Genomic DNA, 71,804 nt, shown 5'->3' on the forward strand with positions numbered 1-71,804 from the left:
GCAGTGGGCTGAATGGTCCTTGCCTCAGTTTCCTCTGCTGGTTCTGTCTTCACCTGCTGCAGTTCTGCCTTCAGCATCAGAGAAAGAGGCCAGGATGGTCACCACAGGGACTTGGCTGAAACCACCCCAGGAACTTGGAGAACTGGGCTCTGTGGGTAAAATGACCTTCCCTTTCTGGTAGGACTCAAATACACACCAAAACTGAGTGTGACTTATCACACAGCCAAAGATGAGATCAAGATAATGGCTACAACCTGGGCACTCAAAAAAAAAAAAAAAAAATCATGACACTATCAACAGAATGAAAAGGCAACCTACAGAATGGGAGAACATATTTGTAAATTATACATATGGCAAGGCATTAATATACAGAATATGTAAAGTCTTCCGAAAACTCAACAACAAAAAGCCAGACAACTCACTTAAAGAATAGATTAGGGTTAAACAGATATTCCTCTGTTCAAGGAAGACATACAAATGGCCAAAAGCACAAGAATAGATGCTCAACAGCACTTTTAGGGAAATGCGAGTCAAAACCACAACGAGGCACCGCCTCACACCCATTAGGACGGCTATTATAAAAACAAACAGAAAATAACATGTTGGTGAGGATGTGGAGAAATTGGAACTGTTCTGCATGGCTGGAATGAATGCAAAATGGAGCAGCCATGGAAATGGTGCAGTATGGAAGTTCCTCAAAAAAGTAAAGCCGTATTATTGTCTGATTCAGCAATTCTATGTCATAGAATATGCACAAAAAGATTGAAAGAAAGGACTCACCAATGTTCATAGCAGCATTATCCATGATAGCCAAAAGATGGAAGCAATCTAAGTGTTCATGGATAGAAGGATGGATAAACAAAGGAATATCATTCAGCTCCAAAAAGGAAGGAAATTCTGACACATGCTACAACCTGAATAGACCTTGAGGACATTATGCTAAGTGAAATAAGCCAGACACGAAAGGACAAATACTGTATGACTCCACTTTTGTGAAGTTTCTAGAATAAGCAAATTCATAGAGACAGAAAGCAGATAGATGGGTGCCAGGAGCTGGGAGTGGAGGATGAGGAGTTAGTGTTTAATGGGGACAGTTTCAGTTTGGGAAGATGAAAAAGTTCTGGAGATGGATGGTGGTGATGGCTGCATAGTAATAGGAATGCACTTTGTGCCTATGAACTGTATGCTTAATTAGTTAAAGTGGTAAACTTTATGTTATATATATTTAACATGATTTTTTAAGAATTTCAGGACGTGACATGACAGTGAGTAGCACAGGACCCACAGCCAGGTAGAATGGGCATCAACCCTGGCTCCCTCTCCCCGAGGAAGTTACTCAACTTCTCTGAGCTTGTCTCCTCTTGTGAAAAATAGCAAAAATAATAGTACTTACTTCAAAGGACTGCTGTGAGAATTAAATAATGATCTTAATAATGGCACCCGATACCTCCTGGAATCCTGACATAACTATCCTAAGCCTTATTTATCCTTGTTTGGTTACTGTGCCCTTTTCTGTATTAGGGAAATGCCCCACCTTCTGAGTGGGGAATACAAGAGAACACCAGACAGCACTTTTCCCAGCCTCCTGTGATCTGGGGTGATCGGGGAGATTGGAATGATCTGGGCTCCACTAAGCAGATGCAATCCCCACTCTGCTATCAGATCCAGCATTTCTGGTGGGGAGGGGCGTGGTCCTCCCCAAAGCCAGCTGAGTGGGGTTTCTCCCTGTGCCCTATTATGCAGGTTTCCTAAGCACTGAGAATGCCCCCATCCCTCCCAGTCCATCACTTTTCTGCTGGGTGACAATAGTTGGTGCCTTGGATGCTGCCTGTTATCTCCCAAAGCATCCATTTTGCCTTCCTTCTTACTAACAGAAGCCGGGTGGCTTGGTTGGCAATGTGCCCAGATCAAAATATTCATCTTCCTGGATTCCTGCAGCCAAGGGTGAAAGCCACTGGGCGGGGCTCCTGGGAAAGCTTAGCCAACAGGATTGTGGTGGCGTAATTCTCGGGCCTTCTTCCCCTTTCCCTTTCTCCCTCTTCCTTAAGTCTTCACAGCAACCAGACTATCTTGAACACGAACTTGGGGGGATGCAGGAGGGGAGGGGAGGTGGTGGCACCATCCGGAACTGTGAAGTGACCAGCCTGAGGACAGAAAACCAAAGGCCCTCAGGGCCCTTGACATGAAGATTGGAGTCCTGCAGCTTCTTTTTTATGTAAAAAGGCTACTCAGTGTTTATTTTGTTATATTTTATATTTGTTTTATTATATTTTCACAACTGCTATTTAACTTATTAAACTATCATTTTAAAACCTAGTTCTTTATCTTGTACATCATATTAGTATCTTTATAAACACGGAAGATTTGAATTCTTTTACTACATCTTCCAACATTTAAACTGCATTTATAGGTGTAATACATTTGGTTTCCTTTTGAAGTACTTAATTATCCAAATTAGCAAAGAAAAAAACCACCTTGAGCATTAAACAGTTCTGATAGACTTTTAAATATGTTGAACCTAAAGTTCTCCTAAATGTTTAAACACAATATATAAACTTTATAGTATTTCCATTTCAAACCACAAGTCTAAATCACTTTTTAACTACAGAATTTTAAAAGCAGTTACTGGGTGGAAACAAGGAATTACTAAAAAGGGGCACAAGGTACTTGGGGTGAGGGACACGTTCTAAAATTAGATTGTGGGGATGTTTGCACTGCTCTGAATTTGCTAAAAAATTACTGAATTGTATGATTAAAACAAGTGAATTTCATGGTATGTAAACTATGTCTCAATAAAGCTTACACACCATGAAATTCACCTGTTAAAAGCTATTAAAAAAAGAATGCAGGGACTTCCCTGGCAGTTTCTGAACCAGTTAAGACTCTGAGCTCCCAATGCAGGGGGCCTGAGTTTCATGCCTGGTTCGGGAACAAGATCCCACATGCCCTAACTAAAAATCCCGCACACCACAACTAAGACCTGGTGCAAATAAATTAAAAAAAAAAAAAAAGGAAATGCAAGGAATTACCTGGCAGTCAAGTGGTTAGAGCTCTGAGCATTAACTGCGGAGGGCGTGGGTTCGATTCCTGGTCAGGAAACTAAGATCCCTGCATGCTGGGCAGTGCAGCAAGGGGAAAAAAAAAAAAAATGCATACCTAAGCCAAAGAGAGAGAGAAACCTAGTGCACATTTTAACAGCCGACTCGGGTCAATAATGGCCAGGCTGGCCTGGCTGCAGACAAAGTCCTTTTGGCCTGCCGCAGAGGCCCCCATCTTGGTCCTGCACAGAACAGTCTGCCTTCCTTTCAACATAAATGAATCCTCAGCTACATAAACATCTTTTCTGTCCCCATCTGATCATCTCTGTATGTGATAGGCATTCTGAACTCCTGTATAGACTTCCCAGGCCCATATAACTCTCAGGGGTAGGAAAGTGGCCCTGCTGGAATTTCGATCATTCCATTCGGCTTTCCTGACTTCTAACCATGGCTCAGTAGGCCCATCTACTCAGAGCCCCTCTGGATTTCTATTGTTGAAACCGGCTCCTGCCTGAGGTTTCTCCTGCTTGCTACTGAACACATTCTAAACAGCAGGGTGGGTACCTGGGGCTGAGAGCTCAGAACCCTGTGGCATGATGGGGTCAAATGCCAGCCGTATTAAAGCAAATGAATCTCAAGTTTGTAAATGCGAGGTCCCTGGGGGCCTTGGCTAGGGCAGTTTCTGGTTAAGGGTGGGAGCAGGAGTCTGATGACACGTTTGGAGGGGGAAGTGATTGGACAGGTCACAGAAGCATAGACTACTTTCACAAGTGAATTAGGAGGGAAGGAGAGGGTGGCAAGGATGTGCTCTTCAGGGACTGGTGGATGAGGAGGATCCAGGCAGCCAGAAGAGCTGTAAGAAGCTCTTTTCCTCTAAGGGGGAAAGGAAGAGCAGCCATGGGGCTTAGACAGCCTGGCTGGGGCTGGATAGATGTGGACAGGACCAAGGATGGAACCAGCAAGGAGTGAGGGTGCGGGCAGGTATCCTCCACAGATGTGCGGACAGCATGGTGGGGCTGAAGTGAATATCTTCAGCACCTAACGATGATGTTCAGTGAGAAGCTGCTTGTCAAGTGACTGGATGATTACTGATGCCGGGCCAGGATGCAGAGTCACCAGCTCTGGGCAGTGTGTGCAAATTAATTAACAACCCCACTGAGGAGTCACACTCCAGGGCCGCTTTTGTTTTTGTTTTGGCAATGTGGCATATGAGATCTTAGTTTGCCCACCAGGGATTGAACCCTTGCCTCTGTGGAAGAACTGAGGACCACCAGGGGAGTCCCCAGGGCCGGGTTTTGGTTGGCCCTTTCTTCATGGATTTATGCATTCATTCAATACATGTCTTCTGAGTTTTGAAGCTGCAGACCAGACCCAGTACCTCTGGGAGAGCTAAGGAAGATTCCCATGGGGACCACAGGGTGAGATTTGGTGGCACAGGCCACAGGCAAAGGAGTACTGGAAAGGCAGCGTGGGGGTGGTAATGAGAAACTCAACGTGGCAGGAAAAATCCCAGCCAGGAGACTGAAAAGCAAGTTAAGACCAGACTGTGAAGGAGCTGCCTGGTCACTATGGGTGACCAAGAGGTTGTACAGCTTGGGAGTTACAAAACCACATGACTTGGTGAATGACCATTCCAGAAATACCAAGAAAAAACCTGGGCCAAGTAACCAGTTCAGAGGCTGCTGCAAAAGGCCAAGCCAGAGTTGTTGCGGTGGGGAGGGAGAGCAGGCCTGGGGACGGGGAGGCCTGGGGAAGAAGGGTAGGTGGCAGAGCTCTGTCTGAGGGTTTATTCTTGAGGAGAGACCCAGTGGGCAGGGAGGAGCCACTGGAGTTAGCTCTGGAGTTAGCTCATGGAGCTCTGGAGTTAGCATGGGCCTGGAGCTTGGTTGAGAAGTTACCTGAGAATCTGAGCCATGAGAGTGAATAAGGCTGACCATAGCCAATGTGTAGGGAACAAAACAAGATCAAATGTATGACTACGACAGGACAAAAGTGTGGAACAGTTCAAGAGGAAAAGCTCAGCGTTGGAGAAATGGGAGAGAAAAGTCCAGCCCATCAAGGAAGCAGGAGGTGGTTCCTGATGGAGAGTCATATCAGGGAAGACGTGGCCTGGAGAAAGCTCATGGGTGTGTGGGTTGTGATGTCATTGCGGGTCTCAGCAGAAGCCAAGTGGCAGAAGCAGAAGCGAGGCCCTGGGCAAGAAGCACATATGAGACAAGTTACCATCTTCGATCATCTACCATAAAAAAAAGTAGCCTATTTTTATAATTTTGAATAACCTGACTTTTCCCCCGTTACAGTCTCTCTAGAGACATTTTTGAAGTAAGCACTTGTTTATAATACGCTCCATGGACAAAGTCACAGACTTCTGCTTGCCAGCTGGTGGTTGGTATAGTACACCTCCAGCTAACCAGATCAGGGCTCTGTTGAATTCAGCTGGATTTGCTTTTGGTCAGAATCATCCAAATAAGGCACTGGACAGTCTCACATTCCTGAGGTTCTATGCCTGCTGAAGTTTTACTTGGTAAGGAAGTCCTATTCAAGAGATAATGCTAATACAGGATCCCCTGCAACACTGGCTCCCCCTTGAACAAACAGAACACGTGCACGTTTATTTTCTTGAGTGTACACATGGTATACCTGTGTGAAGTGAGAGGATGATAGTAAAGAGAAGACTAGACTTTGAATAGTAATGTGAGGGAAGCCATAAGTGATGCTCTTATTATCCATTCATTTATTTCTTAGGAGGGGTTCCTAACTGCTTTAAGATTGAGAGTGAAGGAGATAGAAGTTGAGGGAGTTTACCCCTGAGGGCCTTGGGTCATTTTTTCTGTATCAGATAAGGACAAGCAGCTTCCTCAGGGTCACAAAGCAAAAGGTGATGTGGAATGAGCAAAAAAAAAAAAAAAAAAAAAAACCCCGCAGTTTCCAGTTCTGGCTTTGTTAATACTCCTAAACTGGTTATTCTGAACAAGCTATTTAACATGGAAGATGCTCACTTTCCACTTTTCTGTAAATGGGGATTATGGGCTGGTTGTGAGAACAAAACCACACTCTATAAATTCTGAGCACATGTAAGCTCACAATGCCATTATTAATGATGGCACGATGCCAGACACTGGATTTCATCAGTCATAAATTCTCACTTGCTTCTCAGATTCCTATCCTGGTTTTGCAGATGAAGAAACTGAGTTTCAGAAATATATTAAATAACACTCTGAATGTTGCAACTAAGTGTTGGAGGATATATAGATTTTCTTCTCAAGGTTTTCTGAACAAAAGACCAGGGTCATATAAGTGCATTTAGTACTAGTAATAAAAAAAGCATTATTAATATCTTTGACTAAGGGAATTCATTTTTAAGTTGTGGCTTTGTCTTTCACCCAGAACTCAATTCTGCCTCTGAAAGAGGGGGTGCGGGGTAGAGAATTTAAAAGATTTAAAAGGAAGGCAAAAGTGCGCAGTGTGTCTTTATAGGTAAGAATCTGCCAGCCTCTTGCTTTAATGTCTTCCTCCTGGAGAAAATTCAAGTAGAGTATGCAAGATATTTTCGGAAAGTAGGACATTTTGGAAGCATTTCATAACCTCTCAGACTAGAAGGGAGAGGGGTAAGCAGAGAGGGAGGCGACTGAGCCTCAACCTCATCTGCAGTGAGAAAATGGTGATGTTCAAGGCCACCTAGCCTTCCAGAGAGGCGCGCTCCGGGGACCCCAAGCGACCTTGGCGGGCGGCGCGACCTTGAGGCCTGTGTTCGCCTCAGTTTCCCCCTCTGAGCAATGGGGAGACGTCCTGGTCGCCAGGCAGGGCAGGTGCACGGCCCTCCAGCTCCCACCGGCCCACCAGGGCGATCGCCACGCCCGATCCTCGTCCCCATAGCCATCGCTAGCGCGCGACCCCACGCCGCAGCGCAGAGACCGAGCCCGCGGGCGGGAACCTGCCCGCATCGCCCAGCACGCACGCGCGTCTCCAGTCCTGCCTCTCGGGCGCCATCTCTACTCATAGGCCAGCCATTCCGTCACTTCGACTGACCCCTGGTCGCGATTGGCCAGAGATGAGGCGCGCGACCGGCTGTAGGCGGGGCTTGGACTGGCTATAAAAGAGGAGGGCGGCGGGGCTCGTGCTGCCTTGCAGACGCCGCCACCCCGGAGCCTTCCTTGCTGTCTAGCCATGGTCAACCCCACCGTCTTCTTCGACATCGCTGTCGACGGCGAGCCCTTGGGCCGCGTCTCTTTTGAGGTTGGGGCAGGCGGCGACGCGCCGGGTGGGCCCGAGCGGTCGGCGGGGGGAGAGGCCGAGTAACCGGGTGCAGGCACCCTGCTTGAGGAACGCGGGCGGCGCGGCGCCATTTCCTGACGAGGGGCCATTTTGGGAGGCCGGGGGCGGCGGGTAGACAAAGGCGGGGCGGGCGGGGGAGGGGCTGCCGCGCCCTTCCGGCCGCGCACGTGCTCGGGCTGCTATCTGTTGGTCGCCACGCGGGACCGCAGGCCCCATAGGGTCGACAACGCCCTAAACGGAAGGCAGACGCCGGCTTCAGGGCGCTGCGACAGTCCCGAGGCCACCCTCGAGTGCTCGGAAGCGGCTCCCTTCGCGCTACCGCGACGGTCGCACCTGAACACTGCTTTTCCCGCCCCGGGCGCGTCAGGGTCGGTGGGGATAGCAGCCTCGCCCTGGTCCCGGAGGACGCCTGCTGGTTCAGGGTTGGGTTATAGGGCTGCGGGGCTGGCAGACTCCAGGGTTTCCCCAGATATCTTAAAATTTTGAGATGTAGAAGGAGGTCCCTCGTGCCCCTCCCCGCCCCCACCCCCACCCCGAGCGGAAATGTGCAGGCGGCCTTGCCTCCGCTGGCGCTGAGGCCCGCCTTCCGCTGCGGTGACGGTGGGTGGGAGGCGCCCGGGCTCCTCCCGGTTGTCGTCCTGCAGAATGGACTAGTCCAGACTGGCTCCGCGGCAGGCCCCCTCTGATGGTGTGTTAACTAGTTAAGGGATGTTAGGAGTACTTATTAGTCAGTTTGTGGTTACAGCAAGGTAGCTAAGTAAGTCGGCGTGCTCTTGAAACGGTAAATGCGATTCCGTTCCGGTTAACCGGTAGGTCGTGAAGTGTCCAGTCGCTAAATCGTGTCCAACTCAGACCGCATGGACTGCAGCACGCCAGACTCTTCTGTCCTGTTGTCTCACTTAGGGTGTAGCCCTAGGTGGTTTTATCCTCCTCAACGACCTCTCAAAAGCTGCCAGTGGTTAGTTTTAGGATCCTGTCCCAAGGATGGATAGGCCCCCATGCAGATCATGAGGGCAGTGGGTTTCCTGCCATGATAACTCTGTCCGTGTTGGAGGCACATAGAAGACGCCTTAACCCTTGTTAAGAGAGAAAACGTTAGGTCCTATTGAGTCTATATTTGCATTGTAGTCAGAGCTAAGAATTGGTAAGGGCCCATGTGGAAGCTTGCCCTGAGGTAAAACTCTTCGGAGAAATAATACATCCTATTGATCCACGCCCCACTTTTATCTGTAGTCAGCTGATAATTGATCGGGGGTCACGTGGAAACTTGGCCTGAGCCTAACGCTTTCTAGCGTGTGTCTCGGGTTAGCCAGAGGGCTTAATGGAAATGAGATAGGATCTCTTGGCATATCCGTTGGTGAGAATTGAGGTGGAACTGCCAGTACGGACTTTTAACTTTAGTAACGGTTTACAAGGGAAGCGGGTGAGTACAGGGTTTGAGAAACGTTAGATTTAGGAGAGACCATATGTTTTACACACAATACTTAGAAGCTAAGTAACTGTATCTAAGAAACATACAGGATTTCAATAGATGATTTAGTCACAGGTCTCTGGAATAGTTCATGAAATATTTTAAAGGGTTTGTTTAAGTGTGATGTTAAAGCGTTTTGGGCCAAAATGTTTTATATATGCAGGAAAGGTTTGAAGCAGTTGTACTAGAAACCAATCTTTATTTTTTACCCCACTACTAGGTAAGGGACCTGGAAACCAAGAAGTGACTGCTCATCCAATCCGTAAAGCTATGTTAACAGATTGGAGGTAGTAGCATTTTCATTACCAGTGACTAAAATTACATCTGTTTACTCCCTGATCAAGCAGGAGTACTTGGTATTCCTGAAAATCTTGTCGATAGGTTCAAACTGAAGTTGGGGGAGGTGATGTACATTTGAGAAGCCATATATCTGTTCAGAAGTAGGTGTGATAACACATAAAAGTTTTAAGTCACTTTTTAGAAGCCTCACACTATTTGAGTCATTGCTGGTTCTGGATTTTTGGCACGTCTTTGGGTCTCATGTTGCTAACCCAACACCACAGGACTTAAGGCTGTCATGAACAGTTCTTATTTGGGATTCAGAGCAATTACTGAAAGAAGCATTCTGTTCCTGTGAGAAAACGAATTTATGATTCAGAAACCCCTAAAGACAAGGGTACTAAGCAACAAAATATGCAAACAGATGTTAATTAACTGTCATTTTTCTCTTACAGCTGTTTGCAGACAAAGTTCCAAAGACAGCAGGTTAGTTTGTTTAACAAAGGTATTCTGGTTATTAACTGGTGTGTGTGTGTGTGTCTATATATATATATATGTATATACTTTATTTTAACAGAAAACTTTCGTGCTCTGAGCACTGGGGAGAAAGGATTTGGTTATAAAGGTTCCTGCTTTCACAGAATAATTCCGGGATTTATGTGCCAGGTATGAAATTGACTTGGGTTGTCTTAATTTAGGATTGAACTAGAATACTCCAACATGTGTATATATGGTTTGTCTGCACTGGGACCAGTCTGCTGTTAAAATATTCTGGCCCATTTGTTTATTTTACAATTTTGCACTGATAGGATGCCGTCTAAGTTGCTATAGTTCTATAGTGTTATTTAAAAAAAAAAAAAAATATGTGCACATATGAAGTGCTGTTCTACCATTTTGGTTCCATGTGACCTTCTAGTTTTATTTATTTAATATTCATTTATTTGGCTGCGCTGGGTCTTGGTTGCAATGTGTGGGATCTAGTTTCCTGACAAGGAATTGAACCTGGATCCACTGCATTGGGAGCACAGTCTTAGCCACCGGACCACCTGAGAAGTCCCTTGACCACCTTGTTTTGAACTTGAGTCTTAAAGTTTGAACTTGCAGACATGGCATGTTTTCTGGCTGTGTTGCCAAAAGTGACATGTTTTTCTTTATGTTCACAGGGTGGTGACTTCACACGCCATAATGGTACTGGTGGCAAGTCCATCTATGGTGAGAAATTTGATGATGAGAATTTCATCCTGAAGCATACAGGTCCTGGCATCTTGTCCATGGCAAATGCTGGCCCCAACACAAACGGTTCCCAGTTTTTCATCTGCACTGCCAAGACTGAGTGGTAAGACAGGATGTGGCAAAGGCGCTTTCCCTTCTGTTGCCTGCTCTAAGATGGTGGAAGGGCTGGATCATAGTTTAAATTTCTGTAGTGTGCTTATAGAAAGTGCATGGAGATACTCTAGCAAAACAGGGCATTTAGCTGATTGGTTTAGTTAAGAGTGGTGCTTTCATCTAATTTGCTTGTGGTTTGTTGGCTCTTTTTAAGGGGTCCATTCTAAAATTAGGATTCTTAACAGTGGAGACTCTCTTAATGTTTTTTAGACTGGCTTAAAGCAATCTATTGGTGTTGCCAATGTTTTTTAGGTAGAAGAATAAAATGTTTCCAGTATTTAACATCTCTGGTCACAGGTAGTAATGTTTATTATTCTGTTTCTAGGTTGGATGGCAAGCATGTCGTCTTCGGCAAGGTGAAAGAGGGCATGAATATTGTGGAAGCCATGGAGCGCTTTGGGTCCAGAAATGGCAAGACCAGCAAGAAGATCACCATTGCTGACTGTGGACAAATCTAATAAATTTGACTTATGTTTTACTTAACCACCAGACCATTCCTTCTGTAGCCCAGGAGAGCACCCCTTCACCCCCATATGCTCGAAATATCCCATAATCTTTGTGCTCTCGCTACAGTTCTTTGGGTTCCATATTTTCCTTATCTCCCTCCAAGTTTAGCTGGATTGCAAAGTTAAATTTATGATTATGAAATAAAAACTAAACAATTATCTGTCTTTGTTTGCATTAGCGTATTGATGTAGGTTTCATTTTAAGCAGCAACAGGTTACTTCTAAGACAAAAGTTGTGTTTACTTAAAATTCCAGAGCACTTTGCTTTTTTTCTTCCCTAACCCAAAATTGGTGATGACCAGGTAAGCCTGGCTTGCTGCAGTCCGTGGGGTTGCAGAGTCAGACACGACTGAGCAGCTAAACTGAACTGACCCAAGAATGAAGTGTTGATAATGGAGTATCCCAAGAGCAAGCTGAGTGAAATACTGAAAATGTAGGCTGAGGCAGGGAAAGAACAAGCTGAAACTTGAAGATTGTGACCAGGTTGGACCAAAAAATTCTCATTTGGCACATTAATGAGTATCCATAAAAATTGTGACAGTTTGAAAACCATAGCTAATATTAAAACAGACATGTTCAGTGGTGGCAGCACTCAAGAATATCAAACCTTAGGCTCTGAGGGGCAGGGTCTTTTGGTCATGTTCCTGGGGTGTCTGTAGCTGTTTGAGATGGAATATAACAGCTTAACTGAAGTTCTTGACAAAGGACAGTCTGGTGGAGAAAGGCAGGCCTGGTGTGGTCTACCTGCAGAGGGCATCTGGCTCTGCTAGACCAGCTAAGGGACCAGATCTGGAACTTTTCCCTGGCTAGTTATAGAGTCCATCATGGTCATTTGAGGCCTTGCACTCTGTAAAATGCAGACCTAACAGCCATAATCTGGAGAGATGAGGACTTTCATGTTCACAAGCATGGTTTCCTTTAAAACCTAGGACTTCTCTTGGGAACCCTACCCAGTTGTGTACTGTATTCCCTCAACAGAGATCCCTGACTTTGATTTTTCTGTTTGTCAATCTCATCACCTATGTCTCTAAAAACAAGTTCAGTTTTTGAAAAGCAACCTAAAACAGTTGCTTCAGGGTCTCCCCAGGAATGCAAGTGGAGCAGAATCTGGATCACAGGGTGGCCTAAGATTCCTGGAAAGAATAAGAGAAGTCAGCCAGGCATGTACCCTAGGAGATACGGCACACCCAGTGCCTTTAACACATCTCGAAGCAAAATCCATAAAATCTATGGCATCTATTCCATGGGAATCTATTCCAGGTTCCCTCATTGGTTCCAGAGGGGTGTTTTTAGTTACTAAGTTGGGTCTGACTGACCCTATGGGCTACATGAACATGTCAGGCTTCCTTGTACATGGGGTTTCCCAGGCAAGAATACTGGAGCAGGTTGCCATTTCCTCCTACCCAGGGTTCTTCCTGACCCAGGGATCAAGCACACGTCTCCTGCATTGGCAGGTGTATTCTTTACCAATCAAGCCACCAGGAAAGCCCCAAATCAGCTTTATTAAGGTACAGTTTATATACAGTTGGTGTTTTAATGCTCTTCTACCCCAACTGCACCATGATCTAACTTAGGTTTTACATATTTGAAAGTCACTCAGACATGTCAGACCCTGCAGCTCCATGTATTGTAGCTGGCCATGTTCCTCCATCCATGGGATTTTCCAGGCAAGAATACTGGAGTGAGTTGCCATTTCCTTCTCCAGGAGATCTTCCTGACCCAGGGATTGAAACCAGGTCTCCCGCATTGTAGGCAGATGCTTTACTGGGTAGCCAGTCACTTCTCCAGGGATTTTCCCTACCCAGTGTTTGAACCCAGGTTTCTTGCATTGCAGGCAGATTCTTCACCATCTGAACCACCAGGGCAGTCCTAGTTTGCTGTGTGTTCAGTCGCTCAGTAGTGTCCAATGCTTTGCAGCCCCGTGGACTGTAGCCCACCAGGCTCCTCTGTCCATAGAGTTTTCCAAGCAAGAATACTGGAGTGGGTTGCCATTTCCCACTCCAGGGGATCTTCCCAACCCAGTGATTGAATCTGCATCAGTGGATTCTTTACCCCTAGTGCCACCTGGGAAGCCTATTTGATTGTTAGATGTCTTTTTAAAATCTAGAACAGCCCTACTTTCTAACAATTTTTATTAGTATTAAAAACTATTGGTATTACAATGTGTAATATACACTACATAACATACCAGGTGGCGCTAGTGGTAAAGAACCTGCCTGCCAAAGCAGGAGATGTAAGTAGATGTGGGAAGATCCCCTGGAGGAGGGCATAGCAACCCACTCCATTATTCTTGCCTGGAGAATCCCCTGGACACTGGAGCCTGGTGGGCTACAGCCCATGAGGTCACAAAGAGTTGGACATGACTGAAGTGACTTGGCAGGCAGGCAGGCATATATACACCATATATGGTATATACATAATATACCATAAAATTCACCCATTTTAAGAGTACAGTAGTGAATTTACTGAGTCATGCAACCATCCCTGTAATCCACCACACTAGAAAGAACCCCATGCCCATTTGCAGTTCCTCTGACTGTCACTCCCAGTGCCTGGCAAACTACAAGTCTTTCTCTAGATTTGCCTTTTCTCTCTGTTTCATATAAGTTGAATTCTACACTGTGGTCTTTGACCTCTGTTTTTCTTAAATGATGTCAACTCCTTTAAGTCCAGCACATTGACTTTGTGGAATATCCCTTATCTTGGAGCTGCTGCCAATGTCTCCACTTTGTGTTACTTGCTTGTTCTTCTAGCTCTTGTATTATCTGTAAACTGGAAATTCGAGAAGCTTCAATGGACACAAGTTCAACTGTTAAGCAGAAGGGCATCATCAGTTTAGTTCAGTTGCTCAGTTCTGTCTAACTCTTTTCGACCCCATGGACTGAAGCACGCCAGGCTTCCCTGTCCATCACCAACCCTTGGAGCCTACTCAAACTCATGTCCATGATGCCATCCAACCATCTCATCCTCTGCATCCCTTTCTCCTCCTGCCTTCAATCTTTCCCAGCAACAGGGTCTTTTCCAATGAGTCAGTTCTTCACATCAGGTGGTCAAACTAATGGAGTTTCAACTTCAGCATCAGTCCTTCCAATGAATATCCAGGACTGTTTTCCTTTAGGATGGACTGGTTGGATCTCCTTGCAGTCCACGGGACTCTCAAGAGTCTTCCCCAACACCACAGTTCAAAAGCATCAATTCTTCAGCACTCAGCCTTCTTTATAGTCCAACTCTCACATCCATACATGACTACTGTAAAAACCATAGCTTTGACTAGACAGACCTTTGTTGGTAAAGTAATGTCTCTGCTTTTTAATATGCTGTCTAGGATTGTCATAGGTTTTCTTCCAAGGAGTAAGTATCTTAATTTCATGGCTGCAGTCACCATCTGCAGTGATTTTGGAGCCCAGAAAAATAAAGTCAGCTACTGTTTCCACTGTTTCCCCATCTACTTACCATGAAGTCATGGGACCAGATACCATGATCTTAGTTTTCTGAATGTTGAGGTTTAAGCCAACTTTTTCACTCTCTTTCTTCAAGAGGTTCTTTAGTTCTTCTTCGCTTTCTGCCATAAGTGTGGTGTCATTTGCATATCTGAGGTTACTGATATTTCTCCCGGCAATCTTGATTCCAGCTTGTGCTTCATCCAGTCCAGCATTTCTCATGATGTACTCTGCATATAAGTTAAATAAGCAGGTGACAATATACAGCCTTGACGTACTCCTTTCCCAATTTGGAACCAGTGTGTTGTTCCATGTAGGTTCTAACTGTGGCCTCCTGACCTGCATACAGGTTTCTCAGGAGGCAGGTCAGGTGGTCTGGTATTCCCATCTCTTGAAGAATTTCCCAGTTTGCTGTGATCCACACAGTCAAAGACTTTGGCGTAGTCAATAAAGCAGATGTTTTTCTGGAACTCTCTTGCTTTTTCGATGATCCAACGGGTGTTGGCAACTTGACCTCTGCTTCCTCTGCCTTTTCTAAACTCTGCTTGAACATCTGGAAGTTCATGGTTCACGTACTATTGAAGCCTGGCTTGGAGAATTTGGAGCATTCCTTTGCTAGCGTGTGAGATGAGTGCAATTGTGCAGTAGTAGTTAGAGCATTCTTTGGCACTGCCTTTCTTTGGGACTGGAATGAAAACTGACATTTTCCAGTCCTGTGGCCACTGCTGAGTTTTCCAAATTTGCTGGCATATTGAGTGCAGCACTTTCACAGCATCATATTTTAGGATTTGAAATAGCTCAACTGCAATTCCATCACCTCCACTAGATTTGTTCATAGTGATGTTTCCTAAGGCCCACTTGACTTCTCATTCCAGGATGTCTGGCTCTAGGTGAGTGACCACACCAACGTGGTTATCTGGATCATGTAGATCTTTTTTGTATAGCTCTTCTGTGTATTCTTGCCACCTCTTTTTTTTTTTTTTTGTAGTGGTCTTGCCATACATTGACATGAATCAGCCACGGGTATACATGTGTTCCCCATCCTGAAACCCCCTACCGCACCACCTCTTTTTAATACTTTCTGCTTCTGTTAGGTCCATACCATTTCTGTCCTTTATTGTACTCATCTTTGCATGAAATATTACCTCGGTATCTTTTTTTTTTTTTTTTTTAAAGAGGTCTCTAGTCTTTCCCATTCTATTGTTTTCCTCTATTTCTTTGCATTGATCACTGAGGAAGGCTTTCTTATCTCTCCTTGCTATTCTTTGGAACTCTGCATTCAGATGGGTAGATCTTTCCTTTTCTCCTTTGCCTTTCGCTTCTCCTTTTCATGGCTAATTTGTAAGGCCTCCTCAGACAACCATTTTGCCTTTTTGCACTTCTTTTTCTTGGGGATGGTCTTGATCACTGCTTCCTGCACAATGTCACAAATCTTCGTCCATAGTTCTTTAGGCACTCTATCATATCTAATACCCTGAATCTATTTCTCACTTCCACTGTATAATCATAAGGGATTTGATTTAGGTCATACCTGAATAGTCTAGTGGTTTTCCCTACTTTCTTCAATTTAAGTCTGAATTTGGCAATAAGATGTTCATGATCTGAGCCACAGTCAGCTCCTGGTCTTGTTTTTGCTGACTGTGTAGAGCTTCTCCATCTTTGGCTGCAAAGAATATAATCAGATTTCGTAGGTGATGCTATATGCACTTAATTCTGCCTCTTGTCAGTTGGCATATGAGCTTAGACTCAACAGACCATCAGCTGCTCCACTGGAAAGGTACTTCGTACACTTCCTGCTGAGTAGGTACCCTGTGAGATGGTACTTTGCCTGTGTGAACTCTGTTCCCATACCTTTCACCTGATGTTTTTTTTCAGTATCAATTAATGATCTTCACCTGAATCAATTAACAAAAGTTTTTGGCTGCATCACGTAGCTTGAGGGAGCCTATTTCTCTAGTCAGGGAATCAGGGGCTGAACTCATGCCCTCAGCAGTGTGTGAAGTCCTAACCACTGGACCAAGAGGGAATTTCCCTGAATCAATTATTCTGTGGTTGCAAAATATTGAGAAATCTTCTAATCTCTCCCTCCCTCCTATCACAATGGACTCAAGGATTTTCATTCAATGTATTATGATTGCACTCATTATTTTTGATGTTCAAATCATTCCAAATTTGGCTAGTACAAGCCCCCCTAAGTTGACCTCTGTGTCTCTCTGACATAATTCCAGTAGCCTTTAGGCCCTTCCAATGTTCATGCTTCCATTAGATTACAGAGAAGTTCTCGAACTGGGAAGTGTCAGGGATATTCAAATTTTCAACAACCCAAAACCAAACACTTTGTGTTAACATGTAAAATGGAGTTTAGACTTAGATGCATTTTTCACACACAAACATCTGATGTTTGGAAGTCAGTGGGGCAGTCTCAGGCATTATAATACATCCGGCACTACCCCCATCTATTGTCAGAGGCCAGCAAATTTTCAAACTGCCTTCTGGATAAGTCACTGACATAATGAGGATGTAATTGTTAAAAGAACAAGGTAGTGCCATCTCCAGAATAGCCTCAACTAGACTTTTAAGTGGGGAAAAAAAAAGAGCAGTAGAATACAATATAACATATACTGTTGTGATTAGGCTAAGTCATGTCCGACTCTTTTGTGACTTCAAGGACTGTAGCCCACCAGACTTCTCTGTCAATGGGACTTCCAAGGCAAGGATACTGGAGTGGGTAGCCATTTCGTCCTCCAGGGAATCTTCCTGACTGGGGACCAAACCCGTCTCCTGCATTGGCAAGCGTATTCTTAATCACTGAGCCATCAGGGAAGCCCTATAACATGCTAGTTTTTGTAAAAAAGCAGAATAAAGTATCTCTGTGCTTTTACATACCCTTTGGAGAATACAGAGAAATGTCTTCCAGTGGGTGTCTTTGGGTAGAGGGTTAAAGGCCTATGGGCAGAGAGGACTCTCATCACACATTCCTTTTACCTGTACTAAATATTTAAAATTTCAAAAACATTAATTTTAAAACTATAGTACAGTTTGTCCTCCATATCCACAGGTTTTATGTCTACAGATTCAACCAATCATGGATCAAAAATATTCAGGAGGGAGCTTCCCTGGTAATCCACTGGCTAAGAATTCACCTGCCAATGCAGGGGACATGGGTTCAATCCCTTGTCTAGGACAATTCATGTTGAGGGGCAACTAAGCTTGTGCATAACTACTGAATCTACATGCCCTAGAGCCTGTGCTCCACAAGAGAAGCCACACAATGAGAAGTGTGCACACAACTAGAGAGTAGCCCCAACCCTCCAGAACAAGAGAAAGTGTGCCCTCAGCAGTGAAGACCCAGCATAACCAAAAAAAAAAAAAAAAAAAAAATTGGAGGGACTTCCCTGATGTCCAGCAGTTAACACTTTGCTCTTCCAACACAGTGGGCCCAGGTTCCATCCCTGGTCAGAAAACTAGATCCCACATGCTGCAAATAAGACCTGGTGTGACCAAATTAAAAAATAATATTGGAGAAAAATATTCCAGAAATTTCCAGAGAGTAAAACTTGAACTTGCCATGCACTGACAACTATTTACAGAACATTTACACTGTATTTACAACTATATATAGTATTCACAGTGTTTTAGGTAGTATAAGTAACCCAGAGACGAGTTAAAGTATCTGGGAGGATGGCCCAATCTTGTGTGCAAGTGTTATACCATTTTATATAACAAATTTGAGCATCTTGTGGATCGAATATCCGAGAGGTCTTGGAACCAATCCTGCATGGATTCTGAAGTATGACCAAATTTGGCTCACTTCAAATTGTTTATTATTGGGACTCCCCTGGCAGTTCAGTGGTTAAGACTCCATGCTCCCAAAGCAGGGGGCTCAGGGTCCATCCCCAGGTCAGGGAACTAAGATCCTGCATGTCACTCAGTGTCAGGGAAAAAAAAAATACACACATATAAAAAAACATAAAACATACACACACATACAAACCCTTCCTAGTTACCTGTGACGGTACAACAGATGAAATATGATGGCTGGGACACACAAGCCAGTAGGAGGAAGTGGTGTATAGATGCAGCAAGATGGACCAAATGTGAGGCTGTGGCCCAATTGCTCTACTTTTCTTCCATTAGAAAACAAAAATACAATCCTGGGGAACACAGTACATAGCAAATAATTACATTACCAAAATTTGAAGCAATTCTCTAGAGAACTCTAGTAAAACTAGTAATTCTGTTAAGATTATTTTGCCTTCTTTTCTATTGCTATTTTGGCTTCTAAAAACTATAAAACTTCATACATGGATAATTATAGATCGTCTCAATATAGAAGCTTCTTCAAAATATGTGCCAAGATTCAGTAAAATCCACACTTAGAGACAATCCTATAGAACTTTCTTCAAAGATTAAATTTTAAGGAAAAAAGAAGAGAAACCAATAAAGAGAAACTTAAGAGCAATCAGTAAAATGGACGACATAGTGTATGGATCCTGATTCAAACAAACCAATTGTAAAATAGGAAACAATCAGGAATATTTGAATACTGACTGGATATTTGCTATTAAGTCTTAGCTGTCTTAAAATAATGGTATTGTAGTTATAGTCTAAAAAGTACCCCTTCTTTAGCAACATATACTTAAGTATGTAGATAGGAAAATTAATCACCCCTGGAACAGGATTCAAACTAATCAACTAACTTGAGGGCTCAGAAGGGATATAGGTAAAACAAAACTGACCACAGGATAACTGCTGAAGTTGGAGGATGAGTACACGGGGGTTCATCATACTATTCTCTTTATTTTTGAAAATTTCCATTATAAAATGTTTTTAAAAATGAGAATTTTGTACTGATACTGTTATATTAGAAAACATTTAAGAAGTTCCATTGTCAATGAAGACTTCCAGGTAGAAAAAATATAATTTCCTGATGGACCATTAACTGGTACATTAACTTAAATCTTACAATAGTTAGATTAGAAACTGACAAAAATAATTTTTAAAATATTGTACAAATTACTGAATGTTACTGTACCAATAAAAGATCACTAAAAGCTGGAATTTTAAGCCAAAAGCAGACAGCTTTCATAACCTTCAATTCTAGGTTTAAGGGTGTGGGTTCTGGAGTCAGCCAAATCTAGGTTTGTATCCTAGTTCTGCCTTTTTCTACCTACTAGATAAATGTTTTCTAGCAAACCATATAACTTCTGTGAGCCTCAGCCTCCATACCTTTAAGATGGGGGTAATAAAATTTCATCAGTAAAGCACTTAGTGCAGAACCTGCCACATAGTAAGTGCTCATTAAGTAATTCAAATAATTTCACTCTTGTATTTCATCAGTTCTTAGACATGTTTTTATATTCTAAGATCTCTGAAATTTGGATGCAACTTATAATTGATGACATATCATGGTTTAATTAGCAGTTTTTCTTTAGTGGTATGTAAAATAATTGTTACATACTACAAATAGGTAGCATCTAAGATCCAATATAATATGGTATCAACCATGATAGAAGTTGATTCCCAATTTATTTTTCTGAATATATAACCAATTTAAAATTTTAAAAATTTCAAAGGACGAGAAAAATATTTCCAACACAGCACAAACAGAACAGTTTTGAGACAAGCTATTTTTTTTAAAAAATGGTTTTTATCAATTCCATTTTTGTATAAAACACATGGGAGAAACCTAGCCAATCAACACAACTGTTGCCACATGAAAAGGTACTTTTATCAAACTTCGAGTCTAAGAACATACAAATGTTTCTTTTATCATGTCTACAGTAATTGTCTATGGTTTTCCATTTAACTGTTTTAAAAATTCCACATAACCCCATTATTTCTTCTGTCCCGTTACAGTACAATGACAGGGAGGAAGAGGGTTGGTTAAAACAACTCTCTAAGCAGTTTTCTGCTGTCCCTTCTTTCCAATCAGAGACTTGTGGATGTGAGGGATCACTCCTGGAATGAAATGAAATGAAATTGTATTAGCCGAAAAACTTGATCAGTTCAGGTCCTCAATCCCAAAGAGCAATTCACAAAGAATGAAGGTTTTTTTAAACTGAAGGATAACTGCCTCACAACGTCGTGCTGGTTTCTGCTGTACACAGTGTGAATCAGCTCTACGTATACACATATCCCCTCCCTCTGGAGTCTCCCTCCCACTCCGCTAGGTCATCACAGTGCCCGGAACTGAGTTCCCTGTGCTACACAGCAGTTTCCCGCTACTTATCTATTTTACACGTGGTAGTGTGTATACGTCAATGTTACTTTCTCAGTTCTTCCCATGCTCTCCTTCCCCCCACTGTGTTCACAAATCCATTCTCTATGTCTGAATCTTTATTCCTGCCCTGCAAATAGGCTTATCAGTAACATTTTTCTAGATTCCATACATATGTGTTAATATACGGTATTTGTTTTTCTCTTAGAATGAAGTTTACCTAAATATCTATACCAAGGGATCTCCATCTTGGGGTCTGGGAACCCCCTCTAAAGCTGTACATAAAATGGTGTGATTTTATGGGTTTTTTTTTTGAGAAGAGTAACCATAGCTTTCAAGAGAAAGCTTGAAAATATAAATAAATATATAAATATATAAATAAAGAGAAAGCTTTATATTTCTCCAAATATAATTCAAAAAGGATGAAGAACCACCAACTTATATCTCACCTTCACTGATTCTGACTCATTCAGTTACCCTCAGTCTGACTTTCAAGAGCATCACCTTATGCAATTTCTCAAGATGATTTTTTTCAAACAGTTTAAAGGATACAGGAAATATTTCAAATGCTTGGATTCAAATCTCATCTACGAAATTTAGCTGAAGAACTGCCTTTTAAAAACAGCATTGTATGTGGAGAAGAAATATTTATTCAGATCATAATGAGAAGAAGCCTAGAATAGTAAGAGACTTAACACTTTCAGAATTTAACTTTCTATGTTCTCAGTACTGGATCACTGATCTGAATTATGTATTAGTCATAAAGGCGAGTAACAGTCTATGTTGAAGAGTAGATAATACATACCACCCCCAGCTATGGTAGCTTTGATAAGAGAATCCAACTCTTCATCACCACGGATTGCAAGCTGCAAGTGGCGTGGAGTGATCCGCTTAACTTTGAGATCCTTGGATGCATTACCTGCCAGCTCCAGCACCTACAAAGCATCCATGAGATAGCATATCAAACAAGGGTGAAGTGTTTAAGGATTCTGTTTAGACTTGCAATTATAGCTAAAAGATCACTATAGCATCTACAAATAAAACACAAAAGATACATAAATAAACCAAGAATAATTTGTTTCCAAATTTCTACAGTAAGGTTACAGAACTCTTAGTATTTTATTTGGTCCTTTTATATTAATTCTCTGCAAAATAACTAGAAACTTGAGCAAAAATCAACTTCTATAGCAAGAAATAAGTGCTGTTATCCCTTACCAAGATTCTAATTGTGAACATCTAGAAAACGATTATATTTTAATATACCTGTGTAGTCTAATTTTTTATAGCCCTTAACAGCTGGAATTTATTGCTTATGACTTGTAGAAAAGTTTAAAAGTATAAAGATAATTCCTTATTCAGAATTTCTAACACCGCTGGGCTTTATAATATGTAGGCAGTATGCCAGAAGCCCTTTATTCTATAATGGGAATTTTCAGCAAAAGTAATTTCAAAGTCCCAGCTGGCAATAAAAATGCATTTCTCTTTTCACCTCCTAGACTGTACTGGTACTATAAAACTTTTGATGGAAACAATACAAAACTAACTCCACAGAGGCTCCTGATTTAAGTAAGAGTGGTGGAAAGCCTTGGTATACATCTGGTGCAATCAGTATGCTTTAAAAACCACCAGTACTCTCTACTCCTCTGCAACTCTGAGTGGACTGAGGTGAGGTCAGGCACCACCATCTTTTGAAAGCTTTTCCAAGTGATCCTAGGTGTGAAGTGAACATTGAAAAGTTAATTACCTCCAAACTTAGATTTCAGTATTTCCTTTACTTCTATTAAAGACTAAAACCCCAAACTTAAGATATTGAAAGATACGTGTTGCTTACGTATGTATGTATGCATGCTTGTGTGCGTGTGTGTGTGAGATTGTGTATATTTGTTTTATTATTTAATCTTAACCTAAAAAGTCGTAATCAAAGTTCCTAAGAATAAAGAAAATGGGAGTTCAGATGGGACTTGAACATTCTGGAGCAGAAGCCTGTATCTTCACATGAGTGAACAAAATGCATACCTTTCTGAAAAGCCTGCAGCTAAATAAATGTTAATGAAAACTGATATAAAAGTGATAGAGGAGAAAGACTCCTAACTAGTACCAACAAAAATGTTACCAACACAAAAATCCTCCTTGTGACACAATAAAGTTGAAACTATCAATGTTAAAGTAATGTTAAATCTCCAATGGGAAAACAAATGATTTGGTAAAGTTAATGAAATGACAGCAGTGATAATTAACACACAGGTTAAACCTAAACCGTTCAACCTAGCTCCCAAGCACGTCTTTCCCAAGTAAGAATCTTCCCCTTGCTTCTACTAGACTGGCTAACTCTATCACCTGACTTGCTTGCTACTCAAATTACTCTCCTGATTTGGAAGGCAGTTGAAGGAGGCTCATGATGTCCCTTTTGTTTTCTTTAGGAGGATTACTATGGAGGAAGTGATGGTCCATGAATTAACAACTTTTGCCCAAATAACTTATCTAATTTCCTGAAAAGTCAAACTGAGGTAAGATACAGCATTTTATGTGTATAACCACACAGAGCACCAGGACTGATTAGGTCTTTTACCAAATTTCATGTCATCATATCATTATAATAGAGTTGTGATGGACTTCCTTGGCAGTCCAGTGCTGAAGAATCCACCTGCCAATGCAAGGGACATGTGTTTGATATCTGGTCTGGAAAGATTCCATATGCTGTGAAACAACCAAGTTCACGTGCCGTAACTACTGAAGATTGTGCACCCTAGAGCCCATGCTCCACAACAAAAGAAGCCAATGCAATGAGAAGCCTATATACTGCAATGAAGATCCAGTGCAGCCAAATTAATAATATAGTATAACATTAAAAAAATGTATGATGACACTGGTTAAAACTTTACCCCACTTCAAATTTTTATTAACTAAGCGTTATCCTGTAACTTCACAATACTACTTTTTTTTTTGGCCATGATGCGCAGCATTTGGGAATCTTTCCTGACCTGGGATCAGACCTCCCTGCAGGGGGCTGCAGTCTTAACCACTGGACAGACCATCAGTGAAGTCCACAAATATCACTTACTGCTTATATACATAGTCCAGAATTTGTTTACTTAACAGTATGGTATTTAAATTATTTTATACTTGTTTGTCAAGTCACTTAAAAATATGGATTACTGACCCTCAGTTCAGGCTTCCCTGGTAGCTCAGATGGTACAGTTCAGTCACTCAGTCATGTCCAAATCTTTGCGACTCCATGGACTGCTGCATGCCAGGATTCCCTGTCCATCACCAACTCCTGGAGCTTGCTCAAACTCATGTCCATTGAGTCTGTGATACCATCAAACCATCTCATTCTCTGTTGTCCCCTTCTCCCGCCTTCAATCTTTCCCAGCAACAGGGTCTTTTTCAATGAGTCAGTTCTTCACATCAGGTGGCCAAACTACTGGAGTTGCAGCATCAGTCCTTCCAATGAATATTCAGGATCGATTTCCTTTAGGATTGACTGGCTTGCTCCTTGCAGTCCAAGAGACTCTCAAGAGTCTTCTCCAACACCACACTTCAAAAGCATCAGTTCGTTGGTGCTCAGCTTTAAGGTCCAACTCTCACATACATACACAACTACAGGAAAAACCACAGTTTTGACTAGGTGAACCTTTGTTGGCAAAGTAATGTCTCTGCTTTTTAATATGCTGTCTAGGTTAGTCATAGCTTTTCTTCCAAGGAATAAGCGTCTTTTAATTTCATGGCTGCAGTAGTCACCATCTGCAGTGATTTTGGAGCCCCCCAAAATAAAGTCTCTCACTGTTTCCATTGTTTCTCCAACTATTTACCATGAAGTGATGGGATCGGATATCATGATTTTAGTTTGAATGTTGAGTTTTAAGCCAGCTTTTCACTCTCCTCTTTCACTTTCATTAACAGGCTTTTTAGTTCTTCTCTTTCTGCCATAAGGGTGGTGTTATCTGCATATCTGAAGTTATTGATATTTCTCCCGGCAATCTTGACTCTAGCTTGTGCTTCTTTCAGTCAGGCATTTCACAGGATGTACTCTGCATATAAATTAAATAAGCAGAGTGACAATATACAGCCTTGACGTACTCCTTTCCCACTTTGGAACCAGTCCGTTGTTCCATGTATGTTCTAACTGTGGCTTCTTGACCTGAATACAGATTTCTCAGGAGGCAGGTCAGATGGTCTGGTACTCCCATCTCTTGAAGAATTTCCCACAGTTTGCTGTGATCCACACAAAGACTTAGCATAGTCAATGAAACAGAGGAAGCTGTTTTTCTGGAACGCTCTTGCTTTTTCTATGATCCAGCAGATGTTGGCAATTTGATCTCTGGTTCCTCTGCCTTTTCTAAATCCAGCTTGAACATCTGGAAGTTCACAGTTCACGTATTTGTTGAAGCCTGGCTTGGAGAATTTTGAGCATTCCTTTGCTAGCGTGTGAGATGAGTGCAATTGTGCGGTAGTTTGAGCATTCTTCGGCACTGCCTTTCTTTGGGACTAGAATGAAAACTGACTTTTTCCAGTCCTGTGGCCACTGCTCAGTTTTCCAAATTTGCTGGCATATTGAGTGCAGCACTTTCACAGCATCCTCTTTTAGGATTTGAAATAGCTCAGCTGGAATTCCATCACCTCCACTAGCTTTGTTCATAGTAATGCTTCCTAAGGCCCACTTGACTTCAGGATGTCTGGCTCTAGGTGAATGATCACACCATTGTGGTTATATGGGTCATTAAGATCTTTTTTGTATAGTTCTTCTGTGCATTCTTGACACCTCTTTTTAATATCTTTTGCTTCTGTTAGGTCCATACCGTTTCTGTCCTTTATTGTCCTAACTTTAAAAGTGAGCACATCAAAGTTGTGTGACACTAGTACTGGCTGATAAGATCCATCTAAAAACCACTATTAAAAGAAACTAATCAAGAGTGAGTCTTTTTGTTTCAAACCCATATTCCATGGGTTTCAGCCATTTATGTCTAGGACAACTCTGGGATTCCAACACATAATTATTTTCACCACTAACCTCAGCGGTGAGGTACTCCAGAATCGCAGCACTATACACTGCAGCAGTGGCACCGACCCTTCCGTGGCTCGTGGTACGAGTCTTCAAATGTCTATGGATGCGGCCCACAGGAAACTGAAAGAGACAGCATCCAAATGGGAAACACTAAAGTTTTAACATCACATTACTGAACATAATGAACAGCTGAATGACAAAGTAAATCAAGATAAAAAATTTGGTTACACTTATTAGAAGCCAAAATTATTTACCAATTAACACTTCTTTGGGCTTGTAAGTTAGTATGTCCTAGTACTTAGCCCCAAATGGTCATGCCTAATTTTACACCCCCTGAAGACAGAATTTAAAAACAAACAAAACCACTCAGGGTTTTGCAAATTAATTCCTGCATAATACGGAGTCATTATACAATAGAGAAACTATGCAGTATAGTCACCAACTGCACATTCCACAGGGCCTAATAACCGTATTCCTATTTATTTAATTCCTTCACATAACAGGCTCATGTGACTATGAACCTCTACCACCTTCTTTAGGCCCCAACTTCATTCTTCCTTCCTCAATTTCAAGAGGTAACGTGACAGTTAAGAAAACCAACACTGTGACTTCCTACTTTCTGAGAATAGGTCCTTTCTCATTTCTACAGTACCCTAATCCCACTTGTCTATGCCTCTGACTACACCCACCCCCACTCCCCCGACTCTAAGGACCTTCCTCATCCTGTTACTGCTCCATCATTCAACAACTCAATCACCTCCTTTTCGCTGGCTCCTTTCCTTCTGCACAGTTCAAAGGTCTCTACACATCTAGTCTACAGCAACTGCCTCTAGTTACAGTCTAGACATCCCTTTCCAAAGGCAAAATTTAGAAGTAAACTTAAACCTCTTTCTTGTCACCCATTTTCTCCCAATCCAAACTTGGCTTCTGTTAAACACCATTCTTAAAGATCAGCAATAACATTTTAATTACCAAATCTGTTAGCCACTTCCAGATTGCATCCTTCAGAAGAAAATGCATGACTGTTCTATTTACATTCCTTCCCTAATTCTAAGGTCCCCAAGACCAGAATCCATGCCTTACTCCCTTTTAGATCCTCAGTGATTAACATGTTGTTTGACACAGAGGACCTCGAAAACCATTCTTCTTAGGCCACAGCGATTACACAGTTCTAACACTAACTCTGACTACTCCTCAGTTTTTATTGACTCAGATATGTCAAATATGGTGAGGAGTCCACCAATGTCTTTTTGTTCTTTTCTCAAGCACTACTGAGGAAACTCATCCTTAGCACAAACTACCAATTTTACTTAAGTGATTTTAAATTTGTAATTCTTGTGATCACTTCTCTTGGAAAGCTAGACTCAAATCTACAACTTTTGGATATTTTCACATGGATGTTTTAGTGGAACTTCCAAATGATTCCACTTAAATTTTTATTTCATAACTTGCTTACTACAAACTCCCCTTAGAGAAACTTCTGACCTTCCTCTCAAACCTATACCTCTCCTCTCATTTTTTAGGAGCATACATATGCCTTCTATTCTTTTCCATCCCACTCAAGTTTAACTTGGAGAAGGAAACGGCAACCCACTCCAGTACTCTTGCCTGGAAAATTCCATGGATGGAGTAGCCTGGTAGGCTACAGCCCATGGGGTCGCAAGGAGTCGGACACAACTGAGCGACTTCACTTTCTTTCTATAGTTCCTTTTGGAGAAGGAAATGGCAACCCACTCTAGTGTTCTTGCCTGGAGAATCCCATGGACAGAGGGGCCTGGTGGGCTACAGTCTATGGGGTTGCAAAGAGTCAGACATGACTAAGCAACTAACACACAAGTTCAAGTATGCGTTCCCTTATTCCTAAACCACTGCAATAACCTGTAATCTGTCTTCCATCTCCCACTTCAAGGTAACGATACTTCAAATAAATTCCACTTGGTTTTTTTTTTTGGCTATGCAGCTTGCAGGATCTTAGTTCCTCGACCAGGGATCAAATCTGGGTTCTTTGCAGTGAGAGTACCAATTCCTAACCACTGGACTGCCAGGGAATTCCCTCGAATAAATTCTAACTGATATTTGCAAGATGTTCTAAAATAGAGAAAGTACCCATAAAGGGTAAGTTCTCGTCCCCCCCACTTCCTTCAGTACCATTCGAATCATGTCATCTTCGTCCTTAAAAATTTTCCATCACCACCTTATAGTCTGGCCTTCAAACTTTCCTGTTTAAAAAATATCTCTTACATGTAGGCAATTAATTCTTACTCATCCAGAAAAATTTGAGTTTATGGATTAAAGTTGCAGCAATTCATATATAGAAAATTTGAAACTATCTAGTGTTCTTGAGTATATATAACTCAGTCTACATTTGAAGGTATTAGGGAAAGACTCAGAGGACTAGTGGACAGTCCATTCTTCTATTTCATCCTGAAAGCTGATATACCACTACAAACACCTTCTTCAAAATAAAAGCCACAGCATACTCACTTCAATATGATAGTTTATAAAAGAACTAGGAACATAATTATAATCTAGAAATAACAGATTTTAAGACAGCAAAATCACCAAATTTGCGTAAGATGTTTTCCTAACTTGTTGTTGCTTAGAAGAGACTACAAATTAAAAGGCAGTTGCTTTGTGGTTTATATTCTGACCAATTAATTTCATTATCAAAGGTCAATAGTACATTTTTGTAATTAAAGAAACATCTGAGTCACGAGTTACAACTGTTAAGAAATTAATTTAATAATGAACTGGTTACCTGTAGCCCAGCTCTCTGTGAGCGAGACACTGCCTTGGCCTTGGCCTTTCCACTGTCCTTTCCAGCTTTGCCTCCAGCCTAAGTGAAAAAAGTTCCAGATGAAGAATCAAAAATGCTATTTCAAAAATATCTAGGAAACAAAATTTCTTCTGGTTTTATTTTAGGTAGTTAAAAAAAATTTTGCTTTCAATTTTAAATATACATGTCATATTGCCATTTATTAAATTATATAAAGCTGAGATCAAAACTTATTTAAAATGAGATTTCTAAAAGTTTGAACATATTTTTCAAATTTCAGACTGAAGAATATTCATCATCAATATAACGCTTATGTTAGAAATAGTTCATAATAAAATAATTTTTTTAAATGTGAGCATCTATCATTTCCATAGAAATATTCAGAACTTACCTTTTTTGAGAGGAAAAAAATACCATCTTAAGAAAAAAAAAAAAAAAAAAAAAAAAAAAAAAAACCTCAAAAAATTAAACACGCAATTAACTTATGATCTAGCACTTCTAGGCACATACTCAATAATTGAGAACAGGGACTCAAACATATTTTTTATACTTTTTTTTTTTTACTATTTGCTATTTTATTCACAGCAGTATTATAAATAGCAGCTGAAAAGCAGAAACAACCTAAATTTCCATCATGGAAAATTGTGGTATATACTGTAAAAATGAAGGAAATTCTGATACATGCTACCGCACGGATAAATCTAAGACATGATGCTAAGTGAAATAAGCCAGTTGCCAAAGGACCAATATGTCTGATTCCACTTAACATGAGCTACCTAGTCAAAGTTACAGGAACAGAAAGCATAAGGTGGCTGCCAGAGGCTGGGAAGATAGAATAGATGCCTTGGCAGGCATTTAAAAAACGGCAAAACGGTCACTGTTACGTGCGTTAAAAAAAAAAAAGAAAAAGACATTCAAACTTATTCTTAAGGAGTTAAAAAAAACACTTTCAAATGATAGAAATGTTTCTGAAATAACCTGAATGTTCATAAATAGGACACAGTACATAAATGCAATGGAATATTATGCAGCCATTTCAACAAATGAATTATATAGAGATGTGCTGATATGGAAGAAATCACAATACATATTTGTGTAAAAGGCAAGGTATGCACAAGCGCAGTGAGCTTTTGTTTATGTAAAAATGAGGTACTGCAGAGTGTGGGTATAACATACATTTCTAGAAGGTCACACAACACACCAGAAAAGTTATTTGCCGCTAGGGAGGGAACACTAAGGATATGACTTGAGAAGGAAACCAACATTCCCTTTTGAACTGCTCTACTTTACTATTTAAATCTATTTCTCGTCTGTTAAAAAAATAAAATAAAAAATCAGTTTACAAAACTGGCCAGTTGTTTGAGGGTATTTGTGAAGTAGAAATGGCATATCCCTTTGTAATGCTTTATTTTTTAGACTAAAAATCAACTATGTATGCCCCATACCTCATGTCTCAGCTGAGCCAATGTTTTCTCTCTCAAATCTATATTCAAGGAAAAAAAATAAAAGGCCTCGGCAGGTGTTAGGAGCAGGAACAAAAAATTAATAACTAATTAGTATCTTTCTTAAATAATCTAGCAAGACAGACTGATTTAAGTTTAACAAAGAAAACTGGGACTCTTTAGATTTCTACAAGAATGCCTCACATATTTTTAATAATTTCTGACCATACTGCTATACAAGAAAAAGATACTGCATCATCTTTGGATTTTTGAGGTCAGTTCAAGTAACCATGTGTTTTCACTTATTCTTCAAATCAATCTTTTCAGCTCTATTTGCCCTGATGTAAAACATAAGAAACATCTAAAATAGTGCATGAGGCTAAAACTATAATCATTATTTCTCTATGACTGAATTATGAAATACATAGTTATCAGTAAAAAGTTATTAACTGCAAAACTCCTCAGGTTTCCCAATTTACTTAAGCAATTTTATCCCTACTGTTTCAAATCCATTACGTTTGCTGTTTAACCTATTTGTTTTTTAAGGAAGTAGGCAGGAAATCAGTTTTTAAAAATCTCAGTAAATTAAATGACTATTTCCGTGGCTTGGAGAGTCCAGATACATTTTTTTATGCTTAAGAAAAACAAAACTTTATGGAATTAAACTTGTGAATATAAAATTGCATAGTAAATGAATATTTTCTTTTCACAACCTCCTCAAAGTCTGTATACACACCCTCCCAACTTCGCACAATCATTTTAATACGTTTGCTGAGAAACAAAATATAAGCACGATAAAAGTTTTTATTCTAAAAACTGAGTTAGTATTAACCTGGGCTAAGCATCTCCGGGTAGAAAATATGCCAATGGAGTATATTTCATTCAGAAAAAGTTGCAAACTGGATGTCAAGCAAGCTGCAAATTTGTTTAACAGACACATGTTCACGTCCCACCACGTTTAAAAATTTCAAAACGAGAATGACAACTCCACGCCTCCTGTATTTTTAGCCATGCGAACGTGTATGTATTTTTAGCTGCTGGTAAAGATTCAACCAATATATGGTAGGTTGCTAGAGATTAAAAGAGTGACACCTTTTGAAATCAGGAAGCATCACGAGAACTGTCGGCTCGAGCAAATCAGTTTACAGGGCAGATGTAATCTATGCCAGAGTCTGCCTGTGAAAGCGCTTCCGTTATCTGCACAACTACAAGTTACAGAGCCCGGGTGCTACCATCCACAAGGTCGACTCCAGATCTAAGACGCGAGAACGTCACAATAACCACAGTTTCTGTTTGTGGTTCAGCCCCGGGCAGGGCTGTCTCCGGAGGGCGCTCGGGAGGACACCACTCGTCGCCTCGGCTTTGCTGCTTCACTCCTGCGCGGGGCACGGCCCCCCTCGAACGCCTTTCCCTCTCAACTTCACAAGGAGCCCAGTTCCCTCCATTCGCGTTTCTAAAAAGCCGGACTTTTGTCACCGACGCACAATTTAGGACTCAAAGTCAGTCGCAGTAGCAGCGGAGGTGCCGTGGAGCCGCGAGGGTTGTCCTGCTCAGGGACACCCGGCCTCAGCCCGCGCACCTCGATTCGCGCCGGCGCCGCGGCGAGCGAGGCCGGGACCGCTGGCAGCCTGGCCGCCTGACGCCCGCCCCACCGATGTCGTCGCCGCCTGACGCCCGCCGCCTCAACAGGTACCGGCGCCACTCGACCATCGCCGCCCTCCCGGCCGCCCCGCAGCCCTCACCATGGTCTCGGCCGCTCGTGCCCTCGGTCCCGCCGAGCCGCCGCCGCCGCTAGTGCAGCACCGACCGCCGTTGCCGCCGCGGCCGCCAGAGCCCGGACAATAACCGGGGCCCGCCTCGCGCTGCCTCGGCCAATGCCCGCTCGCCTTGCTCGTTTGAACCCCCGCTGCTGCCCAATCGCGCGCTTCCTTCTAACAAAGCCCCGCCCCTCAGCCCCTCCTCCCTAACGGCTGTTTTGTTTTTGCACACGGCACGCGGAGGCGGAGCCTCCTACTCCAACACAGAAGCGCCTGTGCGCGACTGGGGGCGGAGCCAAACGCCGTTCTCCGCCTGTCTACAAGGCCCAACCTGACGAACGGAGGAGCTGACCAATGAGAGCTGCAGGCTGGCGGAAATCAGCCGATGAGAACATCGCCCGCGAGCAAGGGAGGCGGACCTTTGGAAAGACAGCGCGATTGGCCAATGGGTGGACAGATTGGTGGCTGCGCTGGCTTTCCCGCTCTTTCTCAGCGTCGACTCTAGGGTTTCTGAGACCTGTTTGGGAAGGAAACGGTCGTGTTCGTTGCTTCTCATCGTGGTTTTTTCACAGATTCCGAGGATTTCTCAGTGCTAGCGGGGACTCGCTCCGTGGTGGGCACTGTTTCCAGGCCTGGCAGCCCTTCTCCGCAGCGCCTTCCCGCTGTCCTTAGGTTAAGCGCTCATTGCAAAGGGAGAGAAATTCGGAAATGAGGTTGGAGTCCCCACGCCCGCTGCTAAGCTGAGGGACCGGCGCGAAGCAGGGCTTTCTCACTTGTCAGCCTACGGCTGCTCCCCACCCTCCGCAACCCCGGCAGCCCCTAGGCGGTGTGCTGGCCCGATCGTTCCCTGGGCTGCATCGCCCCTGCTCGCCGGGTCCCAGGCCCAGGCTCCGGGCCAATTCTTACCCGCTGCAGTTAGGAACCTTTGCTTCTTTTCACAGTTGTCTGCGTTGACCGCGCCGGGCAGTGTTCCGGGTGTGTGGAGCCGATGGTCCCCGCTGAGATTTAGTTCTGGCGGGATTTACCCAGGCGGGAATTTCAGAAGTATACCAGATGGGCAGATCCTATCCCAAAGTGAGAATTCTCTTCTGACATGGAGAAGTAACATGGTGGGTGGGGGGACCCATGAGTCTCTAAGGAAATGTAACTTGAGTTCCAGGAGAGGAAAACGGTGAGCTTCTACATAAGACTTTGGAAAAATGTGAGTGAAGGTGTAGATGAACCTGAGGAAGGAGGTGCCTGAAGGCACTTTGTGACTCCATGAACTGCAGCATGCCAGGCTTTCCTGTCCTTCACTATCTTCCTGAGCTTGGTTAAACTCATGTCCGTTTAGTCAATGATGCCATTCAACCATCTCACCCTCTGTCGTCCACTTATCTTCATAAGGTATAATTTAGCAGTGTTCTGCGAAGAAGAAAGAGCAAGTGTAAAGGTTCTTGAGGTGAGAAAGAATTGTCACAATGAAGGGACTTTAAAAGCAAACTGGTGTGGCTGTTGCAATTCTGTCCAGATGCCTCTACTTCCTGAATATCAAATCAGGTATTTCCCCTCCTCTGTGTATTAACACTGATTTAGTTTAGCATTTGTCGTTTTTCACCTTAATAGTGCAAAAATCTCTTAACAAATGTCCTATCCTTTTCTTCCTTCACTTCACTCTTTCTAAAATACAATTCTTGATATATTTTTCTGTAACCTCATTGACTTTAGAACAAAATCCAGATCCTTAGCATGGTGTAAAAACCCTACATTTTCTGGCTTCTGCTCATCTCAGGTTTTGTTTCTTCTCCTTACCACCCCTGAAACTCAATCTTGCCCTTGCTCATGCCTTTGCTTGGAACATTCCTCCATCTTAGCTTCTTTTTGGCTAACTTTTACCATCCTTTAAGGGTCAACCCAAATATCACTTTCTTCAGTATGCCTTCCTTGACAACCCTGATTTGGATGCCTTGTATCACCTAGTGTATTCTGCTATCATCAGTCCTTGTCATGCTCAATTGTGTTGATCTCCCTTGGTTGTCACTCTGCTTGGTACAGTACTTAGTACCCTGAAAATGTCACTTGGCAAATGAAAAGAAACAGTACTAACTCAGTTTTAGATAGGCAGTGTGGTCTGTGGAAAGATTTGAGTTTGAATCCAAACTCCTTACTTACTAGTTGTGTGATCTGGGTGAGGGATTTAATATTATCTATTTTGTCATTTGTAAAACTGAGAATAGCAAAACCTATTTTACAGGTTGTGAATGAATACTAATTCAACGATATATAAAAATGGACCTTCAGTTCAGTTAAGTTCAGTCGCTCAGTCGTATCCGACTCTTTGTGACCCCATGAATCATAGCATGCCAGGCCTCCCTGTCCATCACCAACTCCTGGAGTTTACTCAAACTCATGTCCATTGAGTCGGTGATGCCATCCAGCCATCTCATCCTCTGTCATCCCCTTCTCCTCCTGCCCCCAATCCCTCCCAGCATCAGGGTCTTTTCCAATGAGTCAACTCTTCGCATGAGGTGGCCAAAGTATTGGAATTTCAGCTTCAGCATCAGTCCTTCCAATGAACACCCAGGACTGATCTCCTTTAGGATGGACTGGTTGTATCTCCTTGCAGTCCAAGGGACTCTCAAGAGTCTTCACCACCACAGTTCAAAAGCATCAATTCTTTGGCGCTCAGCTTTCTTTATCCAATTCTCACATCCATATATGACCACTGGAAAAATCATAGCCTTGACTAGACAGACCTTTGTTGACAAAGTAATGTCTCTACTTTTTAATATTCTATCTAGGTTGGTCATAACTTTCCTTCCAAGGTGTAAGCATCTTTTAATTTCATGGCTGCAATCATCATCTGCAGTGATTTTGGAGCCCCCCAAAATAAAGTCTGACACTGTTTTCACTGTTTCCCCATCTATTTGCCATGAAGTGATGGGACCAGATGCCATGATCTTAGTTTTCTTAACGTTGAACTTTAAGCCAACTTTTTCACTCTCCTCTTTCACTTTCATTAACAGGCTTTTTAGTTCCTCTTCACTTTCTGTCATAAGGGTGGTGTCATCTGCATATTTGAGGTCATTGATATTTCTTCCAGCAATCTTGACTCCAGCTTGTGCTTCTTCTAGCCCAGCGTTTCTCATGATGTACTCTGCATATAAGTTAAATAAGCAGGGTGACAATATACAGCCTTGACGTATTCCTTTTCCTATTTGGAACCAGTCTTTTGTTCCATGTCCAGTTCTAACTGTTGCTTCCTGACCTGCATACAGGTTTCTTAAGAGGCAGGTCAGATGGTCTGGTATTCCCATCTCTTGAAGAATTTCCCACAGTTTGCTGTGATCCACACAGTCAAAGACTTTGGCATAGTCAATAAAGCAGAAATAGATGGTTTTTTTGAACTCTCTTGCTTTTTCTATGATCCAGCAGATGTTGGCAATTTGATCTCTGGTTCCTCTGTCTTTTCTAAAACCAGCTGGAACATCTGGAAGTTCATGGTGCACGTATTGCCGAAGCCTGGCTTGGAGAATTTTGAGCATTACTTTACCAGTGTGTGAGATGAGTACAATTGTGCAGTAGTTTGAGCATTCTTTGGCATTGACTTTCTTTGGGATTGGAATGAAAACTGACCTTTTCCAGTCCTGTGGCCACTGCTGAGTTTTCCAAATTTGCTGGCATATTGAGTGCAGCAAATAGCCAGTGAATATTAATTTCTTTCCTTAACAGGAAGTTCATTTTCTCACTTGCCATTCTGCATTTCATTGATTCAGATTTTTATGAAAATGGAACCAGGTTGAAAGAAAGTGGTTCTCATCACGGACAATAGTAATCTCTTTAGTGATTTATACATCCTGTTTAGACATTAAAGAAATATATTGAAGCCTACAGACTTAAGGAAAATGGATGCAAGTTTTCTGACATCTGTAAACAGAAAAACTGCCTTTTTAAACTCTTTATGAAGCAAGTGTGTTAGTGAATAAAATCTAGTTTACAGTGAACTGGGGTTGCAAAGAAGGCAGTATTGACTCATAAGGAGCACATCTAACCAGAGAATCTTAAGTATTAATATCTATAAATTATAAACTACCAAACATTAACAAATTATTCACTTTTGCTAGATTTAACCCAGTAAGACACAGTGTGCTATTGTTGTTTAGTTGCTAAGTTGTGTCCAGCTCTGCGACCCATGGACTGTAGCCCACCAGGCTCCTCTGTCCATGGGATTTCCCAGGCAAGAATACTGGAGTGGGTTGCCATTTCCTCTTCCAGGGGAGCTTCCTGACCTAGGGATCAAACCCCCATCTCCTGCTTGGCACTGATCCACCTGGAAAGCCCCAGTATTGGTTCTCAAAATGTGATCCCTAAACAGCAGCATCGGTACCACCTAGAACTTGTGAGAAATGTAGATTCTGACCTCCAGCCTACACCTACTGAATCAGAAACTGCAGTGGGGCCCATCAAGCCCTTCAGGGGAATCTGGTGCGCACTAAAATGTGAGAACCACTGGTATAGTATAAGCTATGGTCTGTAGTTCAGTGTTGACTGATTATTGCCCAGTAGTCTCCTCCAAGGAATTGCACTTGGTCAAAAGGAGCTGCATCACCCAAGTTTAACCCCTTTTCAGCAGGCAGCCTCCTTCCAAGGACTGGTGGAAGTGAGATAGCTGCCCAGCTGCTTTGCCTTAATTTGGGACAACTCTGAAGGGTCATTTCAGGTCCAGAATTTTCTGTGTGATTAACACCAGTGTTTGAACTGCATAGCAGTTCAACTTCTCCCTCTACTTAATCCTATTTCCTTCATTTTCTCATAATAATGTTGCCAAGTATATCACTGTGGAATCACAGTAAACTTCATGAAGGTAAATTAGAGTCTGGGGGTTATTGTTTAGTCACTGAGTTGTGTTGGACTCTTGCGACCTCATGGACTGTAGCCTGCCAGGCTCCTCTCCATGGGATTTCCCAAGCAAGGATACTGGAGTGGGCTGCCATTTTCTTCTCCAAGGGATTATCCTGACCCAGGAATTAAATCCACATCTCCTGCATTGTAGGCAAATTCTGTACTAGTGAGCCACCCCAGTGAAGCCTCAGAGTCTGCTGGGAAGCCTGAGCTAAGACCATGGCTTCTCTCTGAAAAAATTTAGTTAGTTTTTGATAGGGCAATATATTCACATGTACAATATTTTAAAGATACAAAGGATATACAGTGAAAAGACTCTTCCCATCCCTTACCCAATTATCCATTTTACCTCTGGATAGGCAATCAGTGTCGTCAGTATAGTAAAAATATTTTAGCCTTTAGAAAGGAAGGTCTTAATCATTACATAGAGTCCAGGAGTTTTTAATTTCTATGTTTAATTTTAAATTCCCCTTTAACACTGCAGTATTCCCCCCAAATAATATAAAGCTGTTAAGAGACAGAAATTTTCTTTTAGTCACTCTAGTTATAGGACAAATTCTTTTTATTTTTAAAAATATTCCTGGAGGTTAATGCCAGATCCCAGTGGCCGGGCAGCTATTTACATGAGCCAGAAGCTGTCAGATTCTAATGAGGTCAGTCAGGATGCAGTATCCACCAACTACACTGAGCTTTGTGATTCTGAGGCTGGGACTCAGCAAACATTTCTGCTTTGCCTTCTCCTTCCATGCTAAGGCTTTGCCCGTTAGGAGCACTAGAGGGAAACTGTAAGAGTGGAGGAAGAAGGGACTTATTCCTATCTTCCTCTGAGCATCGTCACCCACGCAGTGCTGCTTTACTCTGGCAGCAGCAGTTCCTTTTGTAGGAGCAGCTAAATCAGATTTCTGAACACTTGAGAAACCAGTCTCATTCCTCCCTCCCCCTTCACTAGCAACCAGCTCCTTTCCCAGAGGTTTGAGTTCTTTCTAGTTCCACAGGGCCCTTTAGGTTTCTAAGGCGTTCCCTTTGTTTCTTCAGGGTAGCTATTTGTTAACTCCCATGACACCTTAGAGTTCTCTTTTTACCATTTAGCAGTTAACAACTTTATATCCAGTTAACAGTTCTGTTAGTACTCTCTGTTCAAATAATTGGTATGTTTTCTGCACAGTGAATGGACCCTGATCGATAAGCCTATGATATATATATATATTTCTAACTTTTTATTATGGAAAGTTTTTTTTTTCTTTTTCCATTTATTTTTATTAGTTGGAAGCTAATTACTTTACATCATTGCAGTGGTTTTTGTCATACATTGAAATGAATTAGCCATGGATTTACATGTATTCCCCATCCCGGTCCCCCCTCCCACCTCCCTCTCCACCTGATCCCTCTGGGTATTCCTAGTGCACCAGGCCTGAGCACTTGTCTCATGCACCCAACCTGGGCTGGTGATCTGTTTCACCCTAGATAATATACATGTTTCGATGCTGTTCTCTTGAAACATCCCACCCTCGCCTTCTCCCAGAGTCCACAAGTCTGTTCTATACATCTGAGTCTCTTTTTCTGTTTTGCATATAGGATTATCGTTACCATCTTTCTAAATTCCATTAAGAAAATAGTAAAATGAACCTGATGTACATGTCATACAATTGTAATGATCATTAATTCATGGCCACATTTGTTTTATTTTACATTCATATTTACATCTGCCCCTCCCCTAAGTGGGTTACATTGAAACAAATCCAAAGTAAAGGAAAGGAACAACAAATATTTTTTACAGGAAAATAGTTTCCTTATAAAAACGGGTCATCTTGAATTTGTACAATGTGCATTCATTGCTTACCTAAACAGTAAGACAAAAAAGAAGAGCAGGACTTCCCTGGTGGTTTAGTAGTAAAGAATCCGCCTGCCAATGTAGGATACATGGGTTTGATCCCTGGTCTAGGAAGATCCCAAACTACTGCGGAGCAACCAAGCCTGTATGCCACAACTACTAAGGCTGTGCTCTAGAGCCTCGGAGCTGCAAGCTGAAGCCCGTGGGCCTAGGGCCTGTGCTCTGCAATGAGAGAAGCCACTGTAACGAGGAGCCTGTGCACTGTGATTAGAGTCGCTCCCGCTCACCACAACTAGAGAAAAGCCCACAGTAACGACCCAGCACAGCCAAAAATAAACAAACAAATATTTATTTTATTTTTAACTAATAAATATTTTTTTAAAAAAGACCAAACAAAAAACAAGCAGAACCAATAAAACAATAAAGATTAGGGGGGGGGAAATGGAGAAGGAATTGGCAATCCATTCCAGTATTCTTGCCTGGAGAATCCCATGGATGGAGGGCTACACCCATGGGGTCTCAAAGAGTCAGACATGACTGAGCGACTAATGTACACACACACACATAGAAATAGAGAATAAGAAGATGAATAGGAAAAAATTAATGAAATCAAAAGTTGGCTCTTTGTAAAGTTGAACAAAATTGACACATCTTTAGAGAAGAAAAAAGATTTTAAAAAAAAGAAAAAAGATTCAAAGTACTAAGAAGTTAAAGAGGGTAAATCACTACTAAGCTTACAGAAATAAAAAGGACTATCGGAATCCTTTTGAACAACTGTGTGCCAGCAAATTAAATAACCTAAATGAAATGGGTATTCTTAGGAAGATATAAACTACTGAAACTTACTCAAGAAAAAAATAGAAAATCTGATAGACCTATGACAAGTAAAGAAATTGAATTAGTGATTTAAAATCTTCCAACAGGAGCCCAGCCCTATGCTCTGTGATGACCTAGAGTGGTGGAATGGAGAGTGGGGAGGGAGAGGCAGAACAGGGAAGGGAGATAGATATATGTATATATATATATATATATATATATATATATATATATATATATATATATGTACTTTTGGTTGATTCAAGTTGCTATGTGGCAGAAACCAACACAACATTGTAAAGCATGTATCCTCCAATTAAAAAAAGAAAAACTTCCCACAGAGAAAAGCCCAGTCTTTACTGTTGTATTCTATCAAATGTTTAAAGAAGAATTAATACCAGGCTTCGGTCATGGTCCAGTGGTTAAGAGTCTGCCTGGCAATGCAGGGGACATAGTTTTGATCCCTTGTCCAGGAAGATCCTACATGCCTCGAAGCAACTAAGTTCTTGCAACAACAAAGACCCAGTGCAGACAAAAATAATTTTAAATAAAATTTTTTTTAAAAAGAATACCAATCCATCACAAACTCTTTCAAAAAATAGGAGGGAACATTTCCACATTCATTGTATGATGCCAGTGTTACTCTAATACCAAAAAGAGAAAATGATACTGCAACAAAACAACAAAAACCTACAGGCCAATATCCTAATAATTCAATCCATATAATGTGTCATATTAATTGACTAATGGACAAAACCACATGATCATTTCAATGCAGGCAGGAAAAGCATTCAATAAGATGCAATAGTCTCATCAAAAAACTCAACAGCTAGGATTAGAAGGGAACTTCTTTAACCTGATACAAGTCATCTGAAAAACCCACAACTAATATCATACTTAATAGGAAAAGATAATATTCCTGAGATCTGGAACAAGGTGGGGATGTCTACTCTTGCCTCTTTTATTTAACATTTTACTGGAACTTCTAGTAAGGGTAATTAGGCAAGAAAAAGGAATCCATTAAAAAGCTATTGAAACTAAGAAGTTCAGCGAGACTGCAGTATACAAGATCGACACACAAAACTCAATTTTATTCCATACACTGGCAATGAGTAAACTGAAAAGCACTTCCATTTATAACAGCATCTAACAGAATAAAGTACTTGGGAATGAATTTCACAAAAGAAACACGAGACATACTCTGAAAACTACAAAACACTGGTGAAAAAAGTTAAAGATCTAACCAGAATCTCAGCATGCTTCTTTGTACACACTGATGAAACCATCCTAAAATTCATATGGGAAAATAAGTGAGAAAGAGTAGTCAAATTAACCTTGAAGAAGAGTGAAGTTGGAGAACTCACACTTCTTGATTTCAAAACCCATTTTTGCTTATTTTTATAGCAGTAGAAATATTACCTTGTAATGAAAGTTGGACAAATGCTAAATCTTGGACAAATGGGACACTGTGGAAAAAGACAAAAATGGGAGGGTCCAGAGCAAACACTACCTGTGGGAAGAATGGAGATGGGTAGAGAAGACAGGAACAAGACTTCTCAATTTCCTTTTTATATTGTTTTGATTTTGAAATATGTAAACATTATTTATTTTAAAAGTTAGAGAAAAAAAGAAGTAAAATAATTTATAGGGACTTCCTTGGTGGTCCAGTGGTTAAGACTCCACCTGCCAACGCAGAATCGATCCCTGGTCCAGGAAGGTCCCACATATCATGGAGCAGCTACACCCATGTGCCACAACTACGCAGTCTGTGCTCCACAAGAGAAACCACTGAAATAAGCCCATGCATGCAGTGAGGAGCAGCCCCTGCTGGCCACGATTAGGAAAAGCCTGCACACAGCAACAAAGAGCCAGCACAGCCAACAATTAAATAAATTGATTAAAATTTTTCAAATAATATATAGAATGCCATCTATTTATTAAAAATAACCACCTGCCTATAATTTCTTTTTCGAAAGACTCCCAGAAATTCTTTTTTAAAAAATTTACTTATTTATTTGGCTGTTCCAGGTCTTCATTACAGTATGTGGAACCTAGTTTCCTGACGAGGAATTAAACTCAGACCCCCTGCACTGGGAGCTCAGAGTTTCAGCCACTGGACCAGCAAGGAAGTCCCTATAATTTCTTTTTAAACAATATTCTGAGGCTCCTCAAATTTGACTTGTAGTCAGTGAGAAGTCAAAAATATAAGGAAATCCTTTTGTTATTCCAAGTAAATTTCTCAGCTTGCTGTAAAAGCAAAGGTTAGGATTATACTATCAGTCAGTTCAGTCACTCAGTCATGTCTTTTTGACGCCATGGACTGCATGCAGCATGCCAGGTTTCCCTGATCATCACCAACTCCTGGAGTTTGCTCGAACTCATATCCATTGAGTCGGTGATGCCATCCAACCACCTCATCCTCTGTCCTCCCCTTCTCCTCCTGCCCTCAATCTTTCCCAGCAACAGAGTCTTTTCCAGTGAATCAGTTCTTTGAATCAGGTGGCCAATGTATTGGAGTTTCAGCTTCAGCATCAGTCCTTCCAATGAATATTCAGGACTGATTTACTTTAGGATGGACTGTTTTGATCTCCTTGCAGTCCAAGGGACTCTCAAGAGTCTTCTCCAACATCACACTTCAAAAGCATCAATTCTTCCGCACTCAGAGTCATTTATAGTCCAACTCTCATATCCATACATGACTACTGGAAAAACCATAGCTTTGACTAGACAGACCTTTGTTGGCAAAGTAATGTCTCTGCTTTTTAATATGCTGTCTAGGTTGGTCATAGCTTTTCTTCCAAGGAGCAAGCGTCTTTTAATTTCATGGCTGCTGTCACCAACTGCAGTGATTTTGGAGCCCCCCAAAATTAAGTCTGTCACTGTTTACTCTGTTTCCCCATCTATTTGCCATGAAGTGATGGGACCAGATGCCATGATCTTAGTTTTCTGAATGTTGGGTTTTAAGACAACTTTCTCACTATCCTCTTTGGTTTTCATCAAGAGGCTCATTAGTTCTTCCTTGCTTTCTGCCATAAGGGTGGTGTCATCTGCATATCTGAGGTTATTGATATTTCTTCTGGCAATCATGATTCCAGCTTGTGCATCATCCAGCCCAGCATTTCACATGACATACTCTGCATTGGAGTTAAATAAGCAGGGTGACAACATACAGCCTTGAAAGCGAAAGTGAAGTCGCTCAGTCGTGTCTGACTCTGTGACCCCATGGACTGTAGCCCACCAGGCTCCTCTGTCCATGGGATTCTCCAGGCAAGAATACTAGAGTGGGTTGTCATTTCCTTCTCCAGGGGATCTTCCCAACCCAGGGATCAAACCCAGGTCTCCCGCATTGCTGGCAGACGCTTTAACCTCTGAGCCACCAGTGAAGCCTGCCTTACTCCTTTTCCTATTTGGAATCAGTCTGTTGTTCCATGTCCAGTTCTCACTGTTGTTTGCATACAGATTTCTCAGGAAGCAGTTAAGATGGTCTGGTATTCCCATCTCTTGAAGAATTTTCCACAGTTTGTTGTGATCCACACAGTCAAAGGCTTTGGCATAGTCAATAAAGCAGAAATAGATGTTTTTCTGGAACTCTCTTGCTTTTTCTATGATCCATCTGATGTTGGCAATTTGATCTCTGGTTTCTCTGCCTTTTCTCAATCCAGCTTGAACATCTGGAAGTTCATGGTTCACAAACTGTTCACAAACTTGGAGAATTTTGAGCATTCCTTTGCTAGCGTATGAGATGAGTGCAATTGTGCAGTAGTTTGAACATTCTTTGGCATTGCCTTTCCTTGGGATTGGAATGAAAACTGACCTTTTCCAGTCCTGTGGCCACTGCTGAGTTTTCCAAGTTTTTTGGCATATTGGGTGCAGCACATTCACAGCATCATCTGTTAGGATTTGAAACAGCTCAGCTGGAATTCCATCACCTCCACTAGCTTTGTTTCATGTTTCATCATGTTTGTTTTATGATGCTTCATAAGGCCCACTTGACTTCACATTCCAGGATGTCTGGCTCTAGGTGAGTGACCACACCATCATATTTGTCTGGGTCATGAAGATCTTTTTTGTATAGTTCTTCTGTGTATTCTTGCCACCTTTGTTTTAATATCTTCTGCTTCTGTTGGGTCCATACCATTTCTGTCCTTTATTGTGGTATAAAGTATATAAAAGTTCAAAACAGACATTTGGTCAAAAATGAATAAGAAATATAAATTCAATTTTTTATTTATTTCTGTAAAGTCTATGCCTGTCTTTTGAATAGATTCCTAGAAGTGGAATTGCTGGATCAAAGGGTAACTTCTTAGGTAATTTGGCTGCTGCTGCTGCTGCTAAGTGCTTCAGTTGTGTCCGACTCTGTGCGACCCCATAGATGGCAGCCCACCAGGCTCCCCCGTCCCTGGGATTCTCAAGGCAAGAACACTGGAGTGGGTTGCCATTTCCTTCTCCAGTGCATGAAAGTGAAAAGTGAAAGTGAAGTCACTCAGTCATGTCCGATTCTTTGCGACCCCATGGACTGCAGCCTACCAGGCTTCTCCGTCCATGGGATTTTCCAGGCAAGAGTACTGGAGTGGGTTGCCATTGCCTTCTCCGAGGTAATTTGCCTAGGTACTGCCAAATGTTTTCACAAGGGATTGCATGTTTTCCATAGCAACATATGAACATGCCTGTTTATCCACGGAACTGCCAATAGAGTTTGTTGTCAGACTGTTTCTCATCTGGTAGGCAAGAAATGGTATCTCAATATAGCTTAAAATTTCATTTCTCTTATGAATGAGATTGCATATATAACTACGAACCATTTGTATTACTTTTTTTCTATGAATTGTCTGTGATTTGCTTTTGTTGTTGTTCAGTCTCTAAGTCATGTCTGACTCCTTATGACTCCATGGACTGCAGCACACAAGCCTTCCCTGTCCCTCACCATTTCCCAGAGTTTGCCCAAACTCATGTCTACTGAGTCAGTGATGCCATCCAACATCTCATCCTGTCACCCCCTTCTCCTCCTGCCCTCAATCTTTCCCAGCATCAGAGACTTTCCAATGAGTCACTTCTTTACGTCAGGTGACCAAAGTACTGGAGCTTCAGCATCAGTGCTGCCAATGAATATTCAGAGTTGATTTCCTTTAGGATTGACTGGCTTGATCTCCTTGCTGTCCAAGGGACTCTCAGAGTCTTGTCCAGCACCACAATTCAAAGGCATCAATTCTTTGGTGCTCAGCCTTCTTTATAGTCCAACTCTGACATCCTTACATGATTACTGGAAAAACCATAGCTTTGACCATACTGACTTTGCTGGCTAAGTGATGTCTCTGCTTTTTAATATGCTGTCTAGGTTTGTCATAGCTTTTCTTCCAAGGAGCAAGTGTCTTTTACTTTCATGGCTGCATTCACCATCTGCAGAAAATAAAATCTGCCACTACTTCCACTTTTCCCCCATCTATTTGCCATAAAGTGATTCCCCAGGACCCAAATACAGGATCCAGAAACTTCTATGGTAGAATACCCATATTTTTTTTTAGCTGTTGCTGCTCTTTGGCTGTAAGTAAGTCTCTAATGCCACAAAATAGTTCTAGCACAGGGCACTGAAACATTGCCAGTTCTGGAGAATTTAGCTCTTCTCTTGCGATCCTGGATCAGTCTGGAGAGTTGTGACTGGAACATCCCATGTGTCAGTCATCTATTGATATTTACTGAAATTTAACAATGGTAGAGTAACTTCTTCTGAGCATAGTAACTATATGCTCCTTGTTTCAAAGTTAGTACAGTGAAAACATCACAGCCCCTGGTAAAGACCAAGTTTGTGGGCTTGATGGGCACATGGAAAGGCCCCTTGTTGGGCTTAGTGAATCAAAGAATGACCATTGCCTCCAGCCCTACTCTAGAACACACCCTAGCAATGATGTCAGACCTGTATTCATAGGGCAGATGAGAACAGCTTTTAGGGAAAGTAGAAGACCTTGCCCCATAAAAGTGTGGCCTTTGAAGGCTAAATGGTATGTACAGTATAGAAATACCACAACAAAAGCCCCCAAAATTCCCCACAAATTTGTTTCTTGTCCACAAAAGGGAAAACCTTAAACTGACAGAGGCTGGGGAGAGTTGAGCAGTTGTATCCAAAAGAGAGCTTGCAGTCCCCACTGGAAAAGGTACGGTGTCAGATGAAGAGCAGACAAATTAAATCCCACTGCCCTGATGAGTCACTTGCTGAGTGATGTCACCAGCTGAGTTTACACAGCTGGAAAATCAGCAACTGCTGGACTAGAACATTCCACATTGCTGACAGCAGTTCTCCTTCCCTCAGAAGACTTTTGTACTAGTCTCCCCCAGAATTTAACATACTTTCTCTTTTTATATTATTTATACTAGAGTGGGGAATCTGACTTTGTTTTGAACTATGCATTATAGAAGACATTATATATTCATAAAGATGCTTTCTTAATTCTAAGCAGAATCTTCAAGATCAGAAGCAGCTAGATATAGGTATAATTTTTTTTAAATCTACAAACAGAAATACCTCATTGTAGGTCATATAACAAAACCAAGTTTTCTTATTCATAACAATAATCTCTTAACAGAAAACCTAAAGGTAATTGGGTACCTCTACTCAGCTGAATGGATTCTCAGCAATCACTTCATTAAAAAAAAAAAAATTATTTATTGGCTGCACTGCACAGAATGTGGGATCTTAGTTCCCTGACCAGGTGTCAAACCCATGCTCCCTGCATTGGAAGGCAGAGTCTTAATTAGTGGGTTGCCAGGTTAATCCCCAATCACTTCATTTATTGATTTATTAATTTTTATGCATGATGTTTACCTGAAAAAGAAACACACAAAAAGTAGAAAAGATCTATGAAATGCAATCAGTAAATGCTCATTTTTCAGACCTCATGGAATAAAGACATTTTTCTCTAAATCTAGAGGTTGGAGAGTTTTTTATTTTACCACCAGAGAAGATGTGTTTGCCTGTGCCTGATTGGATGGAACCTAAAATAATGAAAATTAAATTACTTTCCAATTTAATTTCTCCATGAGTTGTTGGCTTTGTGGCACAGCTTAATAATAAGGTGTGTACAACATTAGAAAATATCACAGGCAATAGCCATCAGTGTACCTAACATTAACTCCTTATTAAATCTATTTAATTAATACAACATTTTTTCAATGTATATCAATACATACGTAAATGTGATGGCCATTTAATACTGTTGAGATTTTTTTAATTATCAAAAAATTTCAGAAGGATGTATGCTAAATTATATAACAGTGCTGCTGCTGTTGCTAAGTTGCTTCAGTTGTGTCCGACTCTGTGTGACCCCATAGATGGCAGCCCACCGGGCTCCCCCGTCCCTGGGATTCTCCAGGCAAGAACACTGGAGTGGGTTGCCATTTCCTTCTCCAATGCATGAAAGTGAAAAGTGAAAGTGAAGTCACTCGGTCGTGTCCAACTCCTAGCGACCCCACGGAATGCAGCCTACCAAGGCCCCTCCGTCCATGGGGTTTTCCAGGCAAGAGTACTGGAGTGGGTTGCCATTGCCTTCTCCATAAATTATTTAACAGTAGTTACCCTTAAAAAGTGGGTTTAGGGACTTCCCTGACAGTCCAGTGGTTAAGAGTCTGAGTTTCCACTGCAGGTTGGATCCCTAGTCGGGGAACTAAGATCCCACATGCTGTGTGGCTCGGCCAGAAAACTAAATAAAAAGAAGTGCTTTTGAAGAAAGAGAGCACATTCATTTTTGTTTCTTTACAGTGATTCTCTTCTGTTCATATTTGTTAAAATGACTGCATTCATTTTTATGACGAAAGTTTGGAGATTATAACTGCCAAAAATTATGCCCGCCAATTATGAGGGGTACTGAATAAACAGGCAAAGGACAAGGCAGTTTTGAGGGTTGGACATCTAAGGACAGCTTCCTGGTAGAGTCCTGAAGGTGAGAAGATGCGGAAGCCCATGGAATGGTTGTGTCTTGGCCAGTTCTGTACGCATAGGCTTGAGAGCCTCACTCCATCTTCCCCAACTTCTGTTCCATAAAATACCTGTGGGAATCCGGATCTAGAGTTGCATAAATGGACCACTGCTTATTCTTGGCTATTTCTTGCTTTGACACCTAAGATAGGGAAAATACAAGTAGAAAAGAGGTATTTTCAAATCCATATTGCTTTATGTTGCTGATTTCATAGTGAGTACCTGATTCCAATCTGCTTTGGCAACATGGCATTGTAACCATTTGTATTCTGATGAGGACATGATTTTAGCATATAGAGGGTGTGCTGCTGGTACTTATGATTGAAATGGGAGTCCTAAGCTGTTTGTCCTGATAGAAGACTAGAATTTTATTTTCAGTCATTGACACAAAAGAATCAGATTGGTATGTTTTTATCTTTTTTTTTTAACTGGGGGAACTATTTTAAATTTGGTTCTCAGATACCTTATCCTGAAAACATTAATGTGACCCACAGTTTCTACATATTTCTGCCTTTGGGCAGAAATTATACTCAGTTCTGCAGAGTTTTGTGAAATACCTGTGGATTCATCATGTGTCATCTTAGGCTCCTGGCACAGGAGTGCACTCCTTTCTGTGGCTCTTTGGTGTAGCAGCTGAGAGAACCAATTTAGATGTGTGTTCACTCTTGCCACTAATTAGTTTAGAGACCTTAATTGGGTCCACTGAGAGGTCTTCCAGGGTATCACAGAAGTTGAAGAGAAGTTACCTCTTGTGTAGGGAACATTTTTATTTAAAAAATTGGAGTATAATTGCTTTCAAATGTTGTGTTAGTTTCTGCTGTAAAATAGTTTTTATTAGCTATATGTACATGTATATCCCCTCCCTAATGAGCCTCCCTCCCCTCTCCCCATCCCATTCTTGGTATAGTTTCACTTGTCTCCTTTGAGTAAAAGGCCAGGGGCAAGAGGCTTGCAAATCAAATTCTCTATTGCCTGGATTGAGGGAGACTTGTATGCTCAGATCTCATTAGGAACTGACTTATCACCTCTTGATGGAAGGGTGGGGAAAGAGGACCTATGGGGCCTGGTCAAAGCCCAGTGCTGGGGCTCACTAGCTGTATAAGCCTGGGACCTCGCCCCTCCCAGGTCCTGTGTGGTGAGAACGGATCAGGGCTCTGAGCAGACTCTCCTATTCCTTCCTTCCTCTGTTCACCTACACTGGGCCCGCTTCCTCCCTGGGGTCTGGGGAAGTAGCTTCTCAGGATCTGAGATTGCACAGAGGTATTTTACTGAGGAAGGAGATAAGTCTAGTAAATTTGCACTGCGACCCATCTGAGCCTCCTGGACATCTAGGGTCACACAGATCAAAACATTTGATCCCTAAATATACCTCAGTCCAATGTAACTTAGTTCCTCCTAGTTCTTCCTAAAAGTTTTTTTCTTCTGGAATAAACTGTTAAGTTCCATTTGGACCATGGACTGTATTTTCTACACCTAGTGTAACACCTGACATATAGTACGCATGTTTACAAATGGTTATTACAAAAGGGTTATTAAAGATTTTAGTACTGACCACCAGGTGGCTCTCATTCTCCTAAGGCCCAGTGTCTTCTCTGGGGAGACAGGACACCGTTGTAGGACCTTAAGGATTTTTAAGTGTTAAAGATACTATCTCAGACTCATGGTATCAGTTTATGACAGATTTGGGGACAGAACCTAGCTCACAACATCCAAAATACTGAAACTATGAGGTAACAGCCCTATTCCTTGAGGCACTGGCGCCAATAAAACTGTAGGCTATATAGCCTGGTTACATTTGGTCCTTAAATTCAAGGTGACAACTTCACATCAAGAAAAAAAATTCAGCAGGGCTATGGCAAACTGATGCATCAGGGTAAAGGCTTCCTGACCTCTTGCCACCTTAAATTGGTGGCAATAGCTAATTTTTCCTAGGACTTTTGTGATTTCTGCTGCAGAATCTCAGCAGCAGCACCTGGGAACTTGTTAGAAATGCAGCTTCTCAGGTTCCACCCAAACCTGCTCAGAAACTTGCAGCTGGGGATGGTGGTGGTGGTTGGGGGGAGGGGCGGGAGGTGACTGATGCACACTAAAGGGTTCTCTGCTAATAAAAGCCCCACATTTCCCCCGTGAGGGGCTACCAATACAATGCTTGATGATTCCATTTGCAAACTTTTCTCAAGATTAGTTACTTGGGGGTTTAAGTGGACTTTGTGTGGGTAACTTAAGCTTTATATATATATATATATGCTATATAAAAGCATAATTTATACAACCAGTCTAGTTCAGTGGGTCTCAAAGAGTGATCCAGAAACCTCCAGCGGCCCCAAGACCTTCAGGGAGCCCAGAATTGTAAATTACTTTCCTGTTAGCTGCTTTGTTCACTTTCATTCTCCCAAGTTTATACTGCTTTCCAGAAGCTAAGTGATGTGATGTCACTGCTTTGAGGCAGATGGAATGTGTCTTTAAAAAGTTGTTTTTAATATGATAGGTATCAACTGATACAGGCCTGAAGTAGGATTGCTCCTTGAAGGTCTTTAGTGAATTTTAAGGAAGTTAAAGGGTTCCTGAGACCAAAAAATTTGGAACCACAGCCAGGATCTATCAAAACAAAATTTTTACTTTTCCTTTAGCTTGGGGTATATAACACAGGTTTAACCTACTTTCTGAGCAGTTAGTTATGATAAATGACAAGTAAACACATGAGTTTCTTTACAGCCATTTGAAATGATAGGGCCTAAAAGCAGGTAGAATAGGAAGAAATAGGGGGAAGCAACAAGTGCCTCCTCTGGAATATAAACCAAAGCATGAAACCATTTGCAACTTTGATTTACTCCATAGACTGCTTACTAACTAGAAAAGGGTTATGCCAACCCAGAAGGTGTAGAACTAAATGGCTGTATTTCAGATGAAATGTGCAAACAGCTTTTAAGTCACTTCAAGTGAAAACTCACCCAATTCCAGACCCATTTATGAACCCCAGTAGATAGTGTGTGGTATTTCCCTCCCGGTCAACATGTAATTCCTTAAATGAGAGACAACCAGGACAAGACTGTCATTCACGTTTCCGCATACTTTATTTGTTACAAACATACAATTTTTTAAATATAGACTGTAAAACTCCATTTGCAAAAGTCTGTTATTGTAAGGAGTGCACACCAGCAGTAAGGATTCTTTTTTCTCTATGAGTTTTTCTGTCAGTTTTGCTAGTTAGTGGTAAATACGGGACCCGCCATTTTACAGACTGACTGAAGCTTTTGGCTGTATTCACATTGTTCTTTTGAAGCAGCCCTGCTCGTCTCAAAATTGACCGGAATCAGCTTCAACCTCCAGGCAGTGAGATCAACAGCCCGTCTAGACTACGCTTTTGAATGGTTTCCAGGAAGTATGAGTTCTGAATGGGTACTGCACTTCACAGATTTGTTTGAATTGCCCATGCAGCTGTGTTTGTTAAAGTGCATTCTTCTTTTAAAAAATAAGAGGAATAATCTTTATTCTTTAACCAAGGTACTTAAAAAAATGAACTTTTTGGTCTCTCAGCAGATATTCCCAAATTGATCCTATCACTACAAATTTTAGTGTTCTATTTACAAATATTTATAGGGTAACAGGTGGAGGGGACCTTATAAAATTAAAGGTGCAGCTTCTCTTGAAGCAGAAATCAGTTCTACAAATTCATACATAGGAGTACACACTTGGTTTACAATGCACAAGCATTTGGATATTTACAGAGACTGAAGACATCCCAAAAAACCCTCTTTAAAGTAACTTCCAACCTAAACTCTAGTTGTACATCTAGATCAGGAAGCTCTGTCTCCTGCTATCAAGATTTGGTTTTAACTCATTCTAATTATGTCTGTAGATTCTCTATGGGCAGGACGTCAGTCCCAACTTTGGAATGAAGAATCATCTAGTCTAAGGAAGCCCCTGGTAGATCTGACTGGCAGTGAAGGTTACTATAGAAAGTGTTATCTGGAAGTATGTCAGAAGATGGATAGACTTCTAAAAATGGACTTGGAAAAACATCTGCATAGAGGTGCAAGACAGAATAAATCCTTACTAATCATTTTAGAACTTTAGAAAAAGATAAGTCCAAATACACTGATAATCACAATTATTATTCAAATTATTGATAATCATTGGAAAAAAACTCGTTTACTTGCATGCTACTGTAACATGCACAACTCTCAAGTATGCCCTGTACTTACTTAAAATCAGTTTTTGGACTTCTGCCCAATCTATTAGCTTCCAGGAAATACAGGCAAGCTTTTGAAACAGAAGTGACATGTGGGCTAGGAGAAAAGGGTTTATGCCTCATATCTGAACAGTTTAAGATGAAACTCTCAAATTTCTACAATAAAAATGTTCCTGTTTTTCAATTTTCTTGGGACTCTACCTGCAGTTATATATGTCCTTGAAAAAGGAATTTTAAAAGGGAAGAAATCTACCACTTGCCACTCTATTTCCAAATATGTATAATAAAGACTTTGAGCCAGCTTGATCTTGCAATATAGGGCAAGAATGGGGATGAGAGTTTAAGAAATAAGAGATTTAAAAAAAAGAGAGAGAGACAATCTACATAAGTTTTCTTGAAAGATTTACCCACTGATGTCTTTGAAGTAGGGAAGGGAAAAAAAAAAGACAAACTCATGTCTTCTTCAATATGCTAGTGGACAATGAACTTGGATAGGTTTACTGCTTTCTCTCCAATACTCCAGGCCCACATTTCATCACACTAAAGGTATCATCAGCCCTCTCTTATCCATGTCAGTAGGCATTTTATATATATAATATGGGGAAAATGGAATTTGCTCCTAGACTCAAAATCCCATGTTAATAAAGTACAGTCATACTCTTTCATCAAACCATGTTAGAATCGCCTATGGAAAAAAATAACATTTCTGCATCAAATAAAGCTTTGCCCTCCTGTAGTAAGTCCTACTGAGCAGTGACACTACCAATACAGCATTTGCTGTTATTTTAACATGGCTTTACCTATCCCCATTGCAATGTCTAATTCAAGAGACATGAGTTAATGTTCAAATGAAAAAGATTGCAAATAAAGGTGACTACACTGATGGCATATTCCCTATTTCATTAGGAAATATAAAATACATTCATTAAGGTCTTAACTTGGATCAGGGATACAGATACCAACTAGATATCAATTTCTAGATATCTAGAAATTACTAATGTCATGATGCAGTATTATTTTCCAAATTTAATTTTCATCCTGACAAGTGGACCATATTTATTAAATAAGAGTCTGTTAAATCCATCAGTAATGAAACTAAAATTTAAGACTGAGTGAGGGCTGCGAACAGCGACTTTAACTAAATAGCAGGTAAATGTATCAAGAGAAGTAATCATTCAACAGCCTGCTATCTCTTGAAGCTTCTGGGGATTACCATTTGAAAATTAATGACTTTGTTTTTCTAGATTAAAAACGGGGGAAATGAGGTTATAATTTCCATTTCCACCTTGTGCCTGGAATTCCAAATGGGGCACTGTCATGTACTTTTGTGTCTATACACATATTTTTTAGGTAAATGTGGTTCTTTTTTTTTCTTCTTCTACAAACAATCACCACCCGCCCCCATTATCCAGTTTATTCAATGGGAATAGTAACTGTTTAGGAAGACAGCTAATCGATTTACAGTACTCTAAAACCAACCCTGAAAACTGGCAATTTCATTCATTTACTATAACTTCAGTGCCGTTTTGACAGAAAAAAAAAGTTACCTTAAGGCTCAAGGGAAAGTAACTTATTAAATTGTGAATGCAGCATTGTTTACTCTCCCGTCCATTGGAAACTAGCAAAATGCATTCTAGATTAGTAATACAAACTTTCTAACATTAGCAAAGATTTCTACTTTTCTTATACAGAATTAAAACAATATTCAAAAGCAAATTATCTAGGGGAGCCTGAGAAACCATGATCCACATCACACACAGATTCCATGTATTTCATGATCAAAAAGTGCTTTATCTTTGAGAAATATGTCAGGGCTAAAATGGAAATATACAAGGAAAAAAAATCACTCGACACTTTCTCAAGTGAAGTACAAAATGGAAAAGGAGCAAAAAGATGGGAGGCGCTGCTCTTCGAACAGGCCTTATGCAGGTGACTTTTAGGGTATACTAAATTAAAATTGTTTTTTAAGAGTTAGCAGTGGAATTTTACACCACTATATATATTCTAAAACCTGAGATTGGACATCAAAGCAGTCTACTTTTTTACTTATCAGAGCAATTCTGATACTTCCTAAAAATAGAAGACAACTCAATTGAATAACTCCAGGGTCAAAAACATTAACTTTCCCCAATAAACAAGGAGACCGACCACATTAGATACCAAGAGTGCTATAGAATGCCTCTCGACAAAGAGTCATTTTTACATAAGCAAAAAGTCACTTCTCTCCTTCCCCTTCTCACAGATCAAGGCCACACTATTCTCAAATGAATATCTACTGAGAGATCAGCTGTGCATTGGACAAAGTACCATAACTGGGTTAAAAATGAAAACAAAATTTACAGTGAAGAATACCTATGTGCATGGCTTACACACTCAAGCTTCTCAAGTTTATCCACCTCAAGAACAAGGTGGACACGAATGGATAGTTACCTTTTAATACCTTGTGGAGAGCACATTCTACCCACTGTAAAGCCAGTCAAGGTCACATTTAACAAAGCATCCTCAGCAACTATAGTGCCTGAAGTGTGCAGCCATTTACAGACCACTCAATATGAGGGCATTATTATAACCAGCCTCTTTTGCCCACAACCCTGCATTTTCAGATAAGCCAGGATAATTGTTTTGTTTTTGAGAAAACTGAAGCTTGAATCTCTTAAAAGACCTGCAATTTATTGCAAAATGACTGAGAGGTTAACAGGAAAGCAGTAAGTTAACAGCCTGCCTGCACCAAAGCCTCAATCATTTTGCAGTAAATAATTATGGAAAGTGACTTGACAAGTAGCCGTGTGTGTATCACAGCTACAGTCATGTATACCACCTGCATGCCTCCCATAGTAACATAGGGTGTCTGGGTTTTTGGTTTGGTTTTCTCTTCCATTTTTGGTGCCATACAGATTTACACTGTGTACTGTGCAGCATATGCACTGAAAACTTTCTCTGCTGACTAGAACTGCCATTCTACTTGAATGAGAGGTAGGGACAATAGAAACCAGAAGGCAAGAGTAGTATCTCATCTCAAATTTTTGACCCTTTGATTTTGTTCTTAAAATTTCTCATGTCTGCAGCAGTTTGAGAAACAGACATTCTACCAATTCTCTGAAGAAGAATTTTAGTTTCCTACTTCTCAGGAATATGACTGCTTTGAACACATGATTAGCTGGGCTGTTTGCCAAAGCTGAAAAACAGTCCTAAATCACTGCTCATAGTAGCAGCTGAAAGACAAAACACAAAATTGCTTTCCCATAGTCTGTATGCTATTTTCTGACTGGAATTAACAAAGATCATTTCCTTTAATAGGCAGTATTTATGAATGAGTTCTGAAAGCCAGCCTGTTAAAATCACTTTGTTTAACAAACCACACACCGAAAGTGTAGTCTGTGCTTTGCAGATTTCTATTGTCCCTAGTACCGGTATGAGGATCAGTGAATGCTACAATTAATCCACATCCTCCTGTAATCTTCCTGCAGTGAGAAGAGAGGCCATGAACCACCCCCTGCAGGAGAAACAAACCTTTGAGATTGGTTAAGACTTAAAAACCCACCACTATGACATTTACCATTTAATCTTACATAGGCAGGTCAAAATTTTAATATAAATTACTTTTTCCAACACATAGCTTATGCATTCTTTGCTCCTTTTTTTGGAGGATTCTCAAATTGATATCTAAAGATTTACATATGATATATTACTGTTATATGGTCTAATGACTAAGAAAATTTCTCTGGTAACCAAAGCTGATGCCATATATGGTAGTGTTCTTGGCATATACTCTATATGCCTCAGACCACTTCCACATTCTTTCTATTCAGCTAATTATAGCTTAGTAGCCACTGGTGAAGGATTGTGAAGACCCTGTCATTTCTACAGAGTAGAAAGGCAAGGCTAGTTACTGCAATTCAGCCAAACAAAAAGAAAAGAAAAAAGAATAAACCAACCCCTTAAAAAGGAGAGGTACTGCACCTTTGCAAAATTGAACTGGCTCACTGCAGCTGAGCAACAGAACCACCACTGAAGCAAGAAAACAAGTTGGTCTATACAGGAATTATACATGTTTTGAAAATGAAAAAGTTACAGCAATCAACTAAGAGCTGCAACTTTAATCTTCATTGCTGCCTCAGAGTTTGAAACTTATAAACAGTTTATGCAAACCTAATAATGCTAGCTTCTTCTCAGCCCCTTTACTAAAACTATTTAGGGGTTTGTTCTCCGCAGCAAAGAAATAAACACTCAAAACACATAGGTAAATACAGCAGGACATTATTGAAAACAGCTGCCTTGTAGTACAAAATACAGTACAAGTATACAGATGTCATTAAAACATCAAAAATACTATTGCTCCCATACAATTTAGGAAACATTCTTTGCAACGGAGAAAAATTTTTTTTAAAAAAGAAAAGCTTAAAAAAAAATCTGTTTAAAAAGTCTACTGTGGATGATGAGTAGAGAAATAGTCTGAAAAGGGCACCAATGTTTGTGGCTCTTCCACTTTTTAAAAACAAAAAAAAAAATCTAAGATCAACGATATTCTGAATCAAATCTAATTTTTTAAAAAAGCCTAATTTATATACACAATTATTCCCTCCCTCTCAGCCACAATTCATGAAAACGACCTTTTTGTATATTATGTTATTTCCCAATAAATACAAAAAGATTGTAGACTGAATAATACCAAAATAAGATAATAAAAAGGTATGCAATAAATTAAAAGGCAGCTCAAATAAAGGGCAGGCATGCAGTTAAAAAAAAACACTACGATTGTGGAGGTGGGGTCACTTGCCTCCTTGTTGAGAAGGTGTCGCACAAAGTATACCTGAACACTTTGGAAAGACCATTAGCGCCCACTCAATTAAAAGTTACCTAGGTCTATGACACTTCTAGGAATACCTTTTGATGGGGTGGGGTTAACTTGATTAGTAAAAAATCATACTGAAAATCCATTTAAAATATAGAAGAGGCGATCCTTGAAAACCCCAACTTTTATTCTTGAAAGACAGCTGGATAAACTGGCAAAAGCCAGCTTGTTGAAATTTCAAGATGGTATAAAAATGCTTCCAGGATATAGTCAGCATATTCACGTTCATTTCAGCTCCATTCAAATGGATTTCAGCTTCAAAGGGCACGCTGCTTGAATCACTCATCCATCATTTGCCAGCTTTGATTGTGAGGTACTGATATAATGGACCAAGTTCTTAAAAATTTATTTTAAAAGAATAAATGATGCTGGAATTCTGGACCTGAGGATCTTTTAGTATTTGAACAAATCCACAGATTAAACTGAAGGTAGATGACTTCAGTTTTGGTTACTTCCAACTTTTCTGTGTGGACTTATATTCCATTAAAGCTCAGGCTTGTAGCCACAATGTTCCTTTTGTAGAGATGTTCAAGTTTTATGGTTTAAAATCCAGCCAACCAGTGGCCGAAACAGCCGAATTAGCCATAATTCACTGGCTCACACGGTGGAGCCACGGGTATCTGGCTCTCATTCATATCTAAGCCATGACCTCCATATTTGGAGATCGGGGAAGAACTTTAGTGAGCAGCAACCAATCCACTCAAACAGTTTTCCTTGTGCTTTACGCCTGATTTCTTCTTGTGCCTACCTCAGCAACCCCCAATGTAAAACTGCTTTTATCTTTGAAAAAAATCTGCCAACTTCCAAAACATTATAGTAAGGGATTCTAGTTCAAGGATTGACATCTGAATCCATTTGCATCCCGGATAATAATTCTGCAAAGACAAGACATGGGCCTTGGTCCAGGTTCTATGCAAAACCATTTTAAAATGGATCCAATTTGTTTCTGTCCCTGGTGGCTTCTTGAATTCTTATTTTGCCCTGTCTATGATTACGTAAAGTTGCATTCCTTTTCATGAAACTTGTACCCTCGGGACTGGGTAACTGCAAAGGCCTCTCTCTTCACAAGAATTCCATGAAGATCTAGATCCAAAACGCTGATTGCAATGGAGGTGAAGGGATAGACACTGCAACAATGAGGTCTAGAAAGATCTTTAGACTAGGTTACCCAAATATAACACAAATTGAGCTGTCATCAACGGGTCTGGGTAACTCATGAGGTGTTCCTTGGCTAGCGTGCAAGGATCTATCCCATCCAGGGTTATCCTGATGGATTTAGGAACCGTAGCTGGGAAGCAAGAGAAGCTGAGACTTCTGCTCAGGTGAGGAGACGCTGTTGTCCTCTCTCTGCAGGTTGCTGTCAATTCCTTGGAACTTTACTGCTTTTCTCTAATTGTCCTGACTGTTCTCTTACGGTTATTTCTCTTAATTAACTGTATTATTTAAAATTTTGCTTTCTTCCTCCGGGGCCTCCCTTGCTTCCCCTCCACTAGCTCACTGGGGATGAACAGGAAGGGGAGCTCTTTAGCCAAGGAGACGGTGGTGGGGTGGGGAGGTCCGTAAGGGGAGGAAGCGCGTTTCAATCCTCATCCACCTCCTCTCCCTCAGACTCGTCCCCGCCGCGTCGCTCATAAAGCTTATCCCTCTGCCGCTCCTGGATCTCTTTCATCTCATCCGCATACCGGCAAAACGCGCCCCCGAACTTGCCCCAGGCCTTGAAAGGGACCGTGATGGCGTTGCGGTAGGACGGCTTCACCTCGCTTACGCGCAGGAACACTCCGTACTTGTTACAGCCCACGTCGAAGAAGAAACGCTTGGAGTCCACCGTGATGGAAGTGCCTTCCGGGAGCTCCCCGTACAGGCCGCCCCCAGGGCCTCCGGCGCCGCCGCCCGGGCCCCCAGCCAGCTCGTCGTCTTCGCCGCCGTAGTCGTCGATGAGCTTGGCCAACGCGTCGCGGAACTCTATGAGGCCCTGCGCGGGGAGCGCGATGGTCTGGCCGCTTTGTAGGCCGCCGGGCCCGGGGCCACCGCCGCCGCGGTTGACCGTCTGGCGGATGCGCAGGAAGCGGCCGCGCTGGTTCTCCTTGAGGTCCAGGTAGTACTTGCGGTTCTCGCGCACCAGGAATTCGCTCTTGAGCGCGCGCCGCGGCCCACCGCCCTCCTCGGCGCCCGCCGCCGCTGCCACTTGCTCCGGGCTGCTGGGGCCCAGCTGCGCGTAATGCTCGATGAAGTCGCCCAGGTAGTCGCGGAACTCGGCGGCCACCGCCATGGACAGCGTGAGGCGGCTCTTTGAGCCGCCCGCGCCCACCTCGGCGATCTTGAGGAAACGGCCCTTGGCGTTCTGCTTCACATCTAGGTAGAAGCGTTTGTTCTGGATGTCCAGCCGCTTCGAGGCCAGCTCCTGCGTCTCCTGTTCGCCGCCGCCGCCGCGGGACGCGGGCTGGAAGCCGCCGGGCCCGCCACCGCCGCGCTCGCTGCCGCTGTCGCCGTCCGCCATCTTCTCGGCCGCCGCCGCCGCCGCGCCCAGGCCGCCGCCCGCCGCCCGCCGCGCTCGCGCCCCTGCCCTCCGCCCTGCGGCTCGCTCTCCCGGGCCCCCCAGCCTCGCCCGCCGGCCCGCTCACGCGCTCCCGCTGTTCATCGCCGGCAGCCACCGCCGCCGCCCCCCCATCGCCCCCGCGCCCCGCCCCGCCACTTCCGCCGGGCCAGCTTCCGGCGCGCGCCTCCGTGACGCCGCCCCGCCCCGCCCCCACGTCCTCGCTGCCGGAAGCGCCGCGCAAGGCGACGGCGGGGCGCAGGGCAGTGACGTCACGGGACCGCGAGGATTTGGGGACCCTGGACACCCGGGTGGGTAAACTGGGAAGGAGCTTTGGAAGCTTACGGGCGACGGAAACAGTCTGCATCTTGTTTGTGGTGGTGGTTTTACAGATGGCCGAAAACTGATTCAAATTACGCTTTAAATAAATGCGGTTTACAGATCTGAAAGAGACACGTGCACCCCAATGTTCATCGCAGCACTGTTTATAATAGCCAGGACATGGAAGCAACCTAGATGCCCATCAGCAGACGAATGGATGAGGAAGCTGTGGTACATATACACCATGGAATATTACTCAGCCATTAAAAAGAATTCATTTGAATCAGTTCTAATGAGATGGATGAAACTGGAGCCCATTATACAGAGCGAAGTAAGCCAGAAAGATAAAGACCGTTACAGTATACTAACACATATATATGGAATTTAGAAAGATGGTAACGATAACCCTATATGCAAAACAGAAAAAGAGACTCAGATGTATAGAACAGACTTGTGGACTCTGGGAGAAGGCGAGGGTGGGAATGTTTCAAGAGAACAGCATCGAAACAGGTATACTATCTAGGGTGAAACAGATCACCAGCCCAGGTTGGATGCATGAGACAAGTGCTCGGGCCTGGTGCACTGGAAAGACCCAGAGGGATCGGGTGGAGACGGAGGTGGGAGGGGGGACCGGGATGGGGAATACATGTAAATCCATGGCTAATTCATTTCAATGTATGACAAAAACCACTGCAATGATGTAAAGTAATTAGCCTCCAACTAATAAATGGAAAAAAAATAAATGCGGTTTATTCTGGGGAGATTATACCAGAGTACAGTTATTATTTATGAAAGAGGAATTAAAAGAAGGAAGATGATGGGGTACTCAAAACTAACCTAATAGGATTGCTGTATAATAATCCGTGAGTGATATTTAGCATAATAACTGAGTTATAGTGAGTGCTCAATAAATACGTACTCTTAGTTCGTGGAATACTGTTTATAGTGCCTGGAACATGCTTGGTAACATCATCACCACCGCCTCAGCAGCGTAAGATAAAATGATGGCCTGAACTAAGTAGCACTAGTGGGGATGGAGAGTTTAGGAAAGGAGTTAATTTTTATAAAACACATATGTACAGGGACTGGTAACCATTTGACACGTTAACTTGGAAGAATACTTGTTCCCTGTGTTACATTGTGTGGAGAAACAAGAATGGATTTAAAAAGTGAAAAATGGGACTTCCTGTTGGTTTGGTGGCTGAGATTCCATGTTCCCAATGCAGGGGGCTAGATCCCACATGTTTCAACCACTTGTGGTAACTAAAGATCTCAATGCTGCTACTGAGACCGGCAGCAGCCAAATAAAGTGAAAGTCGCTCAGTCCTGTCCTACTCTTTGCAACCCCATGGACTGTAAAGTCCATAGAATTCTCCAGCCCAGCGTAAAAAGTAAAAAGTAAAAAAATAAAAAGTAAAAAGTGTATCTTTTGATGGGAGGTGTGTGCTAAGAGTCATTCTGCCTGGGTCTGAATCCGTATTAGTTGTGAGGTTTTGGGTATGTCAATTAACCCCTAAGCCTTAGTTGCATCACTTGTTAACTGGGAATAATACTATTTTGTGGAGTTGCTATAAGAATTGAGATAAAGTACTTCACCTGGCACAGAAGAAGCACTCCTCAAATTTTTCCTTTTTTTTTTTTTTTTGGCTGTGTACATGAGTGATATTAGTTCTCCAGGCTGTGTCCCTATACTGGAAGTTCTGAGACCTAACCACCGGGCAGCCCCTCCCCAAGTGTTTAATCACCCTTCCTCCTGATTCATAAAAAGACCCAAACAAACAAAATTAGAGTAATAACCTCTCAACCAAACACAGAAGAGTCCAGGGGAAAACATCAAATTTGGGGTCTTGAACATTTCACTCTTGGAGAGAATTTGGACATGTGAAATCCCTAGCGAAGAAATCTGATGTATCACTTAACCTTCATAAAAGATGTCCATGAAGCTCCTTCTCTAATTTCTTGCTAACCGAACCACTTTCTGCATAGGGGACCGCAACACTCAGTTCATGTGAAGGAGTCTCTACCCATATATTCATTTCTTATCAGTTCAGTTTTAATGTCAAGTCCTATTTAATGAGTTAGATCCATTGCTTTATTTCCTTTTTTTTTCCTGTCTGTGCTGTGCGGGACCTTAGTTCCCCAACCAGAGGTGAAACCTGTGCCCTCTGCATTGGGAATGCAAGTTTTAACCACTGGACCACCTGGGAAGTTCCTGCTTTGTTTCCTTCGAAATTTCATTCTTGGCTTTTAAGCTTAGCATCTTCTCCCTTTTTATCTATTTGACAATCATACATTTTCCAGGTTTTTTACAGTTCAATTTTAATAGGTGTGATTATATCATATATTTTTATTTCATCTTTAACTCTAGTTTATCTTGAATACATTTTGGTGGATAGTATGAAGTGAAGAATCTAAAAAATTTCCTTCAAATGACCAATTGTCCCAGTACTATTTATTAAATAACCCTTCAAGGACAGATCTCGACAGGTGGAGATGAATGTAGGTTATTTTGGGCAGAGGGAACATGTGTTCCCAGATGGCAAAAAGTCTAGTTTGGCTGGAGCCCAAAGTCTGTGAGGAGTGGGTGGTGAACAAAAGAGTTGGAGGCAGTTAAACCTGGGCCCAGTGGGGAGGCCTTCACTTGTTGGCAGGAGACTGGGCGTGAGCTGAGGGGGAGCCCCTGGAGCTGTGTGAACAGGAGTGTGACGGAGAGGAGGTGACCATGGCAGAGGACAGCAGGGGTGGGCTTAGTCAGGAGGCAACAACCACATTGCAGACCCAAGCCAGTGGGGACTGGATGCAGCTGATTGGGAAGGAGCCACTGGGGCTTTGAGGACATGTGAAAGGTCCAGATTTAAAAACTGGATGTAGGGACAGGGGAGAGGAGTGAAGGGTGGTTTTAGAGTGTGTGCTCTGAGTGACTGCTGTCGAGGCTGTTGTTCGAGATGGTAAGAGCACTGATCTAAGACTTTAGAGATTCAGATGCTGCAAATGTTAGTTTTTCCTTCCCTATGAAATTCACGATACACAGGACCCAACAGGAAGAGCTGCTTTGATGCATTTTTGGAATACCAGATTCTTCTCTGGGAAGCTTATTACCTCTTGGTGGCCTTAAGCACTGTTGGGACTGCCTTTTGGCAAATCCAGCATGAGTGAGTGTGAATCTTAAGTACTGGCATGTGAGGTCTGAGCTGCCAGCTGGGTGCTGGGCGGGGAGTGTTCAAGCAGCCGTGGGACCCAGAGAAGCAGAGTCAAGATGAAGGGCACCTGTGGAGATGCTGGTTTGGGAGCCGCCAGCAGACAGTGTGGATTTGACATCAGCTCCAAGAGGGCCACATGGAGAAAACAGGGACAAGTGAAAAAGATGGGGAGAGAATGAGGCCAGGGGTCCGGTGTCGCAGTTCACACTGAACCTGACAAACACTTCTGCCTATCCTGGAAATATGTGGAGAATCACACAGCTCTTAAGGAGTGGAGCAGAGGCTGCAGCTCAAGCCTCCAATTCTAAATTCTGTCTTTGATGCTGCCGCCTTTGGGGAGAGCATGGAAGCCACATGTCACAGTGCTAGTGAGTGCAGGTCTATGGGTTCAAGAGCTACTCCAGTAACAGAGGGGATTGTGTGTGTTAGTCGCTCAGTCATGTCCGACTCTTTGCGACCCCGTGGACTGTAGCCCATCAAGCTCCTCTATCCATGGGATTCTCCAGGCAAGAATACTGGAGTGGGCTGCCATTTCCTCCTTCAGAAGATTTTCCTGACTCAGGGATCGAACTCGTGTCTCTTATGTCTCCTGCATTGGCAGATGGGTTCTTTACTGCTAGTGCCACCTGGAATAGTAACCAACAAAGAAAAGCATGAACCGGGAGATGGGTATGGGAGGTGCGGCTGGGCCATGGGAGACAAGAATGCATCCTTTTGCTCACGATACCAGGGAGAGTGGAGGAGAGACACAGGAGCTTCGGTGGAGAGCAGAGAAGCTGGAACTCTTTCTCCGTCTGCTGCAGTGCCCAAGAGCGAGGCCATGTGCCAAGAAGGAGGCCGAGAAGACCTGTGAGGCTTGGCTGGGATGAGAATCCCTAAACAGCTCAGGATCCTGCTAAGACCAGGGCAGAAGCACACTGTCTCCAGCCACTTGGAGCAGCTTGGAGGCTGAGCAGGAGGCAGCAGATGGCAGCGGGCCTTGCCAGGGCTGGGGAGACCTGTGAGGCAGGGGGTGGGGGAGGAGGCTGGGGGCCAGTGTCCTCAGATGGCCAGAGCTTTCTCCTGGTTTCAGGCCAGGAGAAGGAGAAAGGGGTCAGACATTGTAGGGCACACCTTTGTTTTCGTGTTATTTTTTCCTATTATGCTTAAAGTTGAAACTCACAACAGTTGAGGAATAGTCCTTCTCACCCAGAACCCCCAAATGGTACCACATTTGCCTCATCACCTCTCTTTCTCTAGTTTTTCTTCCTCCTAAACCATTTGAGAATCACTTGCGTGATGCCCTGTAGCATCTCTTTCTCAAAGCAAGGACTTTCTCTTGCCTAACCAGAGTACAGTGATCAAAAATAAGAAATTTAAAAAAAAAAAAGAAAGAAATTAACACAGTGAGGTGGGTGAAACTAGAGCCTGTGATACCAAGTGAAGTAAGTCAGAAAGATGGTACTGATGGTCCTGTTTACAGGGCAGCAAAGAAGCTGACATAAAAAAACAGACTTGTGGACACAGTGGGGAAGGAGAGCCTGGGACGAATGGAGAGAGTAGCATTGAAACATGCATTACCATATGTAAAGTAGATAGCCAGTGGGAATTTGCTGTATGATTCATGGCACTCAAAGCTAATGCTCTGTGACAACCTAGAGGGGTGGGATGGGGATGGGAGGTGGAAGGGAAGTTCATCGACAGACTTGAGTCAGATTTTGCCACATGTCCCAGTTATGTCCTTTGTAGCAACAAAAGATCCCATTGCATCTAGGGGGCCCTCACCCTTCCTCATTTCACTCTGGAGCTGCTCCCATCTCTGCCTGTCTGTGTCCTTGGCATTGACATATCTGAAGGGTGAAGGGGCCTTATTTCATAGACTGTCTCCCACTTTGCATTGGGAGGCACTTCTTAACCTCAGTCTGAATGCACATCCTTGCCCTGGCTAACTCAACTCCCCACAGCAAGCGAAGTGCTGCCCACCACCTAAATGAGCCCTGGTGCCACAGCAGGGGGGAAGATGAGGTGGTAGAAGGTTCTAGAGTCAAGAAGGAAGGCAGGAGAGACTGGGTGGGGGTGGGAGCCAAATGTATTCGTGGTCAAATCCGTAGCGGCCTTTTTGCTGTGAGCTGCTCAGAAGCTGCATGACCTCCTGTGCTGTTCTGTCCTTTCCCATCGAGAAGGAAAAAAGGGAAGAAGGTGAACTTAGCAGAACCCAGTGTGGAGGGGCGCCATCCCTGAGGGCATTGGGACAGGGATTCACGGACTGGACACCCAACCTTGCAGATGCATCTCGGCTTGATGCTCTGGGCCCAGAAGCCAGCTGGCATGTGTTGAAGTCTCCAGGGACGTTTTCTTGGGTTTGGGTGGCTGGAAGTAGGTGTGTTTTTCTAGAATAATCTAAAGAGATCGCTGCATCCGGCCTGGGACGAAGGCCTGCACCTGCTGTTTATTCTAGGGATTTTTGTCTTCCAAGAGGTAGAAAATCAATTCCTTGCATTAGTTTTGGGTTCCGAGGGGCACCATTTCTCATCCTTGGGACTTAACTCAATAACCTTCCTCCTCCCTGATTTATAGCTTCTCTTGACCTTAAAAAAATAAAACCCTTGTGGCACTCCCAGAGGCTGAGAGACTGCTTTCCGCATACCCGTCACCCGTCAAGCTTATTTACCTCACATTCACCACCTCCCACATAGCTCCCTGAGTCCCTGAAGAGCTTTGTGTTCTTCGGAAAATGACAGGCCCCCACTGTTTCATTCCTGCTTCCCAGCGGTGAGGTGTGTGCAGACCATTCAGTGGTGCAGCTGGCACGCGAGGGCCCCAAACGGCCTTGCCCTGTCAATGTAATTCATGGATGTGACTGAGCTTCCTCTAGACCTCTCCTCCAGGCTCCATGTTCTGCAGAGACCCAGTGTTGAGTTGAGAGACCATGAACATAAAACCCAGAAGGACTTTCATCTTTCTTTAGGAGGTACATTTGTTGGACAAGAGAGTTGATATCCCAAATACAACTATCCGTAAAAAGGAACGGCATCCCTAAAATAGCAGAGTCGGAAAATGTATCAGCTGGTGATGGATAAGCAGGTCTGAGGAGGCTGTGACTCAGGTCCCTCGTGTTTGAACCCACTCGCATCCTAAGTGGCAGGGGGCTGGCCTCCATCCCTGTGGTCTCTCCTCAGTGAAAGGCGAATATGAGGGGCCTCCTCCCAGCTGTCCTGGTGGCTCAGCTAGAGCCAGCTGTGCCCACAAAGCCTCTCGTCAGGACTCTCCTCCCAGCTGCCGTGGGGAACAGGTTTGCCCTTTCCAAGCACCCAGAGGTCACTCGTGGTCTTTCCATGGAGCCGGACAACAGCCATCTGTTCTGCTTCTCGTTTCATCCAGAAAATCCCAGCGTTCTGCTCCCCAGCTCTTAGGGGTTCTGCTTCAGCCTCTTCTGTATCTTCCAGAAGGCTATCTTGCTCTGAACTGGGCCCCTGCTGGGTTCCTCCGCCTGCCCTGCATTCAGTTAGACAATGACTGGCGATGCCCAGGTTCATGCTGAGCACAGGCAAGGCCATATGGAAGGGAGAAGGAGGTTTCCAGGGCCAGCAGTAATGATGAATGACCTGAACTCCATCCATAGCCTTTAAAGAAATCTTGACCTGGTAAAAGTTAGGAATGTAGCCCAGAAAGGTGAGAACATGCCCTGTAGGGCACTGGCTTAGAATCAGCAGTGTCATTATGAGCTAGTGATTTCATTACACAGACATGCGTATGTGCATGCACATACACATATAAATATATGAACATACACAGATAAATATGGAAATTGACACACACAGAGATGTAGGAATACACACACAGACATATGTATGAATGTATGTGTTTATATACATACTTCCTAGAAGCAATGGCACCCCAGGAGCAATGAGCACACCTAGTACCCAGGCCTTGGTTTCTCAATACCATTCTTTACTGAAAGGAGCCAGAGTTACTTGGAGAAATGGCTGATTTCAGGGCTGGAGGAGAGAAAGCACAAGTTGAGCCTAGAATCTCTTGTGTCAGAAAGTAAGTAAATGGGGACATATCAGTAAGGACACCCCTCTTAGCCAAATCTGAGATAATTTAAGCATCAAATAAAGAACAATAGTAACAGATTATAAGCCACTGAATAAAACAAGATGTATTCCATGTATATGTGCTGATATAAATATTAATATGTAATTGAGAGAAAGAAAAGCTCTTTACAGTAGAAAGCAAAGTGACAAGCATAGAAGAAATGATGGAATATGAAGCATAATAGCAGTTATCACAGTGATAACTGATTCAGGCAAGAATCATCAATGGATACTAAAAACAGTAAGTGAAAATTTGCTGAGTAAAGTGAATATTGACATAGTCTCAAGGAATCTCCCTGAAGTACTTGTTAATTACAAAAGGAAAAACAGTAACCCTACAGTGGAGAAACTGGCAGCCACTGCCCTAACCAAGTGATCTCGGGTAACGTCACCTGGAATGGGATAAATCAACCTCAAGTGTCTCCTGATACAATCACTCAGAAGGACACATTTCACTTCTGTAGTATTCCTCTCAGAAATACAGAACCTGCATCTAGTCTGGAGAAAACAGCTGACAGCTGACAAACCTACACTGAAAGAACATCCACAGAATCATAGGCTGCAAACTAACTTCAGAAATGCCAGTGCCATGAGAGACGAAGACTGCAGAATGAAGAGATGTGACAACTCAATTTGGGCATTTCTTTACCATAAAGGATACTATTGATGAGATCTGAATAAAGTGTGTAGATCAGAAAATAATACTGTGTTAATGTTAATTTCCTGATTTTGATCATTTCCCTTGTGGCTTTGTAAGAGGATATCCTTATTTTTAGTAAATATGCCCTGAAATATTTAGAAGTAAAACAGGCATCATGGCTGTAATTTACACTCAAAGAGTTCAGAAAAAGACACACATGTACAGAGTGCAACGAAGTAGATATGGGAAAACATTAGCAGCTGGAGGGTGAGTGAAGTGTATAGAGTTCCTTGTGCTAACGTTGCAGCTTGGGAGACTGTGCTGGGTCTTCATTGCTGCTCAGGCTTTTTCTAGTTGCAATGAGTGAGGACTACTCTCTAGTTGCGGTGCGCGGGCTTCTCAATAGTGCAGCTCCCAGGCTCCAGAGCACAGGCTTAGTAGTGTGGGGCACGGGCTTAATTGCTCCGTGGCGTGTGGAATTTTCCTGGACCAGGAATTGAACCTTGTCTCCTGAGTTCGCTGGTGGATTCTTTACCACTGAGCCACCAGGGAAGCCCCATAACTTTTTTTTGTTTTTATGGATTTTTGTGTTTCTAACTGGCCTTTTCTAAACTTTTTTCTTTCTTTATTTGGCTGCACTAAGTGGGGTCTTAGTTGCAGCATGCACAATCTTTGATCTTTGTTGCAGCATGCTCAACTTTTAGCTGCATGTGAACTCTTAGCTGTGGCTTGTGGAATCTAGTTCCCTGATCAGGGATCGAACCTGGACCCCCTGCACTGGGAATGCAGTCTCAGCCACTGACCACTAGGGAAGTCCTGAAACTTTTCTTTAAGTCTGAAATTACGTCCAATAAAAAGTTAAAAATAAATCCTCAAGTTGTTGAAATGTTGTGAAAATTATCCCAAATAGACGAATTCCCTGGCAGTCCAGTGGTTAGGACTTGGCACTTTCACTGCTGTGGGCCCAGGTTCAGTCCTTGGTCAGGGAACTAAGATCCCGTAAGCCATGCAGAGTAGCCAAAAAAAAAAAAAAAAAAATCATTCCAAATAAATTTTGCTACCCTCCTTGTCCTCTTGTAACCTTTTCATTTTCACTGCCTGCTTCAGCATGCAATCCCCTGGACTGGTCACTTGCCCATTTAGAATTTTCATAAAGGTTTTCAAAGCACCTCTGGGCAATGGGGTGTTGCTTGGCTGAAACACACAGCAGTCGGGGTATTCTCACAGCTCCTATATGCTCTGTTCTGTGGTCAGTTATTTCCCAAGACTTATTTTCCTACTGGTCTGCAAACTCCTTAAAGGTAGGGACCGTGTCTTATCTTTGTGTCTCCTTTACAGTGAACGCTTGGTAAATATGTAACAGAATTAAGTTGAAAAGAAGAATGCAATCTTCAACTCCCCATGTCTTTGACCACTCAGTACTACATGAAAATAGCACACAATGAGCAATCACAATTTAGTTACAACTGTGCATCCTGGTGATGTTACTGAGTTTTCCCTCCTATTAGGAAGTAAGCTCTTTTAAAAAATATATTTTTATTGTGGAAACTTTGGAAAATACAGAAAAGCAAAAGTAAGAGAATATAAATGACTTAGACTGCATCACCCGTTCTTCCCTGATGAAGAGCCACGCCCTGCCCAGAGATAGCCGTGTGTGTCCTTTTGAGCTTTTCCTATGCAAAGTTTTAAATGCAAATTTACACATATATGTGTATATACATATATTCATATTATACATACTGATGTATGATGCTTTTATTTTATGCATAGAATTAGATTGCAAAATATTTGGTCTACCATATATTAAAAAAAATTTTTTTTTTTTTTGCTTTTTTATTGTTTGGTTGTGTGCTCGCTTCGGCAGCACATATACTAAAATATTGTTTGGTTGTGCTGAGTCCTTGATGCTGTGAGAGAGTGCTCGTTAGTTGTGGTGAGCAGGGGCTGCTCATCAAAGTGGCTTCTCTTGTTGTTGAGCATAGGCTCTAGGGGTGTGGGCTTCAGCAGTTGTGGCACACAGGCTCAGTAGTTGTGGCTCATGGGCCCTAGAATGTGTGGGCTTGGTAGTTCAACCCTACAGGCTTCATTGCTCCAAGGCATGTGGAATCTTCCCAAACCAGGGATTGAACCTGTGTCTCCTGTATTGGCAGGTAGATTCTTTACTGTCTGAGCCACCAGGGAAAGCCCTTATTCAAGGGAACCCGTTTTTTTTTTTTTTTTAAGGCCTTCAACTGATTGGATGAGGCCAACCACATTATGGATAGTGATATGCTTTATTCAAAGTTGACTATGTAAACATCAATCTCTCCTACACAATATCATCACAGAATCAAGACTGGTATTTGGCTCAGTGCTAAAGAATCTGCCTGCCAATGCAAGAGACATGGGTTCAATCCCTGGGTTGGAAAGATTCCCTGGAGAAGGAAATGGCAACCCACTCCAGTATCCTTGCCTGGGAAGTCCCATGGCCAGAGGAGCCTGACGGGCTACAGTCTATGAGGTGATAGAGTCAGACACAACTTAGCAACTAAAAAACAACAACAAATTTAACCAGGTATCTGGGTATTGTGCCCTGGCTAAGTTGACACATAAAATGAGCCATCACCTAAATAGCCTCCTGGACTTCATCTTTTCCACAACATATCATGTTAAAAGATCCAGATACTTTTGTTTTTTAAGCTGGTGTTGATTCATGTTCACTGCTAGAAAATGCCCCTGCCCTGTTTCATCTTCTGCTGGTGGGCATCAAGATCACGGCTGCTGTCACAAAGAGACTGGAGAACTCTCTGGAACTTGTTTCCTGGGGTAGGTGTTCGGGGCTTTGTCCTGGGTAATACACCAAGGGGCAGTTTCCTTTACAAGGAAAATCCAGGTGGTTGTTAACACTGGTTTGACTCTCCTTGGCCGTGTTTAAGAGGCTGCTGGTCCACAGCCTCTCTAGCTCTTGGCATTGTTAGATTCTTCATTTGTCATAGAGTGAATGAAAAATGCTTCTTTCTTGCTGCCTTGATTTATATTTCCCTGATTAACAAGGAGGCAAGCACTATGGAGAATAGTATGAAGGTTCCATAAGAAACTAAAAATAGAGCTACCATATGACCCTGCAATCCCATTCCTGGGCACCTACCCAGAGAAAAACATGATCTGAAAGGATACATGTACCCCAGTGTTCATTGCAGCACTATTTGCAATGGCCAAGATGTGGAAGCAACTCCTTGATGTCCATCAACAGAGAAATGGATAAAAAAGATGTGGTACATATACACAATGGATACTACTCAGCCATTGAAAAGGAAGAAATAATGCCATTTGCAGCAACATGGATGGACCTGGAGATTGTCAAACTGAGTGAAGTAAGTCAGACAGAGGAGAAATATCGTATGACATCCCTTATATGTGGAATCTAAAAAGAAATGATACAAAGGAACTTACTTACAAAACAGAGACTCACAGACTTAGAGAACAAACTTACGGTTGCCGGAGCAGGGGAAGGATGAGGAGGAGGGATAGTTAGGGAGTTTGGGATAGGCGTGTACTCACTGCTGTATTTAAAGTGGGTTACCAACAAGGACCTACTGTATAGCGCATGGAACTCTGCTCAATGTCATGTGGCAGCCTGGATGGGAGGGGAGTTTGGGGGAGAATGGATGCGTGTGTATGTATGGCTGAATCCCTTCTCTGTTCTCCTGAAACTGTCACAGCGTTGTTAATCAGCTATATCCCAGTACAAAAGAAAAGTTTTAAAAACATACAAATAGCAACAACAGAAAAACAAGGAGGCCAGGCATCTCTTTTTGTGCTTGTTGGTGAGATGCCTGTTTGTGGTTTTTGTCTACATTTCCATTGGGCTACGAGTTCTGTATACATTTTTAAAACAATTATTTGTGCTCCTGCCCTGGTCACCTCCCACTGCCACCCCTCTGGGTCCCAGTGGCCTGTCACACCTTGTCCTTGAGTGTTGAGGGACTCTGAGCTCTCACTGCTTTCCAATGGGTCACGTCCTCACCAGAGCCCTTGACCTTCTGCCTGTGTTGGATTCTCTCACTCACTGGATAGAGCTGCCTGTCCTGCCTCCATCTCAGACTCTGTGTGGCTGAGACCAACCCCTGTTTTTCTCTAGCCCTGGTCCTGGCTGTCCCCACTGTTGGAGCCTCTGCCTCACCATCTGCTCCCAAGCCACCGGCTTTAGCTGAATCTATCCCAAAATGGAACCTGACACCAAGAGGCAGAGCCATGGATCAGAGCCTTGAATGTGCTTTTATTTCCAAAGTCTGGCTTCTCCGGTCTTCAGAGTAAAAAAGGATTAACTTCAGGTCCAGGGAGAGGGTTATATTTTCTCTCTCTCTTTCCAAACAGTATTTTCCTGCCTGCCTCGTGTGTTTAGCAAACGAGACATCCCCCTTCTTATCCTTCAATTGAGTTGTTTCTTTGTTGAACACAAGCTTTAGTTCAGAAGATAGAAATATTTTTAAAGTGTCATCTATTAAAACTTTTGTAAAACATTAAAGGAAGTTTAACATGAAAAAATTTTATATATAATCTTTCCTTTTAACTTTTCCGGTTCCCTTCTAGTTTCTATCAACATGCATATCTATTTTTATGTTGTAATTAGAGTGTGTAGGTATATATAGTATATTGAATATGAATAGTTTCCCCCCCTTTACATGGCATATTTTTATTGTCGCCATATTTTTATTGTTATCTTATGTGTGGGTGTGCTCATCACTCATTCGTGTCCACCTCTTTGTGCTCCTGTGGACTGTGGCCCGCCAGGCTCCTCTGTCCATGGGATTTTCCAGGCAAGAATACTGGAGTGGGTTGCCATTTCTTCCTCCAGAGGATCTTCCCAACCCAGGGATCGAACCCTCATCTCCTGCATTGCAGGTGGATTCTTTACCCAC

The 71,804-nt window shown here is 42.4% G+C and overlaps 3 protein-coding genes across 4 annotated transcripts; 1 reads left to right on the forward strand and 2 right to left on the reverse strand.

Moving 5' to 3' along the window:
* Positions 1-7,153: 7,153 nt before the first annotated feature.
* PPIA (peptidylprolyl isomerase A) lies at positions 7,154-10,932 on the forward strand. Of its 2 annotated transcripts, none has more exons than XM_020893289.2 (5): positions 7,154-7,274; positions 9,519-9,549; positions 9,641-9,729; positions 10,227-10,399; positions 10,775-10,932. In XM_020893289.2, the coding sequence occupies exons 1-5, from the start codon at positions 7,206-7,208 to the stop codon at positions 10,905-10,907; spliced, it is 495 nt and encodes a 164-aa protein (XP_020748948.1). In that variant the 5' UTR covers positions 7,154-7,205; the 3' UTR covers positions 10,908-10,932. The 2 variants fall into 2 exon arrangements, with proteins under 2 accessions (XP_020748948.1, XP_020748949.1); XM_020893290.2 differs by lacking the exon at positions 7,154-7,274 and adding an exon at positions 7,984-8,001.
* Positions 10,933-20,010: 9,078 nt separating this feature from the next.
* On the reverse strand, positions 20,011-31,689 carry H2AZ2 (H2A.Z variant histone 2). Its single transcript, XM_020893288.2, has 5 exons — positions 31,581-31,689; positions 28,379-28,456; positions 25,627-25,740; positions 21,421-21,550; positions 20,011-20,356 (listed from the first exon to the last, which is right to left on the reverse strand). Exons 1-5 carry the CDS (start codon positions 31,581-31,583, stop codon positions 20,295-20,297), a joined length of 387 nt encoding a protein of 128 aa, XP_020748947.1. The 5' UTR covers positions 31,584-31,689; the 3' UTR covers positions 20,011-20,294.
* Positions 31,690-50,144: 18,455 nt separating this feature from the next.
* On the reverse strand, positions 50,145-58,788 carry PURB (purine rich element binding protein B). Its single transcript, XM_020893286.2, has one exon. The coding sequence runs from the start codon at positions 58,628-58,630 to the stop codon at positions 57,713-57,715; it is 918 nt and encodes a 305-aa protein (XP_020748945.1). The 5' UTR covers positions 58,631-58,788; the 3' UTR covers positions 50,145-57,712.
* Between the last annotated feature and the right edge of the window lie 13,016 nt (positions 58,789-71,804).

This window comes from Odocoileus virginianus, chromosome 1, assembly GCF_023699985.2.
Source record: "Odocoileus virginianus isolate 20LAN1187 ecotype Illinois chromosome 1, Ovbor_1.2, whole genome shotgun sequence".
Lineage (NCBI taxonomy): Eukaryota > Metazoa > Chordata > Mammalia > Artiodactyla > Cervidae > Odocoileus > Odocoileus virginianus.

Coding starts and splice junctions, on each gene's coding strand:
- PPIA (XM_020893289.2), top strand. CDS start 7,206: ATGGTCAACCCCACCGTCTTCTTCGACATCGCTGTCGACGGCGAGCCC. Junction 7,275..9,518: donor TGGGCCGCGTCTCTTTTGAG/GTTGGGGCAGGC, acceptor TTTCTCTTACAG/CTGTTTGCAGACAAAGTTCC. Junction 9,550..9,640: donor CAAAGTTCCAAAGACAGCAG/GTTAGTTTGTTT, acceptor TTATTTTAACAG/AAAACTTTCGTGCTCTGAGC.
- H2AZ2 (XM_020893288.2), bottom strand. Junction 21,551..25,626: donor TGGAGTACCTCACCGCTGAG/GTTAGTGGTGAA, acceptor GATGCTTTGTAG/GTGCTGGAGCTGGCAGGTAA. Junction 20,357..21,420: donor AGCTACCATAGCTGGGGGTG/GTATGTATTATC, acceptor ATTTCATTCCAG/GAGTGATCCCTCACATCCAC.
- PURB (XM_020893286.2), bottom strand. CDS start 58,630: ATGGCGGACGGCGACAGCGGCAGCGAGCGCGGCGGTGGCGGGCCCGGC.